The sequence below is a fragment of the Cryptomeria japonica genome, chromosome 4 (genome assembly GCF_030272615.1).
Source record: "Cryptomeria japonica chromosome 4, Sugi_1.0, whole genome shotgun sequence".
NCBI lineage: Eukaryota > Viridiplantae > Streptophyta > Pinopsida > Cupressales > Cupressaceae > Cryptomeria > Cryptomeria japonica.
In genome coordinates this window covers 257,260,438-257,332,526 of record NC_081408.1, presented here as the reverse complement: position 1 = coordinate 257,332,526, position 72,089 = coordinate 257,260,438, and positions in this window count along the sequence as shown.

The window sequence follows — 72,089 nt, the reverse complement described above, 5'->3', positions numbered from 1 at the left end:
TTTATCCTCTTCTAGCCTTATTTCTCATTTAAATAAATACATTTATTTATTTAAATTATCCTTTTCCTAAATTAAATAAATATCTTATTTATTTAATTGATCTCACTCACTCCTTCTATTAATTAAATAAATCTTTATTTATTTAATTAATTCATTAACCTTTTCTACCCATGACACATGTCATTCACCTCTTAATTCATACACTACCTACCCCTTTCATTATTTTATTATTTCTTTTACCTACCCTCTAATCATAGCCGACCTCCTTTTACACCTCTCAATCTTATCCCTCCATTTCATACAGTGTCTTCTATATAAGGAGATGCTTCCTTCATTATCAAACCCTAACTACTTGATCAATTGACTACTTGACATATGCGATCCTACTTGCAACCACATTTCATTCTTTGTTGAGCTCTTGTGCACATAAAATCTGAGAGCAAATACATCAAACAAGATCAATGGAGATAGGAAGAATGGAGATCCAAACCCTATTGGACATGCGATGGTATAATCTTTGTGATTTCATTTGATTTGCATTATCTTAGGTAATCTTCATATGTTATGGTGGATCTTTGTTGTTGTTAGGCTAGGGTTTTATGGTTGAATCTATTTAGTCTTTCAATATCATTATTATTGTTATCCATTTTCACCATATAAATTTTGGCACACCCCATGGGACATGGATTTTTGTTAGATTTGTGTTTTTTTTGCAGACTTTTCTAACCCTATATTGTTGTTTTATAAAACAATTTGGAGAATAATCTTGTGCAGCTAGGGTTTTGGACACAAAATCAAGATCTTGGAGAGATTTGATCATATCTCACAAACGGCTTGGAAATTTTGCACCCAATTTGTTTTTCAGGTTGAAGAAAGTATCAGGAGCTCTCAATCCAAAATTCAGAGTTTTTGGAGCACATTTTCAGTTTCTATGAATTTTTTATGATTTTTCATAAAAAATTAATTTTGAGAGCAAATGAGAGAATTTTTTGGATTTTCTTACATTTTTGGAAATCTCTCATAATTATACGTAGGATCTTTTCTTTGTGATTTTAATTTTGATGCAAAATATTTCCCTAAAAATTGGATCTTTAAAAATTAGTGTTTTTCCTTATTTTGATCAGATCTCACAAACGGCTTTGAATTTTGACATCAAATTTTTTGTACAGGTCAAGAAAAGTATCAGAAGGATTTAATAAAAATTTCAGATTTTTTTAATCACTTGTTCAATTTATATGAATTTGTTATTATTTTTCATAAAAAATTATTTTTGAGAGCAAATTAGCGAATATTTCAGATTTTCTTACATTTTTGGAAATCTCTCAGAATTATACATAGAATTTGTTGTTTGTGATTTTAAATTTTATGTGAAATCATTCCTCAAAAATTAGATCTTTGAAAATTAGGGTTTTGCATTATTTTACTCATATCTCAGAAATTGCTGGGATTTGTTACAAAAATGTTTTTACACAGGTTTGGAAGACCATCAGAACTCTCCAATAAAAATTTCAGATTTTTTGGATTGATTTTGCATTTTATATGAATTTTTTATGATTTTTCATAAAAAATTAATTTTTGGAGCAAATTAGCAAATTTTTTGGATTTTCTTACATTTCTGGAAATCTCTTGAAATTTTACAGGTGGTGTCTTTTTATGATGAATCAAATCTTTGAATTGGTCAACAAAATGGATTGTTGATGGCCCCTATTTCACAAAGTCTTTTGGGATCTAAAATTTACCTAACTTGTGTGCTTGCAAGAAGGGGTGATTATTTCAAACAATCCAAACTACTAATAAATCTTTGTTGCAGGTCCTTGGCAAGGGTTTTTGGAATTTTATTATGTGCCTTGTTTTCATAGACTAGCAAACACTTCAATTGGTGCACTAAAATTGAATCATTGTCTTTTGTGTCTTGAGCAATAAGCTCTTTTTGTTTAATCTTTAGAGGGCCCGCCTTCCCGTGTGGTCATTAGGACTACTAGTGAGAAGAGAATGACCCAAGTGGTAGTGAGGAAAACCCACCTCTTCTGAACCACTATAAACAACTGTATTCATGGTGAAAACTATGGATAACGTGTGTTGATTACTTCATACCGACACTATGTCTCCCCATAAACCCGTTTGATCAAATTTATTTGATCAGTTGTAGGGCGTAACCCCTACCGGCTGGGAGCCTTCTATATTTACAAAGTTGAAAGTGTCGCATGTATGGCCACACGAGCGGATGCCCTTACTAGCACCTTTTTTTTTTAGAAGCCAAAATCCTTCTAGTTGTTGAGGCAAGAGGTCGGACCTTTGGTAGAGGCCCACACACATACGGTTCTTAGTAGAGATACAAAGTTCGCCACGGGGAGTTTTCGTGGGGACTAATGCTTGGCTGACCCAAGAAGTGAGTGCCGAGGGTGGAGCCAATGAGGTCAAGCATCTAAGTATCTGCTTTGAATAGCGTAGCCTTGAGGGCAAAACCTCATGTGGGATCAACAACTATTGTCTTGGCCAGCCATAAGAATTGTGCTTGACTTATTTTAAACATTCAAAACATTCAAGACCAAACAGCAAAACATTGTGTCTTTTGTGTCTTCAAGTGTATGCAAAATATTTTTACATCAAACAACACACTTTTCTTGGAGTCATTTTGAGTCTAAACACTTGCAAACATTGAGTCCTCATCAACATTGTGTCCTCTTGTCACGAAAAACAGTCAAACATTCAGATTTGGTCACAACAAACAACTTCACAAATTGGAAAAATTTTACAGTCTAGCATACAAGAGCAATCAGTTTCAGAATTCTTGAGCTTCCTAAGTTGTTTCTCCAGGTTTTCATCTAGCATTCAACTTGTCTTTGGGTCTCACAAAGTCCATCATTGATTTACATCTTGCATTAAATTTACATTTGTCTAAACTTGAGTCAAAAGGTCACTTGCTTGTCCTCATCATACTTTGTCAACACACTACATGCAACAACATTTTGCTAAGTGGTCCCTCATCAAGGTCTATCACCTTTGGGTCTCATTTGGTCTTACTTATAGTCAAGGTCAACTTACCTCATCAAGAGAAACTATCCTCTCTTTGGAAGTCACACCTACTCTACTACATACATACTTGGTCTTACACTTTGGACATTGCAAGTACACCTCAGATTCATTTACATTCCATCCAACTCTTGGTCTTCCATACTTTTTCCATTTTCATCTAGTCTCACACATCTCGGTCAATACCTAGTTCATGGTTGAAACCCGTCTTCAAAAATCTAGGAGAGAAACTAAAGAGGCTCAAGAGTCCGCAAACATGAGTTCTTATGAGTATGACAATGATATCTTTTTCAATTCTGATCATACTACATTATCTAACATGGATGCCTATAGAAACATTCCAAATGTTGAGAACATGGACACTACAAACAACAATGATACACAGAATGATGATATGGACAACTTTTTAGTACATTCAGCAGATGTGGAAGAATCCATTATGGATCCCCATTTCAATCAATTGGTTGAGGAAATAATGAGGAGGGATAGACAATACTTCTTACAAATGATGGCACAAAGTGGAGCCAAGATACCTCATGATTTTGACATGTCTCAAATAATGGAAAATCGACCTTTGCAACAACCTCACTCCAACATGGATCAAAGGAGGCCTAATAGTGGAGGCAATAGAAGACCACATCTTGTGCCTAAATCACCATCATCTTTGTTTCAAAAACCAGAGGTCCCACATACACATGGTCAAGCATATGATACTCACCTTCACAGACCATTATGGAAGTCTTATGTAGAGAAATATGCTCAATCACATATCAACGCTAAGGATCAACCACCAAAGCAATTGGATATTCAAAGGCATGCTCAAAATTTGGACACAAGGAAACCCCGTGTCAAATTTGGGGGCAGCACATTAGAACATGACATGCCTGTAGAGTATGGTATACATGGACAAAATAGATATTGTGTTCCTCAACATGAATCTATACCAAGTGGTCCATATATGCAGCATCACTATAGACCTCCTCGATATGAACATGTGTATGATCAATATCATCCATATATGCAACATGCTCCTCCTCCAATTGGTGCCTCAAGCATAGGGTATGGTCCAAGAAGTCAATCTCCACCTAAGAGCAATCTGGAGCAACAAATCAGTGACTTGCAAAAGAAAATGGAGGACATAAATACACCAAAGCCAACATACACAATGAGAGACATATGTCCTTATCCATTTGACAAGAGCATTCTAATGCCTCCTTTTCCTACACACTTTGTGATGCCTAAATTTGATAAGTATAGAGGCAAAGGGGATCCTAAGGCACACATAAGATAGTTTTTCACAGCTTGCATTGAGGTAGTAGTAGAAGAGACATATTTGATGAGATTATTCCCACAAAGCTTAGGTGATCAAGCTATGGAATGGTTCTCCCAACTTCCACCTGGTATTAAGTCATGGGGTGACCTAGCAGAGGCATTTATTCAACATTTCTCCTACAACATAGAGACAGACATATCAGTCACTACTTTGTGCAACACAAAGAAAAAAGAGGGAGAGTCTTTTGCATCATTTTTACAAAGATGTAGGAATCTAGCTAGCAGATGCTCTTGTGAAATTCCACAAAAACAAATGGTAGAAATGTTCACTCAGAATGTTAACAAAGACATTGGTTATGACCTAAGGAAAGCTTGTTTTTCCACCTTCAAGGAAATCATTGAAAAAGTCTTAGCGATAGAAAAGGTCCTAATTGAACAAGGAGTCATTAAGATATTCAAGGAAAACAAAGATGACTTTAAAGGAAAAGACAAGCCAAGATTTTGGAATAAAAACAAGAACACAGTCAATGATGGTGTTGTTGATGCCAATACAGTATGACCCAAAATCATTTTTTCTGGATCAAGCTCTACAAATAATCAGGTGAATACTCAAACAAATTCTAAATCACGAAGGAAGTACACTCCATTGGGAGAACCACTTGAGTCAGTTTTCAAAAAGCTAGTGGCAAACAAGGTAATCACTATTCCAGATTTTCCTCCATATGAACCAAAGGTTAAACCAAATTGGTGGAATGATGATGAGTATTGTGAATTTCATAAGAGCAAGGGTCATAAGACAGGAAATTGCCATCGATTGAAGAACATCATACAAGATCTTATTGATAGAGTGACATTGATATTGAGGGACACTCATCCAATCAAGAACATGAAATGTTTAAAGAACCATTCCCAAAGCATGACAAGGGAAAAGCTAAAGTCACAGATGATCAAACCAACTATACCAGAGCATCCTACAACTATGATTCAACTATCAATCACATCTCGATGGACAATTGCGTCTCTACCATTATCATCAAGGACAAAAACCTTGAGAATTATACCCAGAGACCCAAGATTGTCTTAAAAGGCATTGGATCTTCTTCTGAACCTACCTCTGAATGTCATACTACAACCCGTTGAGGTAAAATCACTTTGCAAGGTGCTCCAGCCAAGAACATCGCTTCCTCATCAACCAAACCTGAGTATGACCTTGTAGAACAGTTAGGGAAGACACCTGCACTTATTTCCATCCTTGAGCTTTTATGTATATCCCCTGCACATAAAGCCATTCTTGACAAAACTTTGAGAGACACTGTCATTCCTACTGATCTAAACGTGGACTAGTTTCAAGCCATGGTGGGATACCTTTCCATTCCACACTCTCTTACATTCACAGAAGCCGATGGCGCCTCTGTAAGTCAGCCACATAATGCACCTTTACACATTGAATCCTTCATACACAAACATTGAATAAAATGAGTCCTGATAAATGGAGGAGCAGGTCTAAACATTTGTACATTGAGCACTATTAAACGATTGGGATATTCAGATAAAGTTGTGAATTCTACAAACAAAATTACCATCAAGGCGTATGATGATGAAGAGCATTCATCCAAAGGCACAGTCACTTTGCCTCTCAGAGTTGGGCCAGTTACAAAGGATGTATTTTGTCAAGTCCTTGACCTGGATCTCACATACAATATATTACTGGGATGCCCATGGATTCATGAGATGAACGTAGTACCATCTACATGTCATCGATGTATCAAGTTTCCACACAATGGAGTTGAAGTGACCATCAACACTGACCCAAATCCATTCATATATTGCAATAACCTACAACCTAGATCAAAAATAACAATTCCAATCAATCGACAAGCTATTCCTTCATCAGCATATGTTGATCCAGAATCCTTGAAAGCTTCTACATCCAAACAATCAGAGCTGAAAGAAAAGATCAAGATTAAAGAACTTGGATGTGGTGAGTATATCTTTCATGTTGATCAACTCCCACTATCTCCTAAGGTATTCAGTCGACAAGAACAATCTACAAACAATTTGCAATGCCAAGGAATTGGGTGTGAACCACCTAGTGTTGTGACTACTAAGTCTGAATGCAAATCTCCTCTAGCGGTGCAAGCAACCCTTGATATCAATAGTCTTAAGAGTAGTTCCAACAAAGAATCTATTGAGTGTATCACCAGCCCTCTTGAGAACTCACATAGCTTTACCATATCATCCACTCATTCCATTTCTAGACCTCTCCCAAACTTGGATCAACAAGAATTACAAAAGCCCTTACCAATTGGGGATCAAAAATCAAGCTTTGAACAGAAAAAACTAAAAGTCAAAAATAAAGAGAAGTTCTTTAGTCCAAATCAAAATCAAAATCTATTGGACTCTGCAAAAATAAAATTCAAGGACAAAACTCCTATGAAGCAAAAAGAACAAGAGTTGATCTCCCCTAATATCAAAATAACTGGGGGCAAAAGCTCTAAAATTTTAAGTCAAAAAGCATACTTGTTGATCCTAAGTCTCCATCATGCTATCCTACTTTCACTTCTTTTTACAATAATAAGCCTTCATAACTCATCCACTTGTTTCACACATCCATTCCCTTCTGGTGATACATCATGGACCTTTAATGGAGCTTCCTCAAGGGACTTTGTTGTCAAGGATGCCCAAACTTCTTTAGGTGACATGCATATGGGCCTACATAGTCCACACATTAGTAATTCTATCTCATTTCCTTTATCAAGGAAGACAGTCACTCGAGCTACACATCATTCAGTCAAGGAATGTTGCAAGGTTAAGCCTCACACATTTGAGGTGGGTGCCTTGGATCTTAGAGAAAATCCTAAAAATCAGCAAGACAGAGAGAAGAAGGGCAAGTTCGAACCAAACTGGCTTGGTCCTTACATCATTATAGTAGCATATGGATCTGGGGCATATTAGCTCTCAACTACAGAAGGTGAACCTTTGGAGGATCCTATCAACAGCATGCACCTTCGCAGGTTTTACACATAGCTCTTCAGAGTATCCTAATTCAAAAATTTCAAAAATACAAAATTTTTTTTTATAAAAACATAAAAATTGTACTTGGTGAAAACATGGCAAACAGGCACCTTGTGACACAAAAAAAACATTGACAAATCAAAAAAAGTAAAGAGAAATAATTTCGTCCAACGGTGAAAACCACTTCGGTAGCGCCCTGGGCAAGTACCATGGTGAAAACTAGGTCACCAACGCCATGCGTAAAGACATTGCTCCTCCCTCCTTTAGGATTCACTTTCATCCTTTCACTTTACACACACTCACAACCTATTCGTTCATAATAAACTTACCCATTCCCATCATGGCTTATTATTGATCTACCCAAGATTGGTTAGCCATTCATAATAACTCCCTTTTCACCTCCCTTTCCATCCATAATAAATCGGATCCTATTTGTGGCTAATGCAAATCCTACATCTAGTGATGGGTGTGGAACTGAGAACATCACATGTTTCGAGGAGTACAGTTTCTTCCAGCTTCCTTCAGTCTATCCGTGCACAATCCGCAATAAAGTTTCATCTTCTCCACAATAAAGTATCAGTTTCATGGATTCAGTCAGTTTCAGATGATACACAATAGCAACAATGGGCTTCAACAAATCAAATCTTTCAACAGACTCAGACAACATTATGGTTCAGTGCTATCTATCCTTTTTGTGAAAGTAAACATTGTGACCACAATCAAATAAGACTTATACAAGTGACAAGAGACACTAAACTTGAGGGCTACAGTGGATGTTGGTGTTGAGTCTTGGTTTTCTTTTGATTTCATCTTTTTTGGTGACATGTCTTTTAGCTTTTCTGGGATGTCTCTGACTAGAGATTCTATCTCCAGGATGTCTTTGACTAGAAAGGCGAGGATGGGGTATCGTCACCTATTTGTATTTGTTGTCTGTGGATTGTCTCTTAGTAATGCTTTGACTTGTCCAAGGATATGAGGACACTGTGAGTCTAGTATGAACTGGGGCATTCCTTGTTTGTGACTGTCTTATCTCCATGCAAACAAGTACAATGACTTTTTGAGTCTAACATATGCCTCGATTGTCATAACCTACTTGCCATAATAAAGCTCAATGATGATAATGCACAAGAAGCTCTTTCACTTTCATATCTTCTATCTTCCATCCCCCTTTGTTGATTGACTTCCATCATCCTTCTCGAGTCCACGTAGCCTGCTATCACATGATTGAGTATAATGACACACCAAAAACATTTGCATTTCATGTAGTTGCACCTACATTACCACATATAAGCATTTCATACATACATATAGATATCACAACTGCATCACATCCTGCACACAACACCTGTTAGCACAATTTACATTTGCATTATCATATTCATCTGCATTACATACATTCACATTTGCATATGCATAACATATAAAACATAAAAGAACAAAAAAAAAAATATATTGCATTGCATCATATACATATTTGCATCCATATCATAAGCATCACATAAGAACATCTCATCACATAGGTACACATGCATATAGCTGCCGCAAAGATGAATCATCTCATATATATAATCATAAGTGTCATGATACAATGATGTCAAAATCATATGGCTACAATCACCTGTAGGTGTCTACATCATCATACAAAAATGGTACAATATTGATACATAGGGAGCCCTCTACGGCTACGATGAACTCCTGCCAACACTGTTGGTAGTGCTAATCCTGTCCAGGTCATGGTATCCCATGCCACATGTCCCACCCTCATCTCCAGTCCCGGATCCTGAACACCATCTAAGGGCATCCCTGTCTCCGTCTCGATCATACAGAATCAACTCCCCATCGATCGGTATCCACAGAATCCTGTATACATCCTCGAGGGTGACTGTCATCTCCCCCATCGGCAAATGAAAAGTGCAAGTCTCAAAGTGCCACCTCTCTGCCAGTGCAGTCAACAATCCTATGTTCACCCGAAACTCAGGCACATACAGAATATGTCTCAATCCCATAGCCTCAATCGTAGCTCGGTCCTCGGCTATCAACTCAGGTCGCAACCCCTGAGTTGATGGGAATCTCTCCCATGACTTCACATAGGAAAATACTCCTACAGTCACACAAATCAATCATCTCAGTCCTAGTGACACTCACTATTCATCACAAACTATTGCTTCTATCCTAGTGGTACTCCCTGTTCATCACAAAGTACTACGTGTTTGGCACTCCTTGTTCATCACAAAGTGGTGCTCACATTTGCACTCACTGTTCATCACAAAGTGCTACTCATATTTTAGTACTCCCTATTCATCACAAAGTACCATATCTTGGTACTCATTGTTCATCACAAAGTGCCTTGATCTATCCTATCCTAGGGCCTCTGCTTGAGTGAATCCTCTTGAGAAGTTTCCTAATTGGCAATGTATGTTTTATCACAAAATTGTCAATCCTAGCCCTATTTGTTATCCTAGTCTTCCCTAGAGGACCTACTAGAGTGTATCCTCTCAGCAGCTTATCCAATCGACAACGTATGTTCATCACAAAACTGTCGATTTGACCTAGAAGACAAAAATTCACATTTTTGGACACAAACATGCTTTCCTGACATAAACACGCATTTATTACATTACCTAGTATGCATTAATGACAAAAATAAATGCATCAAAGTAAAAGGAGGTTTTGTGGTACTTACTGGCTCTCCTACCTTTGTTGGCCTCTGGAATCGGCGAACGCGGTCGAATCTGTGAACCAAAGCCATCGCTGCTGACTGCTGCTGCTCTTTTCTCTCTCTGCACTCTAATCTCTTGGAGGTGTAGATGACAATGAGGATGTATTTCCCTTGTGGTCTATCTTATAGACTGCCCTAGCCCTTGTTTCCCAAGTCAGTCTTCATTATCCTGTGACTCTGTCACTTTATCTAGTCAGTCCATTCTAGCCTCTCTTTCTTATCGAGAGATTGTCTACAATCTTTTCAGACATTTTTTCATCCAATCTCTTGAGGGGGCATATCATTCCCATCTTGGGGCAACTCTGTATCAGTTCATATTATCTTCTTTGAAACAACGCGACAAGCTGTATTGTCTCAAAGAGGGGCAAAATGTAGACACCCAAAATTGTCCAGTCTAATTAAATAAATATTTTATTTATTTAATTATCTAAGCTTAATTCTTCTATTAATTAAATAAATCTTTATTTATTTAATTAATTCATTTATCCTCTTCTAGCCTTATTTCTCATTTAAATAAATACATTTATTTATTTAAATTATCCTTTTCCTAAATTAAATAAATATCTTATTTATTTAATTGATCTCACTCACTCCTTCTATTAATTAAATAAATCTTTATTTATTTAATTAATTCATTAACCTTTTCTACCCATGACACATGTCATTCACCTCTTAATTCATACACTACCTACCCCTTTCATTATTTTATTATTTCTTTTACCTACCCTCTAATCATAGCCGACCTCCTTCTACACCTCTCAATCTTATCCCTCCATTTCATATAGTGGCTTCTATATAAGGAGATGCTTCCTTCATTATCAAACCCTAACTACTTGATCAATTGACTACTTGGTATATGCGATCCTACTTGCAACCACATTCCATTCTTTGTTGAGCTCTTGTGCACATAAAATCTGAGAGCAAATACATCAAACAAGATCAATGGAGATAGGAAGAATGGAGATCCAAACTCTGTTGGACATTTGATGGTATAATCTTTGTGATTTCATTTGATTTGCATTGTCTTAGGTAATCTTCATATGTTATGGTGGATCTTTGTTGTTGTTAGGCTAGGGTTTTATGGTTGAATCTATTTAGTCTTTCAATATCGTTATTATTGTTATCCATTTTCACCATAAACAACACCAACATTATCATCTTTCTTGGCAATCTGGGGAACTAACTAGAATACGGGTCTACGGCGTTTAATCACTTCGACTACAATAGGTTTTCTATGAATTCAGGAACAGATGAAGAAGCCATGGATATAAATACCTTTATCTGCCTTAAGAATGATTGCTTGATGAATTTCTTCTCTTCTTTGCTTGGAATGCCTTTGCTCAGGAATTTTTGCGCTCTCAAAGATTTGAATGCTCGATGAAATGAAATTGGAGCCAAAACACTGATTTATAATGTTATTTATGCCAACCACCACATTTAATGCTTGCCGGTTAAGTAATCACTTAAGTTATCTAGCAGTATAGAAGTAATTTCAACTTCTTACCATCAACTGAGGGAATTATAGCATGTTTCTACATTTGATTGCCAAACCCTCAAAGAATTTTCTTCAGTTAGATGAAGAGTCTCCTGCCGGTGGAGTGTTACTCTGTTCTACCAGTGGAGGAGTGTTCCTATCACCATTTAGATCTGATTTCCTGATCCATTGTTTTGAGAATTCCTGCTTTACTTCTTTAACCTTTTCTTTACCTTTCAAACTAGGACCTTTGTTATTTACCGGTGAGGACTTGCTTCTACAAAATTTAGCAATATGTCCAATCTTGTTACAGGCATAACAAGTCACATTATTTTTCTGAATAGCTTTCCCATATCCTATGCCAATTTGTGTTCTGCATTCATTAGATAAGTGTCCAAATCTTCCACAAACATAACATCTTACATTCATTCTGCAATTCTCTGAATTATGACCAACTTTGTTGCATTTGGAACATTGACTGGTTGGTGTATTTGTGGTTTGATAATTTCTAAACCTACATTGATTTTCTCTATGACCATACTTGTTATAGTTAAAGCATTTGACATTAATTTTATAAGCAGTAGGTTGTCTTACCGGTTTGTCTTGATCTTGTGTGTTTGTAGTACTAGATCTTTCACTAGCTTCAAAGCCAAGACCATTAGTGTCACCATTAGGTTTCTGATTCTTCAACAAGTCACCAAGTTCTTCTGAACTTTTCTTGAATTTTTCTTTGTGCTGATTTGCAGTATCTAGTTCTCTTTCCAAGATACCTTTCTGTCACATGAGTTCATTTGAGTTATTTTGTGCATGCATCAGATCTGTCTTCAACATATTATTTTCATAGCTAAGTCTTGTGTTTTCATTTACAGCATCATTCAGTCTTCTAGTTAGGTCTTCTTCATTCTTCTTTCTATCTTCAATTTCTTTACAAAATCTCATAGTCATATCCTGCATCTCATTCTTTGTTGTCATGTTTTCTTGTTTTAGCTTATTCATCAGGTCACTAAGAGTTTCCTTTTCATCATTCTCATTTTGTATTTTTTTACAAAGTTTTCTTCTCTTATTTCTTGCAATGGTAAGATTTTCTTGAAGTGCTTGAATAATATCCTGTGCAGCCTTTAGGTCATCTTCAAGTTTGATATTTTTCAACTTTTCTGCATCATAGTCTGAGAGAGCTGCTTCTAATTGCTTCATCAAGTTTTCCATCTCTACCGGTGTCAAGATCTTCCTCAAGATATTAGGCTTCTGAAAATAGAGGACCAAGCTCTAATACCAATTGTTAGGATTCCCAAAGATATTGAGAGTGGGGGGGTGAATCAGTATCTAACCGGTTATAAGATTTTCTTAACTTAAAACATGTAGAGCATATCAATACTGTATACCGGTAAACATAAAGTAATGCAAAAAAATAGAGATAACAACAACCACATGAAAAACACACCATAACATAGTAGTTTAACGAGGAAACCCGGTGTGGGAAAAACCTCAGTGGGATTTGTGACCCACAATATTCACTTACTGGCCAATAAGAGAATATTACTGCTACAAGAGGGGCTTGCACATGCCGGAAGGCCAAGTGCCTAGGGCTCACTGCTCAATTACAAAATGGGAAGTCTCACTAACTTACAAAATGGATTATATAAATCCAATGTCTTGTACTGCTTCAAAATAGCATCTACTATGTCAGATCCAGTACCGGTTTATAGCTCTGCTTCATACATAAACCCTTAATCTATAATTTGCATAATAGGTCTGCCTTATTTCACCTATATATTTTCTTCCAACTATTACAAAATATTTTACAATGATCTCTTATATATATGAGTCATTTTACAACTTTCCAAGTTGGCTTGCAATGATTTTACAATAATTGACAAAATATATTACAAACAAAATTCCTGTCAACTTTTGTGCGAGTATGCTTCCTTTCACTGCCGGTGCTGGTGGTCTATGTACCAGTGTAGAGTCTAACCTTGCTAGTGCCAGTAAATTGCCTTGCCGGTGTCATAGGATTGTAAGGTTGCCATCAATGACAAAACCTTCAATCACCTACAATATCTCATTGGAGTGTGCATTTGCTAACAGTACCACCTTATGTTAAAGATCCATGTAACACTAGGTCTCTTGGGCCATCTTCTCTATCTTTTGGCATGTACCTGTGATCTCTATAAAAGTAGGAGCGAAGCCTCCTAGAACTAGTAACTAGTGAGCAATATCTCTCTCTCCTCGAAGGTGAGTAACATCTGCCTCCACTCAAATTAGTCAGGCCCTCAATGCCTATAACTCTCCACCCATCCTCTCCATCTCTTGTGCCATGGCTCCTCCTCTGGCTACCTCCGAAATCTCTAAGTTTATCTCTGTCTCAACCCTACAATTGTCTCTCTCTACTATGGTCACCTTGATATCTCTCTGTAAGTCGTCCCCTCCCTCTTGAGGCTATCCACCTTGGTCTATGAGCTATTTGCCCTGTCCTGCTCCTCATCTTCCCTCTTCCTCTCCTCTGGTAGCTCAAAGTCCAAGCTCTATGCTTGAAATTTCTTCATATCTCTCTGAAATGGCCCGATTCAAAATAACCTAAGAGACCTATCCCTATCCCTATGCTCCCTATACTTACACCTAATGGTTGTGGCTATACTGGTATCAGAGGTCCCTATATCTATGGAGCTTGATCTTTTACCTATATTAGTACTTGTCCTTGTACCTATGAAGTCTAATCCTATACCTATACTGGTACCTATCCCTTTACCTGCACCTATATTGGCACCTATTCTTGTCCTCTTCCTTCTCTCCTAGCTAGTCATCATCTAACCCTTGATCCTCCAACTACTCTCCCCCTCTCTTATCACCACCTCATTAACTAATGGTGCTACCTCATCCACCTCTAGTCTCCCTGGTATGGTCAACCGAACCGGCCTATGTGCCTCCCACCAAGCAATGTAGGATCTTGTACACCAAGCTCAACAATCTCTAGCCACTCCTCCCACACAACTATCTCATCACTTGACCAACTTAGTCAAACCTCAAATAGCTTGATGACATCACCTTAGGTAGTGGGCTCTCATGTGATGTGAGGATATGTCCGCTCCTCACCAACTATGTCTTGTTGCATGCTAAATTGACTCATAACCTTGTGTTGTAGATATTGATCTATAATATGTACATTCTAACCAAACAACTAGCATTGTGTTTGATCCCAAGAAAGAAAAACATTGTGACTCAATTGCTCGCAGTCCCTAAATAGCCACTAGGGAAATTCCATCATCTCATCAAAAATTTGGTGCCAAAATTATATTGTACTAATCCTAGTATAGTACAAGAGTCCCCTGTATCTTTCCTCATATGGATATTGTCTCAGTCGGTCCAATACACCTAGTGGTTGTGTCACTGCTATGTGCTCCCATGCCCATATCTATAGGAGCATAACACCTTTCCCAAGGTTCTTATAACCTTAATATACACACATATTCATATCATGATATAATTGACTGAAAATCACCGCTCTCCACATGAAGTGGACAACATCCTCTAGCATGTAATAAAGACAACGTGACCATCCAATTAAAAAACCATTCCTACTTAGGTTGAGCATCATCCTACCACTGATCAATCCACAAGTGAACAATATGAGTCACGGGATGCATCTTTGTCGCTCCATCATCTTCTTTAGAACCATCTGAGTCTAGCCCATAGGAAGATCATATGTGTTGCACACACTCTCCAAGTACCAGTCCCCGCCCTCTAGTCTATACTCTAGGATGAACCCACTAATAGGCATTCTAGATTCGTTAAACATCAAATAATATGATGATAGCCTCACCCATTGGTCTGTGGAAGGAACACATCTTGATGTTTCAATGCTCAACCAGTGTTGTCATCATCATTGCATGACATCTAATCTGAGGCCATTGTGACACAAACTCTAGAATGCACCACAATAATAGTGCCCACTCATCACTATGTAGTCAACTTTGTAGCGCCATGGTGGAAGGCCAATTCTTTTGTGATCCCAAAATGATGAGATCCTCCTTCAACTATTGAACCATTCTTTTTATCCCTTTATCATAGCATTCTAGCCCATTCCTAGTCTTAGGGAATCTCATCGATTCCCTTAGAATCCTATATCCATTTTCTTTTTCTTCCTTTTCTCTACCCTAAGGAGAGACAATCTTTCCTTAACAAAGACACTGAAACCATGTCTCTTGCACTGTTTTGTAGAGTAAAGATGGTGTTTTGCAGTCTAAGCCCCCCATCCCCTACTCAACAACGTAGATGATGCTCTAGCGATCAACATTTGTGCAGGTGTTTCCATGTCTGCACTTGCGGGGATTATCTTAGCAGATGTTAATCCCCGAGTGTAGACGTTGATTTGGAAATCAACATCATCACCCTACCAACTTTTCCCCCTCATTAATTACATGTAATTAATGCTAGTCTACCAAATGACTGAGTTGAGACTATGGTATATATCAGTGGTTCATACTCGAGTGGCCTCTAGTACCTCTATACCCTCTCACTGTGGTGCTCATGTCAAATAATCCTTGGCATGGCTCTCCTTTGCTCTAACTGCTATGGGATTGATGAATAGTGTGTGTGACAATGACCCCTTCTTGGGCCCCATGTGGATTATATAGGTCCTTCTTTCACCCTTCTATCACCCTTTCTCCATCCTCTTTTTGCATTTTCTCCAAATTTCTTCTCACTTCATCATTTTCTTCGTCTTTCGTATCATTTCTTGCCATTTTTTACTTTTTTTCAAGAATTTTCTTGAAAAAATTACCAATTTTTTAATTAAATTCTTGAGGGGGCATACCTCACCCACGTATTCACACTAGGGCATCTTTCTTTGTCTTTTACCCACCACCAATTTTTCCACTATGTAAAAGAGGGGCAAAATGTAAACGTCTAAAATTAATTGAATTAATATTTAATTAATTTGGGCCTTTCCACATAATTAATTAATTTAATTGTGCTGATTGTCTTCCTCTTAAGGCTAATTAAATAACATTGAATTAATCTTATCACTATAGTCCTATAATTAATTTATCAATAAATTAATTATTTCCCTTATTCTTCTAAAGTCATTCCAATCATTATTTTATTCTAAACCTCTATTAGTTAATTAATTTTAATTAACTAAACTAACCATGTGATTCCTACAAATCACCTTTTTAATCCCATCATCTATTCTAATTAATCATCCATAATCATGCTTATAATTATCCTCCAATTTTAAATTCCTCCACTCATTATCTCTCCTCATGTCACATCCTCCTAACATGTCCACTTGCACTCTAATCCCTCATTAACCCACCTAATCAATACCCTTAATCATTTTCACATCCCTAATAACCTTGATTAGGGATGGGTCAACTCTTTCCCATGTACCTTGAGGGGTGCGGAAAAAAGAGATGCCTTTATGGAATATCTCTTGGATACCACATCTTTTCCTCTCAATCCTCTCCCACTTTCTTTCAATCCTATCCATCCATTTCAAATCAATCTTGGCCCTCCATTTTGGTCTCCTCCAATCTATAAATTTGAGTCTTCTCCCTTCACAAATCATCCACCTTTTGAGTAATTTCATGTTGTCCATTTGACTTCCAAAATCATCCATAACATCCTTATGATGTCAAAATATTGCCTCACATAAGCCAATCCATCTATCCCTATCATCTAATCCAAATACTCTTATTGTGTAGGGGAGAGAAATCCACAATCCTTCATCAAAATAGAAAATCAAATCAAGTGGAGAAAGGGTGTACTTCTACTTCATCAAGCTCGTTCAAAGGAAGAAGTGATATCAAAGGTATAATGGTTGATTTGTGTGTTTAAATATCTTTTTAGTATTTTTATATATGATTTATGCAACTAATCATTGGTCTAAATTTTCCCCTATTCACTATCATTAGTATCATACAAATCTGCTATGGAAAAGGTTAAGGTCAATGAAATGGACATTGGTGGTATTTCTATTGGCATTGCTTTCAATGCCGCATTCTTTAGATGATGAGCCAAGATCCCAAAAGTCTAGAATCTAGGGCTTGGGACAAGTTTGTATGTGAGAGAAAGTATTTACATGTTTGTCTTCGATAGGTAATTCATCAGGGTCAATAAAAATATCATATGGGGCATAAGAGCTAGAGGAATAGGAGTCCATTTCTCACTCATTGGAATCAGTTTCATTAAGGTTTTCCTCTAGTTTCTTTTCATCATTAAGAGTACACCCTTCTTCACATAAGATTAACTTGGTATTAAAGGGACTGATCCATAATTGTTTAAATCCTAGTCCTTTGGTGTGATGTTGCTCCTTTGGTTGAATGGTTTCTATAACTCCTTGCTTGTTTGTGCCAAGAACACTATGCCCATCATACCCTTTCTTTTTCATAATGCTGAATCCCTTTCCATAGTTTTCAACAAGCAACTATATAGGTGGGGCATCTTCTTCATCTCTATAAAGCCATTTTGATGCATCCTCTTCAATTTTTTCTTTGTTGTGGTCTCCCCATTTTGTGAAAGTAGTAGGAGGTTGATATTGAATTACAACTTTGGGTTCCTTTTGTAGAGGATGTGGATTTGTATAGGACTTAGAGGAAGTGGGTAGCTTTCAAATGTGGAATTACTATGCCATAGTGTATTCCCCACATCCTTGATCTTTGAATTTGAGTTTTCCTTTAGATAATTTAGCCAGTGATTGAGGATACACACTTAATGTACAAATGTTTAATCTTTAATCTTGCTCCCCCATAACTATAAAATAAGATGAGACTTTGATAGTTATGTCAAAGGGTCAATGTCATTTTCTAAATATATGAGAGCTATAATAACTCTTAATGTAAAAATGTTTCATCTTTCTCCACCATCTATCAAGACTCATATTATTTTATATTTATGGACAAAGACTTCTAAATACAATGGATCATTGTGATTAGGCTTGTTATGAGGGAGATCATTTTTAGTAAAAGTAACTAGGCATGAGGGATAAATATGTCCTATCATGACATTTGACATTTATGTTAGTAGAAATTGTGGGTTCTTGTAACGCCTTGTCTAGGACTACTATATGGGTAGGGGATATATACAAAAAAATAAAGGATGGAGATTTAAGCCAATGTTTTTCCCAAATGATCAAGGATATTATACTAGCTAGTGACTTGTGACACTGGATGGGATCTTTGTAAAATGACCATAGATTTTTGGGTAGTTATTGCATATTGGGAATTTGGATACTTGATACTTATGGTAGATACATGGATATATAACTCTTGGAGATAATTTTTTGTATATTAATGGGAAGTATTAATGTAATTCACATTACCTTTTGGGTCAAAAGTACATGTAGAGGTTGTTCCCTTTCCGTGATCAAGTAAGGGAGTCTTGAATGTGGTGTGATCTGTGTTTGAGGATGTTGTCAGAGACTCTATTTCAATCAATCCTTGGTCAATCAAGTCTTGTATAGGGTTTTTTAATTGGAAATAGGAATGGGTTTTATGTCCCTTTGTTTGGTGATATTCACAATATTGGTTGTCATTCTACCACCTTGGTTTTACTGCTAGTCAATTTCTTCTTTTGGGTAGTTGCACAAGGTTCAATTGAAGTAGCCATTTTAACTCAAATTTGGTAGGCTTCCTTAATGGTGTGAATTGTCGAGGAGACATGTCTCTATCTCTAGGAGATTTTTATTGTTGGTTTTGTTGCATGATATTAGATACTTGATGTTGTTGTGGAGTTGTGATGCAACCATGTTCTGAAGGGACCTTGAAGAGAACAATCTAGATCATGCAGTAAGAGTAACACAATGGAAGAAACCACAAAACGTAGAAAATGTAAGATTAGATGTCCACAAAATTATAGATTCATTTCAAAATATCCAGGAACATGCAGGAAAACATACAGGCTTATACGCCTTATTACATATTACATTCTAGAATATGATCCATGCGGACCTCTAAAGGAGTTCAAATTACAATTCATGAATCCTCAAAGGATTGAATACAACAATATATATAACATCCAAAACACATCTGGGTTGGCCACAAAACATTACATTCTCCAAGATAGGAAAATGAAACATCGAAAATAGGTCAGACCCAAAACGTGAAGATCTCCTCTGCAAAGAATGCAAATGAAGTGTGGACCACCAAGGAAGGTTGGCTAGTGGCTTAGGAACATCGAATGAAGTGTAAATTAGATCCACAAGCCAAGAAATCTCTCCACAAGAGAAGAAATCTCCAACTAGCCGTTAGGCTCAAACTGCTCTGGGAACCAAGAAATAGATAATCCAAAAGCAACAACTTGCCAGAAAAAGACCCAAATGAACTAAAATTATGGGATAAGGAACGAGAAAAATTCTGTAAGCCAAATATCTAATCCGCAATAAAAAATGAACAACATCCGAAGAATGCCAAAAGAAACAAAGAACTGAACAAAAACAAACTAGAAACATTTTTTTTTTTGGTTGATGCAAGATTTATCATAGACCAAGGATGCTCCTGCATCAAACACCTCAAGTAGAAAATTGGACGCAACTATGTTCCGAAGGGCCCTCAAAGAGAACAATCTAGATTATGCAAGAAGAGTAATACAATAGAATAAACAACACAAAATGTATAAAACCTGACATTATACTTTTACAATATCATAGATTCGTTACAAACTAGATGGCAACATGCAGGCAAACATATAGGCTTACATTCCAGAACACAATCCATCTGGACCTCTAGAGGAGTTGAAATTACAAGTCATGAATCTAAATCATCATTTATCTTCACTTTCCCATCAAAGGATAAAATACAATAATATATATAGCATCCAAAACATATTCGGGTTGGCCATAAAAGATTACATTCTCCAAGATAGGAAAATGAAATGTGGAAAAGAGGTTGAACCCAAAACGTGAATATATCCTATGCCAAGAATGAAAATTAAGTATAGACCACCAAGGAAGGTCAGCTAGTGGCTCAATAACATTGAATGAAGTGCCAATTAGATCTGTAAGCCAAGAAATCACTCCACAAGAGAAGAAATCTCCAACTAGCCATTAAGCTCAAAATTGCTCTAGGAACCAAGAAATAGATAATCTAGAAGTGATAACTTGCTAGAAAAAGATCCAAATGAATTGAAAAAATAGGATAAGGAATGAGAACATGTCTGGAAGCCAAATATCTTATATGCAATGAAAAAGAAACAACATCTGGAAAATTCCAGAAGAAACATAGCACTGAACAGAAACAAACTAGAAACATTTTTTTTTTGGTTGATGCAAGATTGCTCATAGATTGGGGATGCTCCTGCATCAGACACCCTGGGTAGAAAAAGATTTTCCATGAGAGGAAGCTCAAGAATGTCACAAAGGGTTTGAGATATAGATCCCATTCTTACTTCTGATCTAAATGTCTTCCTTGTTTGCAAGTTTCTTTCCCCTTACCCCTTTTGGTACCTCTGCTAGATTTTCCAACTTCTTCTTCTCTTCATCTTTATTTCCTTGCTTCATACCCGCACTCTGTATTTGACCACCACTCTCTTTCTTCTACAAATCTGATTTAGTTCTTCCACTAGAATTCACATTGTCTTCCACCATTACTCTAACCTTGCTATCAGGCCAATCCACAAGATATTTCTTCAAATCCAAGCTATTCTCTACATCCTACTTCTTATCACAAAAACTCTTCACAAGACTCAAGTTCTTCACTTCCTTCTCCTTCTCCTTCAAAGAAATCAAATTAAACTTCTACCCATCCTTCTTAATACTGATTAGGTTCCTTCTCAAATTGCCAAGGTTTACCTAGCAAAACATGACAAGCACTCATAGACATAATATCATACAAGACTTCATCTTTGTAAGGCCCAATATTAAAATTTACCTAGAACCAGTCTCTCATCTCCTCCACATGATCATCTTTCAGCCAACTCACCTTATAAGGACTAGGTGTTGAAATCAGGGATCATTGAGAGGGGGGAGGGTGAATCAATTGTCTGCCGATAATCAAATTTCCAAGCTTAACTTTAAACCACTAGAAGAAAACACTTGAAAAATAAATGCAGAAACATAAAACAAACAACCACAAAAGTATAACATAGGATTTTTACATGGAAACCCAAATGGGAAAAACCACGATGGGATTTGAACCCACAATATTATTACACTATAGTTAGTAGCAAAACAATATTATAATATGGGAATGCACAAGCATTCAAGCACATTGCCTAGAGTTGACTACTCAATTACAATACCCTAGAAGGCTACAACCCTCAAGGAAGTTTCATTGACTTACAAATTAGTTATAGTGATGAATTACAATAAATGAACTATGAAAGAGCATCTGCAATGTTTGGATGAGTTCTGGTTGGGTGCCAGATATACCAACTGACTCCCTTCTACTGATCTACTTTGTTCTACCCTATTCTCTGTCTCAATCAGCTATCAGACCAAGAATGCACACATGAAAGTGTGCTACAAAGGATTCTCAATCATCACTTGCTCACATACAACCGCATCATAGACCCAAAATATTATCCACACCAAACTTATAAATTGACAATCACAAAATAGGTCATCCACCATGTCGGCTTAACCGGATCCCAAAGGATAAATTTAGATCACCAAAACAATGATAAAATCATGTGTCTATGTCGGCCCAATCATCCCAAACATGATTCAATGCACTTCAATTATTGGAATGATTCCTGACCAAAAATGATCTTTTCTTCTTGAAATACTGATTAACAAGCTACCGGTTAATACCTCCTTCCGGATAAGAAGAATTACAATCACCAGATCAAATCTATATGAAAAGTTTCCATCAGTGACAGCCCTAAACCAATAATCAACCACTAGAAACCACTAGAAACCACTGGATGAGTGTCAATTACCAACAATCTTCCCCTTTGGCATGGATGGTAACAGTCATGATAAATGACTAAGTGTTGAGCACTCTTCACTGGTTCAAAAGAATCAAAAGAATTTCTAAGGATCCCCCTTAGACAAAGAATTACACTCTTCTATACTATAGATTTTTCACCATTCCTCTCCCCCTTTGACAACAACGCCAAAGATGGGGTGATGTCCAAAAGTTATATACAGATATATTTGTCGGATATATTCTACCAATACTTGAAGATGTCAGCATAAATAGTCTTCATAATTCCTAGGTGAGTATCCCACCCACTCTTCAAGTTATCCAAAACTGTAATGAATGAGCTAAATATAGTGGTATGAATTTCTAAATCCTTTAGATTAGATGGCACAGACTGAGCCATTTCCTTCATATAATCTACCTTATTACTTAACATGGTGTCCAACCGAAGGGCAATTAGGTTCCGGATTTCACCAACTTTTCTCAAAATATTGTCCTTGTCCGCTTGGAGGCTTGATATTTGATCATTCAGAGCTATAACATGCCCTTCAACACTGCTAGCTAGAGTTACATTAGGATAAAAAGATTGTGAAATAATAGAAAGCTTTCCCTATCAAACACCTATCTTCTTGTCTATATCTACAATGAATTTAGGCAAAATTAGATAAGACTTGTACAATTTACCACCTTCTAACAATGCATCATAAATAATCTACAGTCTCTTATTTAGCCTTACTCTATCATCCTCAATCATCTTCTAGAAAGTCTGCATCCTAACATCCTTAAATCTATCCAAAACTTTCTGAGTAGTAGGCTTCTCTAAAGAATTGAAATTTGTATTTACACGATTAACTAATTGCAATTAGGATCACTAAGAGAGGGGGGGGGGGTGAATTGGTGATCTACTAGTAATCAAATTTCTAGTCTTAACTTTAAACCACTAGAAGGAAACACTTGAAACTGAAATGAAAAAACATAAAACAAATAACCATAAAAGCATAACACCAAATTTTTGCATGGAAACCCAAATGGGGAAAACCATAGTGGGATTTGAACCCACAATATTATTCCACTATGGCCAGTAGAAAAACAATATTACAATATGGTAATGCACAAGCATTCAGGCACACTTCCTAGAGCTCACTACTCATTTAATACCCTAGAAGGTTACAACCCTCAGGGAAGTCTCATTGACTTACAAATCAGTTATAGTGATGAATTATAGTAAATTAACTCTGAAATAGCATCTGCAATGCTTGGATGAGTTTTGGTTGTGTGCCAAATATACCGACTGACTCCCTTCTACTGATATGCTCTATTCTGCCCTATTCTCTATCTCAATCAGCTATCAGATCAAGAATGCACACATGAAACTTCACTACAAAGGATTCTCAATCACCACTTGTTTGGATACAACTGCATCATACACCAAAAAGATCATCCACACCAAACTTATATACTGGCAATCAAAAAATAGGTCATCCAACATGTCAACCTACTAGTGTAACATGTAGTCTCATGTCGGCTTGACCGGATCCCAAAGGATAAATGAGGATCACAAAAAAAATGATAAAATGATGTGTTTATGTCGTCCCAATCATCCCAAACATGATTCAATGCACTGCAATCACCAAAAATCTTCCAGACCAAAAATACTTTGTTCTTCCTGAAATACTAGTTAATAGGATACCGGTTAACACCTACTTCTGGATAAGAAGAATTACGATCACCAGATTGAATCTATATGAAGATTTGCCATCAATGACAACCCTAAACCAATAATCAGCCACTCAAAACCACTAGATGAGTGTCAATTACCAACACTAGGGTGCTTAAGCCTATTCAAACCAAGCTTCTTTACCATCTCCTCAGATACTAGATTATCAGTACTTCCACTATCCACAATAACCTTACAACACTTACCTCCTAGTTTGCAAACACTCTAGAAAATATTCTTCATATGTGTTGGTTCGATCTCCTCTCTACTCTTCAAGACTTTTATAAACATAAGAGATTCTTCTTGCTTTAATTCCACCGCACTCATATTTGCAGCTACGGTTTCCTAGTCTTCACATGCTAAGAAACTCCTTGCCTTTCCCTTGTTACCATGAGGACATTCATAAGATCTATGTCTAATTTCCCCACACTTCAAACATGTACCCAAGAACTCCCTACTTCTACTACAACTACCTTTTATTTGTTTCTTCTTCTTTGGTTCTTTACTCCATTTAGATTTTGATTCTTCAGTAGTTTGCTTCTCCATAATGCCACTCATTTTCCCTCTATCTGCTACATGTCTCTCTCTTCCCTTAGGGTTATTCTTCTATCTCCTCTTCACTTTATCCTCTACCTTTAGAGCATATTGATAAGCCTCCTCGACTATAGAAATCCTTAGCATACTCATATCATCTTGAATGTTAAAATTGGAGTCCATTTATGTATCTAGCCACCTTCTCCCTATCCATCTTTTAATGTCCAGATCTAATCATCACCTTGTACAATTCTTCATTATACTCTTTCACACTCATGTCCTTATGCTTCAAGACCTACAACTTTTTGAACAACTCCAACTCATAGCCTCTCAGAATGAATTTAGCCTTCAATCTCATGACCATTTGCCTCCACCAGGCGATTTTCATCTCATCATTATCCACTCTATCTCTCTACAATTATTTCCACCATAAAGCAGCATGCCCTTTCAACTTAGTTTATGCTAACTAGACTCTTTGTGGGTCTTTAATATCTTCAAACTAAAAGTATTCCTCCAACTCTCTAATCCAATCTATCAAGTCTTTTGGATTCAATGTACCCAAAAAGTTCAAAACCTTAACTTTATGAATTTTAATCATGTGTGCCACCACTCTAAGAAATCTTTCTTCTCCCTTATCTATCAGTCCTTTAACCTCTTCGGCCTCTAGCTCTTCCCCTACCTCTTCATACTCATCCTCTAATTCTAGTTCCTCTGCAAACTAGCTAGCATTTTTTGGATCTCATTCCTCATCTCATCCTTGATATGCAACGTCATCTGCTCTACCCTTCTAGGGTTCATCCTTGTTGGCAGTATCTCCTCCTTTGATCCGATGCAACTAATTCAACTCAACGATCTGAATAAAAAGTTCCAATTGCCTCTTTGTTGATAATCTATTGAACACACTTGCAGTCTGCCTCAAATCGACAATCTTTTCACCCAAAGGAATGCCTCAAGGTTCACAACCAACTATATATATATATATATATATATATATATATATATATAGCATCTAGAACACATTCAGGTCGGCCACAAAAGATTACATTCTCTAAGACAAGAAAATGAAATGTGGAAAATAGGTTGGACCCAAAATGTGAAGATCTCCTCCACCAAGAAATAAAATGAAGTATGGACCACCAAGGAAGGTCAACTAGTAGCTCAAGAACATTGAATGAAGTGCCAATTAGATCCACAAGCCAAGAAATCTCCAACTAGCCGTTAAGCTCAAAACTGCTCTGGGAACCAGGAAACAGATAATCTAGAAGTGACAACTTGCCAAAAAAAGATCCAAATGAATTGAAAATTTGGGAATAAGGAATGAGAATAAGTCTGGAAGCCAAATATTTGATCCACAACAAAAAATGAACAATGTGTGGAGAATGCTAAAAGAAACACAGAACTGAACAGAAACAAACTAGAAATAAATATATTTTTTTGGGTTGATGCAAGATTTCTCATAGACCGGGGATGCTCCTGCATCAAGTTGGTTGTTAAAAAGGCACATTGTGTTAAGTTTTCTATTGAGGCTAGTTGTTTGTATGACTACTTGGTCGTGTGGTCCCTTTGAGGTTGAGCTTTGTCCAAGCATTTTTCACTATCCTTACATCCACAAATCCATCATTGGTAACATTCTTATTTCTAGACCAGAATTTGCTCTTATCGTTGGAAGTGTTAGGGTTGTTGGTGTTTACTTTAGGTATCTTGATAATCCCCTTTTTTATTAGAGATTTCTTGATGTTCATCCCTTTCTTGACAAGATTATTGATGGTGCTAGAACTTTTGATTTTCAATTCATACATTAATTCTGGTACTAAATTTCCAATGAATAGGTTGACTTGTTGTTCCTCAAGGATGTTGAATGGACATCGACTAACTAAATTTGACCATCTTTGTAAAAACATTATGAAAAATTATTCTATTTTCTATTTAGTAGTACAAAGATTAGTCATGGTGACTTCATTATTGGTATTAAAGGCAAACTAACAAATGATTTTTTTGGCTAATTCATTCCATGTCTTGATGTTACCAAGTAGTTGTGCATACCAATCCATCACCTATTCTGAAGGACTTAGAGGAAATAGATGCATGAGATATGTGTCATAATAGTGGAACTCCATATAGTAAATATAGAATTCTTTGATATGATATTTTGGGTCTCCTTTTCCTCTAGTCAAATTTGGGTATGCTGAAGTTTGTGGGGGAAAGGAGGCATGTACAAAACTTATCGAAGGGATTGGGACATAAGTCCTATAGCATGTAACTTCTTTTAATCCTTTTTATTTGTAATGATTCAACTTTTTTGGACAATTTTTTGATTTGTTTCATCATTTTATCTGAGGGTCTTTTCCTAGGAGGTTCATCATTCATTCTTGCATGACCTCATTGTTTGTATACTATTCCTCCAAGTGGATATTTCTCTTGGTATTCATGAATAGTTGATCGAGGTGTACTTTCCACTAAAAAAACTTGGTATGAGTCTCCATATATTTACCATATTCATGTCTTGGTATTGGCCTTTTTGTTGTGGCTATTGATGATATTGCATTGTAGATTGAACTTGGGATTGATATCGAATGTTGGATTGTGTCTGGAGTTGAATTTGTTGGATGGGTTGTTGTTGAAATTTAATTTTTAGCAAAGGATGACATTGTTGTCTCCCATGTTTTTTCAATTGTGCTACGGAATTTTGTTCTTGTGGCCTTGATTGAGTCATTTATTGTTGAAATCAGAGAACTTGTAGGATCTATTGTTGGTACCGCAACACGTATTATTGTTGATATTGTGATTTTGGTTGATATTATTGGATGGTAGGTTATTTTTATGTCACTTGGTGCTTTGGTACAACATTGTGATAATCATTAGGTTGTTGAGGTTGATATTGGACACCTAGTTTCATAGTTGGTTGTATTTCATTTTGATATTATGTAGAAGCTTGTTGCTCTTGAAGAGTTGGTTGTGTATAGCCTAACCTCCCAAGAAAATTGTCAAGAATCTCTATATTATGATTTTGATGTTTAGAAGGCTTGGTTTGTGACATCATGTTTACACCCCCTTGTGGTAAAATGTTGCTTGGTTGCCCTTGTTGTGTGGAAGTGGGTATCTCAACTTCTGGTGTGATAGTTTCTTGTTTGGATTTTCAATATTGTGTTTGCATCTGCTCTACTTGGACATTTGCCATTGTTTTAGAAGAGTTTTCTTGCACAAGGGAAGCACTCTTTTGTATTTGTATGTTCTCATCTATTGGTGGTATATATGGAATTATTGTTGTATATGTAAAGACTTCTTGGTCTATTTGTTGTTGTCAACCTACTTGAGAGATGTTTAATGTTTGGGATTGGATGAAGCTTGCTAAGGTTCCCATCGTCACTTGTGATATCGGTACCTTGTATGAATTCATTTGTTTTGTTGATGATGTGGTACTAAATAATAGCTTATCAAATTTTTGAATGATGACTTTGAAGAGATTTTTAAGGTTAGTTTCTTGTGTGGGCTTTTCCCTAAGTCTTCCTTTGTTTTTTCTTTTGTCATTATAGGTCCTAGGACATGATTTGTTTGTTTTTGTGGTGGAAGGTTTGTTTGATTTATTTTTTAATGTTTGGGATTGGATGAAGCTTTCTAAGGTTTCCATCATCACTTGGGATACTAGTACATTGTATGGATCCATTTGATGTGTTGATGATGTGGTACTAAATAATGGGTTATCAAATTTTTTTAATGATGACTTTGAGGGAATTTGTAAAGTTAATTTATTGTGTTGTCTTTTCCCTAAGTCCACATGTGCTGTTTCCCATGTCATTATAGGTCTTGGAACATGATCCATTTGTTGTGGTGGTGGAAGGTTTGTTAGAATTGTTTGTTGGACTAGGTGTGTCTATTCTTGCATTGAGTTGGAACTCAAGTTCACCTAATATGACATGGTATTCAGGTGATGATACCCATTTTCTATAATTCTATTAAAAAATCATAGTAGATCTTTGAAGATTAACTAGTTTAGAGTTTCAGTGATTCTTGGATCATTTATGGCTTTGTCAAAAACAAATTAAGACATATTGGTTACAGATAAATGGCTCTCTTGTGAAAAATCTGATTCATATGATGTGTTTGATTGCACATTTAGTTCATGAATGTCTCAAGTTGAATATATCAAAAGTCAAGGTGAAACATTGGTTCCACTATTGAGGAAGATCCTTGTTGAACATAACCTTGAGTTGATGGGTCTAGGTCAAGCCTTGGTGGTAGATTGGTCGGTGTTGTCAATGAAATATTTCTCTCTTAGTTTCAATGATTGAGAATCACCTCCTAACCTTAATTGAGATGCTAAATTGAGGTTGTGGGTTTGTGATCAAACCTAATTCTAGATTGAGAATTGATGGCATGATATTTCCTAGTTGTATCAGATTTGATTGGGGTCATCTCAATGGTGTCTCTTCCATCAATTATTGTTGCTACTTAGACATTTGGGACCTTATTTCAGCCATATTCACTATGGACTATTCTAATGTTTTGTTTATATTTTGTTTTAGATTTTAGCTGAAATGTAACTAAATGATATGATCTATTTTTTTGTATTTCTGTGTTCTGGAAAAAATTCACAATGACAATGTGCCTAATTTTTCGTAGAATTTTTTGAGACATTGTAAAATATTTAAGACGACAAGTCTAAAGGTACAAACCTACGGTATTATTGTGAAGTCAAGACCTTGATAGGATAAGAGGAAAAACTAATATTTGAAGACAAAGTCTCACCTATAGCTAGACTAATGAGCTAAGGTTTCAACTTGATAAGGACTGATAGTGGATAAAACTTATTGATAAGGTAGTGACTTCTTCATGATAACATAGGGTTTGATCCAAGACTTGATATTTTGGGGATTTTAAAAAGTCTAATTTTATGACCTAAATGCGATATGAATATTACCTAAAGTGAGGATGTAAAGATAATGCAAGCCAAGATGATAATGATCTAGTGACTTAGGCATAGAATGATTTTTGGACAATGTAAAAGATAAACCTAAGATGTAGATTATTGCTATGTTTTCCTAAGGTGACCTGAGATATGATAGATGAACTTTAAGACTTAGGATAATAAAATTTATGCAAAATTGAACCTAAAACTTAGGGTAGGAAAGATTATGAAAATCTATTCTAAGGTGATTTGAAATGATATGAAATGGACCTAACTTAGGATAGGAATGATTATGCAGAACTATTCTAAAGTGATTTAAAATGATATACAATGGACCTAACTTAGGATAGGGATGATTATGAAAAAGCTATTCCAAAGTGTTTTGAAATGATATGAAATGGACCTAAATTAGGATAGAGATGATTATGAAAAATATATTATAAAGTGATAACTGAGTTGAAACATATGAGGTTCATATGTTCTTAAATTGTGAGATGTTTGCATTTTTTTGGTTTTTGAGGATGTCACATGGTTTTGGATCTTTGGAATGAGGTCTTTCATTGCTTTGGAATGTCTAAATTTTTGGGACAAGAATGTGATTTTTGGAATATCTAAAGTTTGATTAAGGTTGTCATTTTGACCTTGACTTGGTAATGTTTATTAAACACTCATAAACCATAACAGACAAAAGTGGTTGGTTGATCTTCTTGACTCTGAAATCAAATCAGTTATGATGAAAAGGGGCCTAAACTAGCTTAGATTCTACATTACAGGTATCAATAGTTAAAAGAACTTGAATGCATGTACATTCTAGGATGGATAAAGGATATTAATCACTAAGGCCCTTCTCTATAAATAGAAATACTTCATACAAAGTGGATATATAAAGATTAGGTGACACTGTCTCTCCCACCACGACATGGGAACACTAGATCTCATTCCTCGAAGGTTTAGAAACCTTTTGAACTAAGGAATTTCATACCTCACAATGAAGGGTACATTAAGGGTTAACTTCGAGATGTGATCTGCATTCCCTGAGTTAGAGAGTATGGGTCTTGGGTTTTCTAAAACAATGGCTCATAGTAATTCTTTAAGAAACAAAGCTAACATGTGAATTTCACAAAACCATCTACTTAAATCTCTGACAACCCTTATCAGAAGGTCAAAATTCATATTGCACTCATATCACAAGAAATTTTTTAGCAAAATCCATTTATATAGTCGTGTAAAGAGAGATACCACTTAGAAATAACTAGGAGGTGATGAAATCCACAAAGCTATTCCAGTTTTGAAATACCCTTGACTAGGTGATGAAATCCCCACAATATATCTCTCTAATAAAAAAAGTAGGTGTCGTTGTCACCTTTATCTTTCACCCAAGATCCCAAAGGCAAGGAGAGAGGATACTTGGTGCAAATTTGGGTCCACCCTACAAACCAAGCAAGTGCTCAAAACATGGAAAAAACATATTCATTCCCATTTAAGCAATTCATTTGTGAGCTAATCTATGAAAACAAAACATAATTTTGTCTAGGGTTTTAAAAATGTCTTTGACTATCGTCCTACACCAAATATTTCAGTAGTCTGATTTGTTTTGTTCTTCGATCCACATATGTAAAAACATTTCACAAATTAATTAGTATCTCAAAAAACCCTAATTTGAAAATCAGTTACACCTCATAAGTATGTAGGGACAGAGGGTCAATGGTGCAGTAGGAGGAGTTAACTGAATTGTAGGATGCTCCAACTATGCAATAGGATGCTCCAATTCTACAACTTAGTTCTTAACATGCAAGACATAAAGAAAATTGAGTCAATTTTGCAAATTGATAATGTAAAACATTAAGTTTATCATAAAATGACTTAAATTGATGAGAAAAGGGTCTCAATTTTATTGAGGAAGTGTGGGAGCTACTTGAGGATCTTTTTGTTGTTTGCATTTTTTTTCTCATTCTCTACATAGAGATTATTCAAGTTGTTGTTCTCTTTCATCTTCTTCTTCTTCTTCATCCAAGATAGAGATTGTTTGTCTAAACTTGACCCATCTTGTTTTTGTTCTCCAAGCAAGGGTATTCAACTCGAAAATGATGTCTTATTTCTTATCGTGGAAATATAATTTGGGTTGAAGCATAGGGGTTTCATCCTCACTAAGGAGAACCATTTTGATTCATTTTTAGAGACAAAAGTATGAGACAAGGACCTTAAATTAAAGATGAAAACTATTGAAATTGACTAAAACAAAGTCTTAATTCTATCGAGGTTGTTGAGGAGGTGGCTAAAAAGATTGGTTTTGTTCTTGTTCTTGTTGTCATTGTTGTTCTCATTCTTATTCAAGTTGTCTTCATATATTATCTTGTGTGACGTTGTGCTCTTTCCTCTTCTTCCTCTATGACAAACATTGTTTGCCTATAATTTACATAGCTTGTTTTGGTTTTCCAAGCGAGGATATTCAACTCTGAGATAATGTCTTCTTGTTCGTCTTGAAAACATAGGCTGGGCTAAAGCATAGGGATAACATTCTCACTAGGGAGAGTCATTTTGATTCATTTTCAAAGTTTTTCACCAAATTTGATTCATAAATGTACAATGATATCCTAATTAGACTAAACAAGAGTTGATTTTTACAACCTTGCGAGATGAAATGGAAACTTTATCATTCATTCATCCTTCCTACTTAAGCTATGTGAGAGGTGTAAAATGAAAAGGAAAAGTTAAATTACCTCTTAATTAAAATTAAGCTATGTGAGATTTGTAAATGAAATTGAAAGGTTAATTGACCTCCTAATTATGCTATGTGAGATTTGTAAACTGAAATTGAAAGGTTAATTGACCTCCTAATTATGTTATGTGATATTTGTAAACTGGACAGAAAGGTTAGTTGACCTCCTAATTATGCTATGTGGTATTTGTAAACTGGACGGAAAGGTTAATTGAACTCCTAATTATGTTATGTGAGATTTGTAACTAAAATTGAAAGGTTAATTGAACTCCTAATTATGTTATGTGAGATTTGTAACTAAAATTGAAAGGTTAATTGACCTCCTAATTACGCTGTGAGATTTGTAAACTGAAATTGAAAGGATAATTGACCTCCTAATTAAGCTATGTGAAATTTGTTGTATTCTTTTTAACCTTAAACCAATAAATTTGATTGTCAAACATTCAAATCATCTTAAAGCACTACATGCACACATTAAAACTTCCCAAAAAACTTGTAAATGAAAACACTAATTAATAAGATTCATGCATGTGATAAACCAAACTAGAAAAAGCCCCGCATGTGAGTAACATCACAATGAAAATTTATACTAATCAACTATATAATAGGATTGGTCAACTACACAACAAGATTGATCAAATTCATAGGAAATTGAACCCAATTTCATAGCAGGATGCTCCAATTGCATAGCAAGATGCTCCAACTATGCAAGTTTGGGCTTTGTTGTCCTCATTTTTGGCTAAGTCACAAAAATTGGATAACCCCTACAAAGTTTGTCCAATTTGTAGCTTATGTGCTCTAAGCATATTTTTGAGGTAGTCTATATTCCCCTAATGTGCGATTTAGGACCCTTGATTCTTGATTCGGAGGTTCTAGTCCTTTTTGCATATTTTAAGTTAGTTATTGTGTTTTAGTGTAAATCGTGGTCACAAACATGAATGACACTTCTATTGGTATTATGGATGTGTTGCATTGGTTTTATCATTGATGTCAACGCTCACTAGTACATTTGGGCCTAATTTTCGATAGCTAATTGTCAGAAGTCCGATGACACCACATCAGACTTCTAACCAACTTAACCGTTGAAAATGCATCATCGGTCTTCTCAACGATGCCATTTGCATCAGATGTCTGATGAAGCTATGAACTCTTCCGATGGCAGCTATAGTTTCTCCCCTGGCCAAAACTTTTGACGGATTATGGTCGGAATTCTGATGGATACTATGTTTGCTCCTTGACGACTGTCCGACATGGAAGTGACATTGTATATACAACATCATTGTCAGATGTTTCTTTAGTTGTCATCAGAATTCTGACAGTATCAAATGATGTGGGTCAGACGGCTTTATCGTTGGTGCATGAAAGCATTGAACGAGTTCTACTTTTAAAAATTGCATAAAATATTTTTTATTTATTTGATTCAATGTTATTTGCAAAAATATATTATCAGTGATGTTTCCTTTCTCCAAGAATTGTCTAGGATCTTTCCGTCAGATAATATGTAACATCCAATGACTAAATATTTTCTTTATAAATGCTTATTTTATTTAATTATCATCTGAGTGTGAATTATAATTTATATCTATGCGGAAGTAGAAGATACAAGCTAAAGACTCGTGCGCAGCTAAATTTTGTAAAAGAAAGCAAGCAAGCATTATCTTGAATGACATGGAAACAAGCTCATCAGTTGCCTAGAAGATTGCAATTGGAGAAAAGCAGAGGAAAGTGTTAAAGGGTGATAAATACATAGAGAGTATGCAATACAAAAAAACAATATCTGGAGTGTGTGATGTGACGTCTCTAATTTATGTCCGGAGGGACTAACTAGTTTTGGAGTTCCTGGGAAACCTATTGGGCCATGCTTGGAGGAAATCAATGTGTTCATGCAAGGAGCACCTTTTTTCTATTATGAGAGATTCTTTTGCACCGAAGGATATTTGGAAGGCAATATTCAAAATTTTTTATAGTGTGGAACCAGAGTTGGCAAACTTGAAGTACTTTTCAGCTTTCAGAAGACTAAGAGGTTATGTACACAATCTCCCAATAGAAGGGAGATTTCAAGAATTACCTCTCCCCTCCATGACTATTCAAGAAGCACTTCCTTAGACAAAGGACTATTGGCCTCCATGGGATCAAAGAAAAAAAATGAAGCATAGACTCTAGACGATGTGGTGGTGTCCTTTGTGAAGAACTGCACTATATTTGCAAATTCACGAGGGAAACTACAAGATAGTGAATAGAAATACATTCTTGAAAAGTGGGAAGAATGGATCTTGGTTTGGGTGGGGCTAGGTTAGGTGGCTCCTCTAGAGGTTGATGAGATAGAAATCATATTAGAATTTGAAAAAGATAACACTTATGGAACTTCGTGTGCAAGTGATCGATTGCATCGTTTGGGTAATGCATTCCAAATAGATATAGTTGCATACCATTTATCCATCTTGATTAAAGCCTTTTATCCTGATGGCATCAAATTAAAGTTCTTTCTCTATTTTCTGGTGATCTCTAGAGCAGAGGCTGCTTTGCATCGACCTGGGATACATTTAACTTGTGTTGTATCTACAGAAATATGCATCCTAGGTCGATGCAATGCAACCTATGCTCCATTAATACCAGATAGAAGAGAAAGAACTTTAATTTAATGCCATCGGGATAAAAGGCTTTAATCAAGACAGATAAATGGTATGCAACTATATCTATTTGGAATGCATTACCTAAACAATGCAATCGATCAGTCGCACATGAAGTTCCACGAGTGTGATCTTTTTCAAATCCTAATATTATTTCTATCTCATCAACCTCTAGAGGATCCACCTAACCTGGCCCCACCCAAACCAAGTTCCGTTCTTTGCACTTTTCAAGAATGTATTTCTGTTCACTATCTTGCAGTTTCCCTCTCAAATTTTCAATTATAGTGTAGAGTTCTTCATGAAGGACACCACCACATCGTCTATAGTCTAGCAATTCAATTTTTTTATTTGATCCCATGGAGGCCAATATTTCTTTGTCTAAGAAAGTGCTTCTTGAATAGTCATGGAGGGAGAGGTAATGCTTGAAATCTCCCTTCTATTGGGAGATTGTGTACATAACCTCTTGGTCTCCTGGAAGCTAAAAAGTACTTCGAATCCACCAACTTTGGTTCCACACTATAGAAATTTTTGGATATTGTCTTCCAAATATCCTTCAGTGCAAAAGAATCATTCTCATAATAGAAAAAATGTGGCCCTTGCATGAACACATTGATTTCCTCCAAGCGTGGCCCAATAGGTTTCCTAGGAATTCCAAAACTAGTTAGTCCCTCTGGACATAAATTAGAGACGTCACATCACACACTCCAGACATTGTTTGTTTGTATTGCATAATCTCTATGTATTTATCACCCTTTAACACTTTCCTCTTCTTTTCTCCAATTTCTCTCTTCTAGGCAGCTGATGAACTTGTTTCCATTTCATTCAAGATGATGCCTGCTTGCTTTCTTTAATTAAATTTACTTGCATATGAGTCTTCAGCTTGTATGTTCTGCTTCCGCATAGATATAAATTTTAATTCACGCTTAGATGATAATTAAATAAAATAAGCATTTGTAAAGAAAATATTTAGTCATTAGATGTTACATATTATCTGACGGAAAGATCCTAGATCCAATTCTTGGAGAAAGGAAACATCATTGATAAAAAAATTTCAAATAACATTGAATCAAATAAATTAAAAATATTTCATTTTATTTTTAAAAGTAGAACTCATGCAATTCTTTCATGCACCGATGACTAAGCCATCTGACCCACACCATTATCTATAATAGAACAAATCACTATAATAGGCTATTATAAATAATCTATACAAAAATATGAAAGAACATTAAATTACCATTACAAACCCATAAACCATTAAATAGTGAAAATAGATATAAATTTGCAAATATCTCCCTACAAACACCACAACCATAACCAAAACAAAAAATATTCTTACCGCAAAAACTAAGTAGCTGGTGAGTTGCAAGTCTACAATATCTCTTAGATGATCAAACCATTTCTTAATTGTGTTCTTCTGATTAGTCGATGGATTTAGTTGCATGTACAAGTTTTCTATTTGAATCCTTCTGTTTCCTTCTACATCATTCTTCATGTCTACAGTATTGAATAGTTGTACAATTTGTGATTCTATAATATCTATGTGACCCTTAATATCCTTTGTATATTTAGGCCATTGCCTTTAAAACATGTATGCATCCACTACGTCCTTTACACTTTTTCTAAAAAAAAAATTATGCTTTCTTGTAGTTGGATATGTGTTGTTGCACATATAATCACCAAAACTTCTAGTCTTTTCTCTTCCACCTTCTTCTCTACATCCTTCAAAACTTTGGCTTCCAATTTTAAAGAATGTTCCTTAAATCCATTAAGCATCAATTGTTTTTTCACTGCACTTGACAAAGACTCATCCAAAAATACTTCTAGAAGTCCTTTATGAAGGACTTTCACTGCATCATTAATAAGTTATGATCCCTATATTTGAGACTTAATAAAATTATTGTGAGTAGAATGGTGAAGTTTATCACCCAAATAAATCATATGCAAGGGAGACAATCACTTAAGGTCCATCTGATCTTGAGACATTGATGCCCAATTTAGCATGTCACATCCTAAATTGACAAGACTCTGTTAGGTCCCGAAGACAACTAAGAGGGGGGGGTGAATCAGTAGTCCAATAAATTCAACCAAAATTAACTTAACCAAAACTTAATGCTTAATTCCGGTAAACCAAACTTTATGTCGGTAGACAGTTTTATCAGTTAATTGCAATACCGGTAAAGATTAATGCATGAAATAGAAAGACAATAACATCCACAACACATAACACAAATATTTGTACATGGAAACCCTATAAGGGGAAAAACCACGGTGGGAAGCCTTACCCACAATCAAATGATACTACTGCAGATAGTATTTATGTACAATATGGAGTCTGCACATGCAAAAAGGCCAACTGCCTAGAGCTCACTGCTCAATCACAAAATGGGAGTCACACTAACTACAATTGGATGGTTAAATCCAATGATAATGTACTACATAAAATAGCATCTTTATATGCTAGATTCAATACTGGTTTATCTTTGATATGCCTTCTTCAAATACCTTCCTTCAATCTTCAAATGATGTCTACATGTATAGCTCTGCTTATTTTTGCATATACCTTATTACAATCCTTTTTCTTATTGCCTGTAAATATTATAAATGAGATCTTACATTTATACCATAAACTAAGACCAATTGAATAGGTCAGCTCACTAAGAATATTACAGTAAAATCAATTACAAATGAAACAATAAGCGATGCATCATGTCAGCTCAATGCATTTACAATAATAACAAATCATCTCTATAACGTACCATGCTGATATGGAATAGATATGCTTGTTGGTGCATAACCAAGTAGTCTCCAAGTCATTCCAAGTGTCGGTGAACAATATAACCTGTCGATGAACTAGATACCAGTGACTATACATAAGTCACTGACTTGCTGGTGAACATAACCAAAGATCTCCAAGTGTTGATAAGTGTTGACAAGTGATGACAAGTGTTGACATCAATGAAAAAACCATATCAACATATCTAGAATACCAACAATCTCCCCCTTTGGCATTGATGGCAACACAAGATGGAAAACCCATCAAAGTGCCAAAACAAAAATGCCAAAAACAAAAAACCAACAATCTCCCAAAGAGATCATTAACCAGAAATCAAAATACATAATTTCTCTCCCCTAGGAATGATTTCTCCCAAAAGATATCTCTCCCCAAAAACATTTTTCCATAATATCTCTCCCCCTTTGACATCAAATTCCAAAGAAATACAAAACCAAATACAAAATACCAATTAACCAATTTATTCAACTACTCCCCCTAAAAAGTAGCTCTCCTCATCAAAGCTGAAATAAAATATTTCTCTGTTAATTTCTATCAGTTAATGACAAACATCAACTATCTAATTCTCTACTGGTGGGGGTAGGACTCCAAGCTACTCTTTGAGATATTCAAAAGTCGCTTTAGGCAAAGGCTTAGTGAAAATATCCGCAATCTACTCTTTAGTATTCACATAAACCAATTTCACTTCTTTTGCTTCAACATTCTCTTTTAGAAAATTGAATTTGATAGAGACATGTTTAGTCTTCGAGTGAAATACCAGATTCTTTGATATATCAATTGCTGCCATATTATCATAGTAAATAGTTATAGGATCCTTGCATTTTACCTTTATGTCCTTCAACATTTGTTTGATCCATAATACTTGTGTACAATTGGTTGCTGCTGCAACATATTCTGATTTTGCTGTTGATAGTGATGTACAACTCTATTTCTTTCTCAACCATGAAATTAGTCTGCTACCAAGAAAAAATGCTCCACCGCTGGTGCTTTTTTTGTCATCTACATCTCCTACCAATTAGCATACGTGTATGCACATAAATCAAAATTTTCATCTCTAGGATACCATAAACCAAGATTTGTAGTGCCTTGTAGGTACAGGAAAATCCTTTTCACTGCTGATTCATGATTTTCTTTAGGATTACTCTAAAATCTTGAAACAATACATACTGCATTCATAATATCAGGCCTATCATAGACTTGTATCTAGTCGGATTAACATGTGTTGATTCATCCTTCAAAGATAGTTTATCAGTTGTAGTCATAGGTGTGCTTACCAGTTTAGAGTTTTCCATGCCAAATTTCCTTAGTAATTCCTTCAAGTACTTATATTGACATAGGAATATACCTTTATCAGTATGTGAAACCTGCAATCCTAAAAATAATTTTATCTCCCCAATCATAGACATTTCAAATTCTTGTTGCATTTTATTAGAAAAGTCTTTACACAATCCATCTTCTCCTCCAAAGATTATATCATCAACAAAAACCTCAATAACCAAGATGCCATCATTAGTTACTTTGTAGTATAGATTATTGTCAGCATTACCTTTAGTGTATCCAAGCTTCAAAAGATATTTGTCCAATCTAGCATACCAAGCTCTAGGAGCTTGTTTTAGTCCATATAAAGCTTTCCTTAACCTGCAAACCATATCTTTGTCATCTGTCAAAGAAAATCCATCAGGTTGTTCAATATAAACTTCTTTTTCAAGATCTCCATTTAGAAATGCACATTTAACATCCTTTTGATATACTTTATAATTCTTGTGTGCTGCAAAAGCCAATAAAAGTCTGGCTGCCTCAATTCTAGCTACCGGTGTAAAGGTTTCATTGTAATCAATTCCTTCTTTCTATGAATATCCCTTACACACTAATCTTGCTTTGTTTCTAATTAACTTTCCATCTTCATTAAGTTTATTTCTGAAAACCTATTTAGTTCCAATTACATTTTTGTCTTTAGGCCTCAGAATTAATGACCAAGTATTATTTCTTTCAATTTGTTCCAATTCATCTTCCATAGCTTTAATCCAATATTTATCTTCACATGCCTCATTAATTGATGTAGGTTCAATTTGAGAAATAATACATACCTCTTCATTTTCCAATCTTCCTCTAGTCATAACTCCTTGATATTTATTTCCAATTATCTGGCTTTCAAAGTGATTTAATCTTACATACCTGGGTGTTTTTACTTGTTGCTATTTTTCAGTGGCTGTTGAATCCTCAGATAATGCCGGTGTAACTAGATCAACATTCTATACCAGTGTACTCATAGTTGGTTCATTTGTGATTATCTCTATTGCCGGTTCAGAGTCCATTGACCTTGAATTACCTTTAAACTGTTCATCAATCTTCACATTTGCACTCTCAACAATTTTTTGCAATCTCTTGTTAAAACATCTATATGCCTTTCTCTTAGATGAATAACCAAGAAATATTCCTTCATCACTTCTAGGATCAAATTTGCCAATATACTCATCTCTTCTAATATAGTATTTACTTCCAAATATTTTGAAATATTTAAGAGTACGAGTATTTCCAAACCATAGTTCATGAAGGGTCTTACCGGTTTCACCTTTGATGTGAACTCTGTTGAATATATAAACTACTGTATTCACTGCTTCTCTCCAATATATATAAGGTACATTTGCTTTTGATATCATACTTTTGGCTGCATCCAAGATAGTTCTATTTTTTCTTTCTACAACTCCATTCTGCTAGGGTGTCTGGGGTGCTGATAACTATCTTCTGATCCCATTCACTTTACAGAATGTATTAAATTCCTTAGATGCGAATTCACCTCCTTGATCTGATCTCAAACATTTGATTTTCTTACCGGTTTCGTTCTCTACCATCACCTTGAATATTTTGAATTTCCCAAATGCTTCAGATTTCTCCTTGAAAAAAGTAACCCAACACATTCTAGAATAGTCATCAATGATTAGCATAAAATACCTATCTCCTTATATACTTCTACTTCTTGTTGGACCACATAAATTGGTATGAATTAAATCAAGAACATTATTAGACTTCTCTGGAATACTTTTGAAAGTTTCTCTAACTTGCTTTCCAAATTGACATTCCTTACATACCGGATTGTGAGGTTTAACAATCTTAGGTAAATCTCTTACTGCCTTAGTTGTACTGATTTTCACAATGCAATCAAAATTTACATGACAAAGTCTCTTATGCCATAACCAACTTTCATCAATATGTGCAATCAAACATGCTTTCTCATTGTTATTCAAATGAAAGATATTTAAGATTTTGCATTTACCATTCTTGAATTGTAACTGAAACCCCTTTTCAACTAATTGACCAACACTCAAAATATTATGCTTCAAACCTTCTACATAGTAAACATTATTAGTATTGTGCTTACCATCAAAAGATATAGCTCCTTTTCTTTTGATCATACAAGCTTTATCATCTCCAAATCTCACTAGACCTCCATTGTAATCCTAAAAGGTTAATAATTTACTCTTATCACCAGTCGTGTGAAGTGAACATCCTGAATTAATGATCCATTCATCCTTATCTTCAACTTTAGCTTCCAGGGCTTTCTCTATTGGTTGAAAAACAGGTGTCGGTTGATCTTCTGTTATAGCAAAAAAAGTCCACCCATTGTCTGTTGGATCCTCATCAGAATCATCAGTAACTCCTTCATCAACATAATAAAAAGATTTGTCTCTATTCTTCTTGAATTTGTACCTCTAATAATCAGGGTTAGGCTTATATGTTGTTTTAGCTTCTTCTCTTAGTCTTGCATGTCTATCAGAAGATCTAGAAGTCATATGACCAATTTTATTATAGTTAAAACATTTAAAGGGTGCTTTGCCTTCATACTTACTTCCAACTGGAACTTTAGACATTTTTCTTGCAAATTGTGCTTCAAGCTCTTCCAATTCTTCATTCTCCTTCCTGATTTCTTCAAGTTCTCTTGCATAAAAAGCCTTCCAATCAGATTTCTCAAATGATGATGATGCTTTGAAAGCTAGATCTATCTTAATAGTAGCAATAGGACCAAATTGTTCAAGTTTTCCAACCAAAGTGTCTCTAGATACTGATGCATTAGGCATTGTTCTTAATTCATTTATAGTAGTAACTTTTATTTTGTATGCCAGTGGCAAAGCTCTTAAAACTTTAGAAACAATCTCATCTTCTCTTAAGGTTCCTCCACAACATTGTATACCCAAAATAATTTCATTTACTCTTTCCATAAAAGCAGAAATCCTTTCATCTTCTTCCATTTTCAGATTTTCATACTTGACATGGAAGCATTCAAGTTTTACAATTTTGACTGTGGAATCTCCTTCATTTAGTATTTACAATTTGTCCCAAATAGCTTTAGCAGTAGATCTATCTGATAATCTTATGACTTGCTGATCTGATAATGCACTCAAAAGTGCTTCTCTTGCTTTGCAATCATTTTCCTCATCTTTAGCCAAGTTTGGTGGATTAGGTTGACCTTGAGTAGGAGTAGTATAACCATTCTTTGTAACATCCCATATGTCCTTTCCAATGCAATTCAAATGTGTCTCCATCTTGATCTTCCATATGCCATAGCTAGTTCCATCAAGTTTCAAACTGTCCTTCCTGAAATAGTTAGAAGACATTGGATCTCCTCAAGTTGTTAAACTTCTACAAAAAGAGGACTAGGCTCTGATACCAATTGTTAGGTCCCAGAGACAACTGGGGGGGGGGTGTGAGTAAATTGTCCAATAAATTCAACCAAAATTAACTTAACCAAAACTTAATGCTTAATGCTAGTAAACCAAACTTTATGCCGGTAGACAGTTTTATTAGTTAATTGCAGTACTAGTAAAGATTAATGCATGAAATAGAAAGACAATAACATCCATAGAACATAACACAAATATTTGTACATGGAAACCCTGTAAGGGGAAAAACCATGGTGGGAAGCCTTACCCACAATAAAATGATACTACTACAGATAGTATGTGTGTACAATATGGAGTCTGCACATACAGAAAGGCTAGCTTCCTAGAGCTCACTGCTTAATCACAAAATGGGAGTCACACTGACTACAATTGGATGGTTAAATCCAATGATAATGTACTGCATAAAATAGCATCTTCATATGCTAGAATCAGTACCAGTTTAGCTCTAATATGCCTTCTTCAAATACCTTCCTTCAATCTTCAAATGATGTCTACATGTATAGCTCTGCTTATTTTTGCATATACCTTATTATAATCCTTTTTCTTATCGCCTATAAATCTCATAAATGAGATCTTACATTTATACCATAACCTAAGACCAATTGACTAGGTTGGATCATTAAGAATATTACAATAAAATAAATTACAAATGAATCAATAAGCGACGCATCATGTCAGCTCAATGCATTTACAATAATAAAAAATCATCTCTATAATGTGTCGTGCTGATCTAGAATAGATATGCTTGTCGGTGCATAACTTGGACCTATTTGTCGGTAACAACAAATATACAAACTTGAATAGACCAATAACCAAATCACCAAAACCAAGTGATCAAATAATGTCTTCGACATAACCAAGTAGTCTCCAAGTCATTCCAAGAACCGGTGAACAATATAACTTGTCAATGAACTAGATACTGGTGACTATGCACAAGTCATTGACTTGCCGGTGAACATAACCAAAGATCTCCAAGTGCTGATAAGTGTTGACATTAATGACAAAACCATATCAACATATCCAAAATACCAACGACTTGAGATTGGGACCCAAAATATGACCCCTCATTTCTTGCCTCATGTGTGAGACAAAATTCAAACACTTTATGTATGATTAGGTATAAAAAGAAGCCTACCTTGTCATTTGATAGGGTCTACCTACAATTCAAATGATCTCTTAATTATAAAATCAATTCAATTCCAAGTGAACAGGCAATCAAGCATTGAAGGAGAATTCAAGTTAAAGCACAACATTCATGATCAACAGTTTGCATGACATCCTAAAACCTTGTGTGAGGATTCAAGAAAGATTAATCAAGGTATAATGTTCAATTTTAAGCATTTTTAGATTAGATCTAAATGGGTCATTTTAAAGAGGGAGGAAGAGATCTTTTCCAAAAGATGTCTACCTCCAAAAATAGAGGAGATATTTAATAAAGATATCATCTTTTAAATTAAGAAATGGGTAGAAGATTAAGAATACAAACCTTCCATATTGCACACTTCAAGGTATATTAAAACCTATTTGACCTAGGAAAACTCCCATCAACAAACCTATTTTCATCATTTTGTGTGTAGGAAATTGATTCAAGAGTTACGTGTGAAGAATTTGGCAAAGTAAATGATGACAATCAAACTCAAATTTTGATGGCATGAAAAGTAGAAGAGTAGGTCAGTTCACACCTCCTAGTCCCAAGAATTTTTGACAACCTTTTGATACTAGATTTTGTGTACCATCCTAATCCAAAAAGCATTCATTTTGTCTACAACTGACAGTCATTGCTAAAATAATTTTAAAGTGTATTCATTTAGGAACCTTTCATAAAATATTCTCAACTTACACATCATAAAAGGATCTTAAAATATTCATTGTTTATAATGATATTGTTCCATACATCTTCCTTTACTATTTTAAAAATATCATCAACCAAAATATTGTACAATAGTAGTATGGAGTGCATTTCATCTATTTTATGCCCAAATATTTCATCATACCACTTTCTTTTCAAAGGTGACTGATCGATTGCGTTGTTTGGGTAATGCATTCCAAATAGATACAATTGCATACCATTTATCTATCTTGAAAGCCTTTTATCCTAATTTCATTAAATTAAAGTTCTTTATCTATTTTTTGGTGATCTCTGGAGTAGAGGTTGTTTTACATCGACCTGGGATACATTTAACTTGTGTTGTATCTGCGAAAATATGCATCCTAGGTCAATGCAATGCAACCTCTGCTCCACCAATACCAGATAGAAGAGAAAGTACTTTAATTTAATGCCATCAGGATAAAATGCTTTCAAGACATATATTAGGTATAAAAGGAAGCCTACCCTGTCATTTGAAGGGGTCTACCTACAATTCAAGTGATCTCTTAATTATAAAATCAATTCAATTCCAAGTGAACAAGCAATCAAGCATTCATCAAGCATTGAAGGAGAATTCAAGTTGGTGCAGGTGCATTTGGAAGACCAAAGGACTCAATGAAGCCATTAAAGACTTTTGAAGGTCTTAGGAGTGAAGAGCCAATAAATTATGATGTCTTAAGGTCCATTATCGCCTTTAATGATGAAAATTGTAATAAGTTTGTAATTTACCCTAAAGAGCTTGGTAAGGACCTTAGGTCCAACAAAAAGATGTAATAGGAATTTATGGCCTAGGGAGTCTAGAAGAGTTTAGAAAAGTTCAATAAATCATTTCATGACCTTGCGTTTCATAAATTAAGATTTTTTGATCAAATGGTTGATGTAATGCTTTGTACGACAGAGAATGCTGGTGTATGGACTGGGACAAGCAATAACAACAAATTCTTGTTTTCTTGCAATTTTTTGGTGTTTTGGCTTATGGTAACTTTGTCTTGAGTGTATATTATAATTCCTAATGCATTGAAGAGACCTTGAACATCTTATTTGTAGGGAAGATGCATTGATAATCCATTTGTCTCAGACTTTAGACTAGTTGCATTGATTGTTCTAACATATTTGTGCAATTTGGCATTTGATTTGGTTGATTTACAATGAGAATGGTCATTCCATGAATGTAAAAGGCCTAATATTCATGGCATGGCACTCCTCTAACATGTACAATAAATTACTAATAGGTTGATGTGTAGATTGGGTGGAGAACCGAGGTGATCACCAAAACAATGAATGTAAGAGTGAAGAAATTGCTTGCTAAGGAGCAACAATAGCAAATCTGCCTTAAGGAGGGGCACATTTTATGATTGAAAGTGTTTAAAAATGTCAAATGAAAGGTTAATCCATCATCATTTGGATGGTATAGTGTTTGGAAGAGGGGTATATGAGAAACCCTACTTTTAAGGGTTTGTGAGAGGCTAAATATGGGATTTTGCATCTAAGAAGGTTAAACCTTGTAAATAATTACATTTTCCTTAGTTTTGAATCATATTGGATGACTTTTGAGAGTTTGGGAGTCAGAGAGTTAAAACATTATATACTTCCTTTGTAAAATTATCATTTTTGGAGTCCAAAAATAGTGCATAGTTACGGGATATCATATACTTTCCAAAGCAACCATATTCAATATTTTGGTATGTTTAAGAGAATAAAAATTGGTGTATTAATATCCAAATTTTTTGTTTAGTTGTTTGGTAAAGTTGAGAGAAACCAATTCATTTTCCTCGCTGGGGGGCTAATTGGGCAACTAGGCCTAGAAGGCTAAAAAGAGGGCTTTGCACTTAAACAAGTTTTTGGAACCACAAAACCAATTAAAAAAACTTATTTGGAGGTAGTACAAACATTCCATACCTTTGGAATCATTTGGAGAATTTTTGGTTTGCATTTGACCTATTTGAGCCATTTGGGTGCTAGTAGGCCTAGGGGTTTGGACCTTGTATTTCCCTTATAAATATTAAATGTTCATTTATCACACCCTTCCTTTGCAACACAAGTTAAAGCACAATATTCATGATCAATAGTTTTCATGACATCCTAAAACCTTGTGTGAGGATTCAAGAAAGATTCATCAAGGTATCATGTTCAATTTTAAGCATTTTTAGATTAGATCTATCCTTTCCCTCAAGGTTAATTCACAACCCGAGGTTTGACCTAGGAAAGACCCCATCAACAAACCTATTTTTTGTCATTTTATGTGTAGGAAATTGATTCAGGAGTTACATGTGAAGAATTTGGTAAAGTAAATGATGAAAATCAAACTCAAATTTTGATGGCATGAAAAGCATAAGAGTAGGCCATTTCACACCTCCTAGTCCCAAAATTTTTTCACAACCTTTTGATAGTAGATTTTGTGTACCATCCTAATCCAAAAAGAATTCATTTTGTCTACATCTGATAGTCATTGCTAAAATCAGTTTAAAGTGTATTCATTTAGGGACCTTTCATAAAATATTCTCAACTTACATATCATACAAGGATCTTAAAATATTCATTGTTTATAATGATAAGAATTTGGTTGTTCCATAGACCTTCCTTTACTATTTTAAAAATATCATCGACCAAAATATTGTGCAGCAGTAGTATGGAGTGTATTTCATCTATTTTATGCCCAAAGATTTCATCATACCAATTTATTTTCAAAGGCGACTGATCGATTGCGCTATTTGGGTAATGCACTCCAAATAGATATAGTTGCATACCATTTATCTGTCTTGAAAGCCTTTTATCCTGATGGAATTAAATTAAAGTTATTTTTCTATTTTTTGGTTATCTGTGGAGCAAAGGTTGCTTTGCATCGACCTGGGATACATTTAACTTTTGTTGTATCTGCGGAAATATGTATCCTAGGTCGATGCAATGCAACCTCTGCTCCACCAATACCAGATAGAAGAGAAAGTACTTTAATTTAATGCCATCAGGATAAAATGCTTTCAAGACATATATTAGGTATAAAAGGAATCCTACCCTGTCATTTGAAGGGGTCTACCTACAATTCAAGTGATCTCTTAATTGAAAAAGAAAGGAAGAGATAGTTGTAAAAGAGATATTATGGAAACATTACATAATTTAAATGAAAGCAACCAAAAGACTACATAGAGATAAAAAAAACTCTATAGAGAAACTATTTTACATACCTCAAATATAAAATTGTAGGGTGGAACAATAAAAAATGGCAAATCAAGGAAAGAATGAAAGATCCACACCAAAGTCTTATACAATGCAGTCCAGTTGAAAGATTTTAATTCAACACAAGATAGTGAAGGGGTCATTATGATGATTTATTTGAAGGTTCATAAGTTAAAGGTAGTCACTAACATATAAAGAGTGAATAAATTGAAGAGCCCGATGAATTGCCAGTGTAGCATGAGGATGTATGATGTTAACAATAGCAAAATGATATTATGATGGTGGTAAAACTATAAAAAGTTTTGATCATATTTTTATTGAGCATGAAAGAAAACACCTTGAGCTCATGAATAATAGGCATCGTGTTGTAGAGTATCAACCCTTGTTGAACAAGGGTGTCACATTTTTGAGGCTCGATCATTGCAAGGATACATTTTGTGTATATGAAGTGGTTTCAATTAGCCATTTTGTGTATAAGTAGAGAGGAGAGGTCGATGTCTTTGTTTATTTGCCTACAAAACAATGAAAGAGGTCCTAATCAAGGAACACACACATCCAAGCAAGGAGAGAATTTGGATTCAGGACAATTCTATGCAAGAAAGGATATCAAGTTATAAAAGATAAAAATCAACAAAGGTAAAGTGGATCCTTAAAAAAGAGGAACAATTGACAACTATTATTCTTGCTCCACAATGTAGAGACAAGAAGAACTAGGCTATTATGTTGCCTCCCAAGTATGATTGCACTTTAAAGCGTAGTACCATGAATGACAATGAGCCCCTAATAGGTAATTAAGCTACCAATGTCATATATCAAGATAAAAAACATAATAGGTTATAAATGTCATTTAGAAGGGATATGATGAGTGTATAACTCATTGCCACCTATTATTTAAATGTTACTAGAACTACAATAAGTTGTTGAATTTTAATCTCCAAATCATGGCATTCATTAGTGGAATAGTTGATGATGCTTGAAAAAAGGATTGCCCTAATTTTGTTTATGGTTTTTTCTTCAATTTTTCAATTTAGAAGAAGCTTGAATAATTGGCACATACAACTCCCTTGAGACTTCATATTTGGATAGAGGGACCTTATATCAAATTAAGGAAGGCATGAGAGTGATATATGTATTAGTGTAATTATTATACTTTTTGAATATGTATCCTTAGTATAATATTGGTAATAGTATCTTATACTAATTAGGGAGTCGTAATTAGGATAATATTTTCCCATTTTTAGTTGTTGATCTCATTATTTAAGACACAAATGATTTTCATTATTTCTTTTCTTTATGTGGAATATATATCTAATGTAATTATTTATATTTTTAATAAGAAAATAAATTTATTGTAGTAATCATGTGGTTTTTTAATTTTATCTCTTGTGTAAGAGAAAGTATTGAAGATTATAACTCTAACATGGCTTTATTTTGGATGAGTAACAAAATTCCTCTATTATTTATCCTATGATAGATGTTCATACCTTGTTCAAAAACTTTGAATTTATGTGAGGCAGTTTGTCAAATAGTCAACATGCCATTTCAAAGCTCCCATTTTTGCAGAGGCTAGGGGATGTTGATAGTGCTTTACACCTGCGTCCACACCAACAGAGAATCAGAAACATCACTATCTGCAGGTGCAAAATAGATGGTTAACCGATGAATGAATTAAAGAAGGGGAATGAAGCCTATTGGTCTTTAGTCAAACACAATGATCATTGGGATTGCACAAAATAGACCTTTTAAAATGCTTTAGAAACTTTCAATACTGTGAAGACATGAACAAGGAATTCAAACTGCTAAAATTCCTCACAAAAATGACGTCTCATGGAATGCCACGATATGCAAAAAGTAGATTTGTTCAAAATATTTTTGAAACTTTAAGACAAATGCACATGGTAGGTGTACAGCTAAAATCCACAACCATTGCCAACACCCTCTTCGTACACATCTGAGATTGGAACCTTGGAATAGGGTCTATGAATCAATCAAAATATTAAGGGAGATTTTCAGATGTTGTAGTTGTGAATGCCCTGGTAGATATGTCTACAAAATGTGGGAGCATAAAACAAAGCATATGAACTATTTTTTGAAAAAAAAAATTCCCCAAAAAGGATGTTGATTCATACCCGGGAGCATGCCCTATTCCATTTTCCCACATTATCCCTTTTTCGTCGGGCCTTCAATCTATGGAAAACTCCATATCCAATTATCGGGCAGGGGAAGAAGAGCTTTGCTTTGCTCGGGATCAACATTCATTTCTAGCAGGACTCAAGCAGAATGAATTCTATAGATATGATCTTTATTCCCCAGAAAAAATTGGTGGCATTATGACACAGGCTCTCCTCTATTGCTGGGGTTTGATAGAGGTGGAACTACGAAGATCCAATCTAGGTGGGAGGATGGTGACATACCTGCCCTATTCTTGCATTAGTAGACATTGCTCTCATTTTCTCAAATTCCATGAGCCAAGAATGCTTGGAGCTGGCATTAATCGATCAAAACGGTTCACGGTTCATGCTTACTCTGGGTGGGAGTATGTTGTTGGGGCGGCAACATGAGAATGGGAAGATGCTGCGAAAATGATTTGAAATGTCTTGCTCTTTTCTTTTTTTTTTTAAAGTAATGCCCGCTATTGTTGGAATTTCGACAAACGTGGGCACTTTTTGTAAAAAAGCACAAATGTCATTGCCAATTCCTTCTCTGTTGAAAACATATATTGAATTATCATTGGAATTCTGACAAATGTGAGCAATTTTTCAAAATAAATCAAATTTGTTCACAATATACCTTCTCTGTCGGAAACCTCTGTCGGAATTTTAGGCCAAATGTATTAGTGACTTATCGTTCTAAGATCTACATTATTGATTTGGCACTATGGTTATATTGGTTTACTATTGAACCAACACATTGTGTTCACCGATAAGGTCAGTGACTTATGCACAGTCACCAGCATATGCTCATTGGTAGGTTTTATGGTTCACCTGTACTTAGGATGACTTGTTATCATCTAGAGATCACTTGATTATGTCTAAGACATGATTTAGATACTTGGTTTTGGTGTTTTAGTTATTGGTCTAATCAAGTTGACATATTTGTTGTTACCGAGAGATTGGTCTAGGTTATTGACTGGTATACGTTATCTATTCCAGATCAACATGACATGTTATGGAGATGATTTATTTGGATATTGTTGCAAATGTATTGAGTCGACATGTTGTATCGCATCAAGACTTATTTGTAATTGATTTAATTGTAATATTCTTAGTGAAATGACCAACACATTTGGACTTAGCTTTTGTATAAATGTAAGATCTCATTTGTGAGATGAAGTGTGGAATTGTGGTATTATTTAAGATCATATGAGTAGATCATAGAGAGAATCAAGAAGACATCATTTGAAGGTTCAAGGAAGCTTTGAAGGTGTTTATCAGAGCTTAAACCGGTACTAAATCCATCATTGCATATGCACTTTGAAGGAGTGTATTATTTTAAGATTTAACCATCCTACTGTAGTCATTTCAACTCCCATTTGAGCAGTGTTGTCTAGGTGGTTGGCCTTTATGCATGTACAGACCCCATTTATATACACATACTATCTGCAGTAGTATCATCTGATTGTGGGTAAGGTTTCCCACAGTGGTTTTTCCCCTTACAGGGTTTCCACGTCAAAATATTTCTGTTATGTGTTGTGGATGTTGTTTCTCTTTCTGTTCCATGCATTAAGTTTCACCGGTATTGATATAAAATGCTAATCTCTTAACCGACATTAAGTTTGGTTTACAAGTATTAAGTATTAAGTTGAATTAATTTATAATTGGGTTGAAATTCATTGACAACTAATTCACCCCCCCCTCTTAGTTGTCCTTCCGGTTCCTAACAATTGGTATCAGAGCTAAGTCCTCTTTTTGCAGAAGTCTAACAGCTTGAGGAGATCCTATGGCAATGAACATTTTCAAGAAGGACAATTCTAAACTTGATGGAACTAACTATGGTATATGGAAGATTAGAATGAAGACACATCTAAAATGCATTGGAAGAGATATATGGGAAGTTACAAAGAATAGCCATGTTGGTCCTTCTCCGAATCAACCTAATCCACCAATATTGGCTAAGGACTAGGAGAATGATTTCAAAGCAAGAGAAGCACTTCTAAGCGTATTATCAAACCAATCTATTGCTAAAGCTATTTCAGATAAATTGGAAACATTGAATGAAGGAGATACCACTGTCAAAATTGCAAAACTAGAATGTTGCCGGGTCAGGTATGAAAAATTGAAAATGGAAGAAGATGAAAGAATTTCTGCTTTTATGGAAAGAGTTAATGAAATTGTTTTAGGAATACAATGTTGTGGAGTATCCTTAAGTGAAGATGAAATTGTTTCTAAATTTTTAAGAGCTTTTCCACTGGATTACAAAATGAAAGTAACTACTATTAATTAGTTGAGAACAATGCCTAATACATCAGTATCTAGAGATACCTTGGTTGGAAAACTTTTAGCATTTGAGCTTGAGGAATTTGTTCTTGTTGCTACAATTAAGACATATTTATCCTTCAAAGCATCATCATCTGCATCATCATCTGCATCATCATCTACATCATCTGACTGGAAAGTGCTTTATGAAAAAGAACTTGAAGATATTAGGAAGGAAAATGAAGAACTGAAAGAACTTGAAGCACTATTTGCAAGGAAGATGCCTAAAGGTTTAGCTGGAAGTAAGTACGAAGGTAAAGAACCATTTAAATGTTTTAATTGCAATAGAGTTGGTCACATAGCATCTAGATGTCCTGATAGACATGCAATATTGAGAGAGGAAGCTAAAATAACATATAAGCCTAACCCTCAATATCAAAGATATAGATTTAAGAAGAACAAAGATAAATCATGTTACTATGTTGATGAAGGTGTTACAGATGATTCTGATGAAGAACCGATAGACAATGGATGGGAATTTGTTGTAATAAAATAAGATCAATCAACACCTACTATTCCACCGGTAGAGCAGGCCCCAACAACTAGAATTGAGGAAAAAGATGAATGGATCATTGATAGTGGATGTTAACATCATATGACTAGTGATAAAAGTAAATTCTTATCTTTTAAGGAATATAATGGACATCTAGTAAGATGTGGCAATGATAAATCTTGTTTAATCAAAGGAAAAGGCACTATATCTTTGGATGGTAAGCACAATACTGACAATGTTTATTATGTTAAAGGTTTGAAGCATAATCTTTTGAGTGTTGGTCAATTAGTTGAAAAGGGATTTTAGTTACAATTCAAGAATGGAAACTGCAAAATTAGAAATAGAATTGGATTGGAGATTGCATTTATAATCAGACTAAAGGTAATAACTTTCATTTGAATAATAGTGATAAGACATGTTTAATTGCACATATTGATGAAAGTTGGTTATGGCATAAGAGACTCTGTCATATAAATTTTGATTGCATTGTAAAGATCAGTTCAACTAAGGCAGTAAGGGATTTACCTAAGATTGTGAAACCTCATAATCCGGTATGTAGGGAATGTCAAATGGGAAAGAAAGTTAGAACAACTTTTAAGAGTATTTCTGAGAAATCCAATAATGTTCTTGATTTAATTCATATTGACTTGTGTGGTCAGGCAAGAACAAGAAGTCTATAGGGAGATAGATATTTTATTCTAATTATTGATGATTATTCTAGAATGTGTTGGGTTACTTTTCTCAGGGAGAAATCAAAGGCTTTTGGAAAATTCAAGTTATACAAGGCAATGGTAGAGAATAAAATCAGTAAGAAAATTAAATGTTTAAGATCTGATCAAGGAGGAGAATTTACATCTAAGGAATTTAATACATTCTATGAAGTGAATGGAATCAAAAGACAACTATCAGCACCCCAGACACCTCAACAGAATGGAATTGTGGAAAGGAAGAACAAAACTATTCTAGAAGTAGCTAGAAGCATGATATTGGAAGAAAATCTACCTCATGTGTACTGGAGAGAAGCAATGAATACAGTGGTTTACACTTTCAACAGAGTTCACATCAAAGGTGAAACCGGTAAGACCCCTTATGAACTATGGTTTGGTAATACTCCTACTCTTAAATACTTCAGAATATTTGGAAGAAAATGCTATATTAGGAGAGATGATTATGTTGGTAAATTTGATCCTAGAAGTGCTGAAGGAATATTTCTTGATTATTCATCTAAGATAAAGGCATATAGATGTTTTAATAAAAGATTGCAGAAGATCATTGAAAGTGCTAATGTGAAGATAGATGAACACTTTAGAGAAAATTCAAGGTCTGTAGATTCTGAACCAACAGTTGAGATGATCATAAATGAACCAATAGAGATTACACTGGTACAGAATGTTGATCCAGTCACACTAGTATCATTAGAGAATTCCATAATGACTGAAGAACAACAACATGTGAATAAACCCAGGTATGTAAGACTGAATCACTCATAAAATCAAATAATTGGGAATAAGTATCAAGGTGTTATGACAAGAGGAAGACTGGAAAATGAAGAGGTGCACTTAATTTCTCAAGTTGAACCAGCATCTATTATTGAAGCATGTCAAGATGAACATTGGATAAAAGCAATGGAAGATGAATTAGAATAAATTGAAAAGAACAAAGCATGGACATTAGTTCCCCGACCTAAAGACAATAATGTAATTGGAACTAAATGGGTATTTAGAAATAAAATTAATGAAAATGGTAAGGTAATTAGGAACAAAGCAAGATTAGTTTGTAAAGGATATTCACAGAAAGAGGGAATTGACTATAATGAAACCTTTGCACCAGTAGCTAGAATTGAGGTAGTCAAATTATTTCTTGCATTTGTAGCTCATAAGAATTATAAAGTATGTTAGATGGATGTAAAATGTGTATTTCTGAATTGTGATCTTGAAGAGGAAGTTTACATTGAACAACCTGATGGATTTTCATTGACAAATGATAAAGATATGGTTTGCAGATTAAGGAAAGCTTTGTATGGATTGAAGCAAGCTCCTAGAGCTTGGTATGCTATATTGGACAAATATCTTTTGAAGCTTGGTTACACTAAAGGTAATGCTGATAGCAACTTATAATACAAAATGACTAATGATGACATCTTGGTTATTGAAGTTTTTGTTGATGATATCATTTTTGGAGGAGAAGATGGATTGTGTAAGGACTTTGCTAACAAGATGCAGGAAGAATTTGAAATGTCTATGATTGGGGAGATAAAATTCTTTTTAGGATTGCAGATTTCATAAACTAATAAAGGTATATTCATATGTCAAGCAAAATACTTCAAGGAACTACTAAAGAAATTTGGTATGGAAAACTCTAAACTGGTAAGTACTCCTATGACTACAACTGATAAATTGACATTGAAGGATGGTTCAACTCCTGTTAATCTGAAAAGATACAAATCTATGATTGGGGGTTTGTTGTATTTGACACAAATATAATGAATGTAGTATGTATTGTTTCAAGGTTTCAGAGTAATCCTAAAGAAAATCATGAATCAACAGTAAAAAGGATTTTCCAGGATCTACAAGGCACAACAAATCTTGGTTTATGATATCCTAAAGATGAAAATTTTGATTTATGTGCTTACACTGATGCAAATTGGGCAGGAGATGTAGATGATAGAAAGAAAACCACTGGTAATGCATTCTTTCTTGGTAGTAGATTGATTTCATGGATAAGCAAGAAGCGGAGTTGTACATCATTATCAACAACAAAATCAGAATATGTTGTAGCATCAACTAATTGTACTCAGGTATTATGGATTAAGAAAATGTTGAAGGACATAAAGATAAAATGTAAAGAACTGATAATCATTTATTGTGATAATTCAACAGCAATTGATATGTCAAAGAATCCTTTATTTCACTCTAAGACTAAGCATGTTTCTATCAAGTATAATTTTCTGAAAGAGAATGTTGAAGCAAAAGAAGTAAAATTGATTTATCTGAATACTAAATAGTAGATTGTAGATATCTTTACAAAGCCTTTGCCTAAGGAAACCTTTGAATATCTCAGAGAGTAGCTTGGGTTAATACCCTCACCGGCAGAGACTTAGATGATTGAATATTGGCATCAAACCAACAAAAACTAACAGAGAAATCTTTTTCCGACTTTGATGGAGGAGAGCTACTTCTCAAGGGGAGTAGTTGGTTATATGTTCTAGTATTTATTCTTAACTTCTTTGGCATATGATGTCAAAGGGGGAGAGATATATATGGAAAAACATTATTCATTGGGAGAGATATATACTCTTTATATTTTGGTTTTGATTTTTGATATTAATCTATTCTGGAGATTGTTTGTTTTTGGTTTTTTGCATTCTATTTTGGTAGTTAGATGTTTTTCCATCTAGTGTTGCCATCAATGCCAAAGGGGGAGATTGTTTGTATTATGGATGTGTTACATTGGTTTTGTCATTGATGTCAACACTTATCCTTCTGGAGATCTACATTGTTGATTTGGCACTATGGTTATATTGGTTTACTGTTGAACCGACACATTGTGTTCACTGACAAGGTCAGTGACTTATGCACAGTCACCGGTATATGCTCACCGGTAGTTTTTATGCTTCACCGGTACTTATGATGACTTGTCATCATCTGGAGATCACTTGATTATGTCTAAGACATGATTTGGATACTTGGTTTTGGTGTTTTGGTTATTGGTCTAATCGGGTTGACATATTTTTTGTTACCGGCAGATTGGTCTAGGTTATGGACCGGTATATGTTATCTATTCTAGATCAGCATGACACATTATGGAGATGATTTATTGATTGGATATTGCTGTAAATGTATTGAGATAAAATGTTGTATCGCATCAAGACTAATTTGTAATTGATTTAATTATAATATTCTTAGTGAGCCTATTATCACTATTTAAGAAATGGGTTTTCTTTTCCCATAATTGGCTAAGTTTTTGAAATTTTGAGTCAGGCACACTATCAACTGCTTCAATTCTGTGTTAGGTCTTAAGGGTTTAGGGTTTCAATTTTAAAATCGCTCAATGATTGATAAAAAACCCTCTGGTTTCTATTTTTGCATTACTTTATCCACTTAAAGTAATGGGTCCTGGGGTCATGTGAAGTGTCCCACTTTCATCATTTGCCTAGGCGGTCATTGAATAATTGTTAAAAATCTATGCCTTATGCTTTTTTCTTTCTAATGTTTTCAGGCCCAGTAAGTGTCATGCAACTCTCAGATGGATCTACGACTTTCTCCATTTCGTTAGGTGAAGTTGCGAGTGCTTTAAGACTTGCGAAATAGCGAAAGAAAAAAGCATGTTCAAATGGTGCGCATTAGGTATGGTTTAATGAGACTCCATCTCGCTCAAGATCTAATAGCTAGCGTTGATTCACAGCCGAAACGAGCAAGTGAAATACCTTTCGCGAAATGGTGAAAAGGCTTGGTGGGACCCAATAGTGGAGACTTTTCAAATGGTTAAAAGGTGATAAAGTTCAAGAGAGATCGACGGTTCATGTTGTTTCATGGCCAATAGGTGCTCATGTGTTATGCCTTGCGAAGCAATGAAAGGTTTTTTTGGCCTAGGAAAACGGGTTCATAACTGGCATAACTGATGCACAAGTCTATCTGATCTGACGGCTAGTATAGTTTCACAGGAGAAAGGTGCTCGACAGATAGCTTTCGCGAAACAGCGAAATGACATGGTGCTCCAAGCAGGCAGTCCAATTGGTCGAGATGGCAAATCAGATAAGGACACGTGGCAGAAAGTCAAAGTAGTTAGCAAGTCGAATCTAAGGATTAAAAGGTGGGTCCAAGAGGATGACTCATGTTGCCGGATAAGAAATGACCTGGCAGATGCAGGTGGCAAGGATGAGCTGGAATCTGATGTTTTCTCACAGCAAATAAAAGGTTGACATGTAAGTTCGGGAATGACTAGACACCAGTTGGATAGAGCTGAGTCAGAGGGCCCACGTCCGCCAAATCTTAGTAGGTTGTTAAGCATCAAGCAAGTCAGATGTAATCTAACAGCCCACATGTATTCATGAAGGTAAAATGCTCATGCTTTAAAACTTGTGAAACAGCGAAAGGTTTTTGGGGCCCAAAGAACAGATAAAGCATGAAGGTAAAAGGGGATCAACTCCGATTTGATCCAAGGGCTCACGTTGTTTCATGGATGTGAATTAACCGAGGGATATACTTCATGAAATGGCGAAAGAGAAAAGAAGGTTCTTCCCAACATAATGCTAGATGGTGACGTGTCGATTGACATGTGGTTTAAAAGGGATTGAGGGCCCACCAAGGTGTAACCAGCAGTTATAAGGGAAATAAGACATGTGGCTGACTCTGAACTAAACTCGAAGAGTTTTCTAAGGCTAATGGTTGAGTGCCATGTGGTATTTGGTAGCCAGTGGAAGAGCGGGGTACGTGATGCAAGCATAAAGGTCTCACTTAAAGGATGTTCATCTCAGGATTGATCCAACGCTTTGCGTTGTTTCATGGCCCAAAGTTGAAAGCCGGTTAAGCTATGCGAAATAGAAAAAAATAGTTAGCCATCAAGATAAGGCGCAGTTAGTGAAAAAGCTGACGGTCCCGGTAAGAGTTAAAGGCCAAGTGGTTAGAGTCCCATCTGACACCTGGCGTAGCTTCGCGAAAGAAAGTGCTCGGGTGATAAAGCCCACGAAATGGCGAAAAGAATGTAGGGCCCGATGCCAAGGCAAAGGCATTAAGTTAGTGTAAAAACCGATCAAGTTTCATTTGATCAGATGGCTGGCAAGATTTCGTTAAGCGAAATTTCTAAGATGTTAAAGCCTATGAAATGGTGAAAGAGTGAAAAGGAAAATACACAAGTATGTTGTGACCTGTTGGAGCCAAATTTTTGAATTCTTCTATGAATTAAATTCTGAAGGGATGATCGAAGCATGTGGTATCAATGTCGTAGTTAAGAGCCAGACTACCGTATATGATCTCGTATCAATTGAAAGAAGGTATCATTCTAAACAATAGTTGTAGAGAAGTGGTTGCAGAGCTAATTTCTTCGAGAAAAAATAGGTTCTCTTATACTCTTGTTTGGCAATCACTTAATAGTGTGTTTTAATTGAGGTCTTGATTTGTCACTGAATAGTTGGGGTTAGTAATTAAATTGTTTGCATAGTTTTTAAGATGGCACCTAAGAGAGAATTCTCAGGAAAGGTTAATTACCAGGAGAGGGCTATCTGTGATGACTTCCTTGAATAGTTGACATTGTCAACTAATGTGGCTGCAAAGGTAAAAGAACTTGTGCCAACAGATCCTCACCTAAAAATAGGGGAGGGATTATATGATAAGGGTAACTGGCTAACAGACCCACAAATTGGGTTGTCTGGGTTGGGATTGTTTAAAGTTAGATTTGGCATGAGAAACTCCTCAGCCCCGTAGAACAGTATTTGGAAGTTGGATGTTGGCAAATTAGTGGTCCCTGGAGTATTCATGGATGTGAATCTCCTAACTCAAATTGCACACAACTATGACCCAATTACAAGCAGTGTTAAAGATATAAATGGGAAAACCTTCATTGAAATAAATAATGAGGAGTTCAGAAATGCTTTTGGGCTTAGTGAATTTACTAATTTTCTAGAGCCTATTAATTTTAAATCAATAGCTCAGGTATATAGTGTGCAGAGGAACCACCTTAGAAATGGGCCTCTTAAAGAATTCTTTGTGAAGATAGGTGGGCTAACAGTTGTGGGACCCAATACTGAAGAGCCCTTCTCATTAAATCTATTCACCCTTAGGGCCAAGGAATTATATTGGTCACTTTGCCAAATTTTGGGAGAAGATGGTGAGGCAAATATGCCCACTCATTACATGTTGATAGTTGCTCATATTTTGAATCCTTCTCTTGCAGTGACCTTTCATTATGCTTCCTTTATCACTGATGCTATCCATGAAGAATTAATAGGATTAAAGAATGGGAAGGTAGATAGGCCTTTTGAATGGTATTCCCTCCTCATGCATTTATTTTTATTCAAGGGTGGTGATTATTTTGCAAGTGGAATGGATTTTGTAAAAGAGAACAACGGAGAAAAGATGTCAGTGTAGTTATGGAGTACAATGTTGTCATGGGATAGAGAAGATGAAAGCTTCTTAAAGTTTGATAGGTGTTTTGCATCTAAGATTAGGACTCTCCTCTATTCAGAGAATCCAAGAGTCCCCAAGGTTCTTTTGGAATTTAATAGGCCAAAAGCGTTTGCAGAGAATATAAAAATTGTCCACAATTGGGGTGCTATTTACTTGTACCATGTCTCAACTATTTTCAGAGTATATGGTTTCACAGGCACTCCATTTTTGTTACCCTATCAGGTCCCTCTTAAAGTGGGAATTGAAGAGATCCTCAGGCAGATTGGTGGTGTGCAGGAGGCAGAGTTAAAAGACAGAGGTCAAGGGACTATTTTCCTTACAATTACCATAGCACACCAATTTGTGATAATTAAAGGAGGTTGGAAGTGTTTTGAAAATTTCCTCCAACCATATAATTTGTCAACTACAGTATCCCAGTGTGCTGACCCTGAAGACTTCTTCAATGGCATGTTTAGAAAGAGGGCAATATGTAGAGGTAAACCCCACCAGTTCCAATTTCCTGAAGACCTCATTAGGAATGAGTTTTATTTAGATGAGCAAGAGCTGAGGAAGGAAAAGTGGGTGGCTTATAAAAAAGCCTTAGACTTTGTACACTAATTTGATACCAGCTATCAACCATTGTCTAGCTTCCACCCTTTTGAGGAGAAGATAAAGTTTCTAATTCTTTGTTTTGAGGATGTGATGCAGACTTTGAAAGAAAAGAGGGAGGTTGTAATTAAAAACAACCCTAAGAAAGAAATACTGGTTCTAAGTAGGTCTGCATCCACTAGAGAAATCCCTCCTGGTGACTACATGTTGCATAAGAAGTCCAATTACAGTGTGTTGATGCCTACAACAGGGGAGCCCTCTACTTCAAAGGGGAAGAGGAAGATACATGATGTCATTGACATTCAAGATAGCCCAAAGAAACAAAGAGTGGGAAAAGAAATACAATCTGATGAACCTTTGTACTCTCCATCTCAATCCCCTATTCATATAGGATATGAATAGGCAGTAGCTGAGCAACTGTTGCAGTTAGGTAGCCTTGGAGAAATAACATATACATATAATGAATAGGAAGAGGGAATGCAAGAAGAGCCCCTTACTACTGAAATTAACATCACTGCTAATGAGTTCAAAGGCCATGAGTGGGACCTTGAGATCAAACAAGCTAGTGAAGATTTCTTGGCTGATGATAAATTTGTCACATCAGGAGCTTTCATGTAGTTTGTGTGGAAGCAGCACATTGATAAGTTTAATGCTAGGTGTGAAAAGAGAAAAAGTGAGCAGCCCCACAAAGATCCAACTGTGGTTGAGGAGGAAATAAAGCGAGAAATGATTGATGAGTTTAAGACCATCACTCCTTAGCAAGGAAGAGACATGGTGGCACAGGCTAGGGTACTCATTCTCCCTGAGTGGGACATAGCAGATTCCTTGGTATTAGAGGCAGTAAGAAAAGAAACCAAACCTATGGAGGGAGTCACTTTCAGCAAAGACAGTGCTGCACTGGTCATGTGGTCTCTTAAAAGAGATGAGAATAAGAGAAATAAGGACACCTCAGGGTCGAGTTACCTTGGTGGAATGATAGTAAAAAGAGTTCAGAGCACTGGGGTAGTGGAAGCTGCTAGCACTGTGCTAGAGATTGCAAAATTTAGTGTTGCTATGGTAGAAAGGGAGGCTAAGGAAAAGGTAGATCTCCAGGTTAAGATGGAGACAGTTTTAAAAGCCTATAATAGTGCCAAGGAAGAGGTAAGGAGTAAAGACAACATCATTGCCAAGCTACAAAGCTAGTTGGTAGGATAGTACCATCAAGGTGAGTCTTCAACACTGATGATCTCCTCTTCTCCTACAAGGCCTCCACCTACCAACCCCATTATTGAGTTTCCACCATCTCCAGGACCTTCTAGCTCTCAATTGCTTGAGATCACTCCTCGTGAATTGGAGAATTTAAAATAGGCTTAGGCCCTATATGCAAAGAAATATCAGGAAAGAGTAAGGTCTACAATTTTAAGTTTTGCTGACACCATAGGGGCCTCATTATTGTATAACAACATTAGCAAGATTCTAGATATGTGGAATGAGCTTAATGGAGATAAGGTTGTTTTAATACCTATTTTTTATAAGTGGAAGCTTAGAGAGTAGGATTTGGAGCTTATTTATGTATCTGATTATGGAGTAGGGGCTGATCCTATTATCAAATCCACTTGTGACACCGCAAAGGATCTAGTAAAATTAGCAGAAGGAATAGATAATGCAGATAGGAAGATCAACTTGTACAAAAAGGAGTACACTGATCAGGTTTTTGAATTGCTTCTAGGGGGTTTTGTCAGCCCAAATCAATTGAAGGACAAACAAGTATGACTTATGGAATTAGAAGCCAAATTGTTTGTTAGAATAAAAGGAATTATTAACTTAGAAGATGCTTCCTTCTTTGATATAACAATTGAGGAGATAGAGAGAATCAAATCTCATTATGGATTTCTCAATTCAGAGGTTAAAAAAATGAGGAATCCTTGGAAAAGGTTAGCCAAGGCAAAAGCAAAAGTGATTAACTTCACGTGGCCAGCTAATGATGTATACAATGAGTGGAAAAGAAAATATGCCATATAGGATGTAGAGCAGTTGGAAGAGGTTGCAACTGGACAACATGTAGAAGAAGCCGCAGATGTTGAAAAGGACTTGTAACCACTTTTGTAAAAGGTTTTGTAACTAATTATTTTAGAGAAGTAATCATTGTAACAAACTCTCCTAGGAAATTCTGAAGCTATGTGGATCCATGTTGTTATAAATGGATACCAGGACTAGTAAGAAATCATCGCAAAAAATTTTAAGCAAACACTGTAGAAATTTTTCTGGGCTTTTCCAGGTTTTAATGGAGAATATTCAAAGGTTTCTTGTAATACTTTTTTGAAGAAATTATCAATATACAAATCATTGGTTTTGAGTTAAAACTTTGTGTTGTCTTCAAATGTGTTTGCAAGTGTTTACTGTTTCATTCTAAATAATCTAGGGTTATTTCATTTGAATAGGGGTTGTAAGGCAACTTTCAGTAGATATGTTTCTTAGTTTTTCCCTTCAGGAGGGGAATTAAATATGTAGGAATCACTTCTACCTGTAAATTCCTTGTGAGATATTTTGAATCTTGATGAGTGTAGTTTAAGGTGGTATGAATAAATTCTTATGTGTGTCAGGCATATATAGGGATCTACAGAAGCCAAACTAATGAGATATGTAGAGATATTTGATTGTGGAAGTATTGTTTGAATTTAGATGACTCTGTGACCTTGGATAAGGAACTGGTATAGACCGAGGTTGTCTATTACATATTTTATAGGTCAATACTGAACATGAGTACAATTTTCATTCATTTGTTTCAGTTAGTTTTAAGGTGATTAGATGCACTGGTTTTTGGGACTGGTTTTCTATTGTAGCGTCCTAAAATTGCGACACTTGCAATTTCAACTGCATTTGGGTCTTCACGATGGAAACGCAACACGGAACCTGAATGGAGACCCCGAAACTTGTTCATGAGATCAAAAACTGCATTTTTCAGCACCCTAGCCTGATCCTCCTTGCACCCTGCTGTCCCTGGAGGTGGGACCATGGCGCCCAGTGCCCTGGTCCTTCAGGACTAGGGCGCCTAGTGCCCTGGTCCCTGGCCCTATTTTGGACCCGGTCTTCTATGGGGCTTCGGGTCTTTAAGTTTGCAAATTGGAACATAATCTTTCCTGGTCGGCCTAAGGTCATAAAAATCAGTCTTTAAACCCTAATTGACAAGTATATAAACTACATTTCCTCTCCCATTTTAAGAGGATGAAAAGAGGGAGGACATATGTGTACAAGAGGCGAAAGCGCTAGGCAAACATTCAAACATTCAAGCATTCAAGCATTCCTTCAAGCAATTGAGCATTCTAAGTCTCCATTCAAGGCTAGGTGTTGCATTCAAGACAAGGATTCAACCATTGAAGAGGAGATCACATACAACATACAACATACAACAACATTTACACCTTCGCATGTAAGAATACAAACATTCTTACAACAAGGTATCAAGTACTTGTTTACATTACAAACATTTACATTTACAGCATTTCTCATTTCTTGGTTAATTCCAAAACCGGGGTTTGACCTAAGAGCAAACCCCTAATCCCTAACCCCCCAATCGTCTCTGCTTTTCTGTGTGTAGGTTGCAGGTACGTGGCTGTAATTGAAGATCTGGAATCCTTGTGCAGAGACGAACAGATCCCCCTTCGTTTCACGGATTTTTCGGAGGACCGTGTGCATGTCGGGCGCCGTCGTCCCATCAACTTTCACTCAAATTTGCAGGATAGCACTGTCTCGACATTTTACTGCTAATTCCAGGTCCACAGCTTCATCCTATATTCCTATCTTTGTTTATAAGTGAATCTTTCTCACTTTTCATGCATTCCTAGCTTAGTCATTCTATCTACATTCTTTACAAAAGAGGGTAGCCTTGCTGTCTTAACCCTTGAAACTCATTTAGAATCCAATCTTGTATTGTGTGGGATTGGATCTTGTGGGTTTCAACCCCTCTTTTGAATGTAAAGTCTCCCCTAAGTGAAAACCGTCAATCCTAGTGACCCCCTTTCTCCTTGGAGTGGGGGAGAACACCTAGGGTTTGATTTTTCGCTTTACATTTTGGTGAACCCGACGTGAACATCCTTTCTGATTATTCATGGTTAGATCTGAAAATTGGATGCCTTGATTACATTTCCATGTTTGATCTTTTGCAAATTTTAGAGGTTAATTGCATAAAAACCCTAAATTTTCTTTTTAGTAATTGAGCTTGTGAAATGTTTAATTGTTAATGCTTGTTTTAGATCTACCCTTCTACTGCAAATTATCAAATCATATCTGTGCTTTAATTTTGAAAATTAAGTGGTTAAGTGTCAAAACCCTAATTTTTAAAATCCTCTTGATTCGGCCTTTGACTGATAATTTCACTGATCAAAACACCTCCAAATCGGCTATAACTTTGGATTCCGCAACAAAATCATAATATCTCTCATCCCTAAAAATTTGGAAAAAAGTTGCGAGGACCGTGTGCACCCCGGGCGCCATTGTCCCCGACATTTTTCCTGAAATTTTGAGAGTTAGATCTTACTGTATTTTTCTGCTAAAATCCAGAATTTTGGCTGATTTCATCAATTCTAACACTTTCAAAATTACAATCAAAGTTGGTCTAGGGATTGCTTGGATTAAGGCTTCTAATCATTCAAAAATTGTTGAAACTGAAATTCATGTCAAAATTGTGTTTCTTACTGTCCTAAATCTGAAAAGTGTGTTGGCATTCATTCGAAATTTCAGTGCTTTATTCAAATTTTTGCAATTTGTGACTTTTGAAATTAAATGTTTAATTGCAACAACCTTGATTTCCACTTTCAAAATTGAATTTTGTGTGAAATTGAGTCAATTTTTAAATTTCAAAATCTGCATTGCTTTTAGTATTCCCTCTAAAATCATAAAATTCAAAATTTCAGTTTCCCTCTTTTTTTCAAAATTCAAATTTTGCATTTTTTCAACAATCTTGGTAGGGTTCAATTTCGAGATTGCAACTTTAATTTGGCCTATCTACAGATCATAAAATCACTCAATTTTTTTCAGGTTAGCTATAAAATCATCATAACTTTCATCCCTGAAAATTTTGAAAAAAGTTGCGAGGACTGTGTGCACTCCGTTCACCACGGTCCCGGACATTTTTTCCAAAATTTTGGGAGATGTCCTGATTGCATTTAACAGCTTAAATCTAGGAGATTGGCTGATTTTACTGAAATTTGCTACCTCTAAAATTCAAAATCTTCTCTCTCTCTCCCTAGTGCATGAGTTTTACAACAATAAGCCCTACTTACACTATTCCCATTAGATGAAGCCTTAGAATTAAGTCTTTCCAAGGTTTAATTACTGAGGAGATGGAAACTAATGTGAATGGCCTTTTTAACGAAGACATGGGTAATTCCTCTAATCCTCTTAATGATGAAGAAGCTCTCCATGACGTTTCTGAAGAAAAACTTTCGAAATTGGATAACCAATTTGATGATTTTCGACAATGGATGTCTCAAGAATACCCTGATAGTCAAGCTCTTCCTTTAATTGAGGGTCTAAAACGTATGCTTCAAAATGATAAGAATGGAATTGATATTTTGCATGGTATTGCACACATTGTGGATTCAAATGTGATGCCTATGAAGAGTTGTGCTGAAACTTTGGGTTATACACAACCTCCTACTCAAGACAATCATTCTATTCCTTTGACAACTTATATTGCTAGTATACCTACTTTCACATCAAACATAATGACTACTTCTATACAAGACATTCCGCCTATGATCACCAGTCATGGGGGAAATCCTTCTTCTTCAATTAATCCTCTTCCTTCATTTAATCTGACTTCTTTATTCATTCCTTCAATGAGTGTTCCTATTACATCTCCACAAATGAACCTGGCGCAAGGGGGCAATTCATTTAACCATTCCTCCTTGTAGTGTTCCTCCTTTTCAATCATCTCCTATGACTAACTATCATAGTGTCCCACCACCTTACTCTCTACCTTCTTTCAATAACATAACACCTCCATCACAATCTAACTCTTCGACTGAAGCGACCATTAACAATCTTGCACAAACTGTCTCTTCTTTACAGCAACAAATTGCCTCTATGAATCAATCTAAGTTTAGTGTGCCCACATTTGATGTTGCGAGCCCACTTTCTCTTGACATTGTTCAAGCTATTCCCCCTAAACATGTTGAAATTCCGCATTTGGAGCTTTATAATGGTAAGGGTGATCCTCTAACACATGTTAAGACTTTTCAAACAATATGTACTGATTTTGCTTATGACCAAAGGTTGCTTGCAAAACTGTTTACTAGAACATTGAGAGACAAAGCCCTACAATGGTATTGCTCGTTGCCTTCTTATTCTATTACTTCTTTCGAACAACTTGCAAATGCTTTCATTCAACAATTTCAAAACAATATAAGTCCTAAAGTTACTTTGATTGATTTAATGCATTGTAAACAAGGTGTTAAAGAAAAAGTGACTGATTTCATTGGTAGATATAAGCATTTGTATGCTCAAATTTCTTTTCCAGTGCCTGACAATGATATTCAAAGAATCTTTATTTCTAATTTACAAAAAGATATTCGAGATAAACTTCTGTTTTCTGAGTTTACTTCTTTCCAACAGTTGTGTGCAACTCTTCACAATTATCAACTGACTGTGAGTCAAATGGAACAATCACATCCTATGGCTCTGAGTGATAAGGGTGATAGTAGTCAACAACCATTTGGGAAGTTTAAACCGAACAGAGAGTCCATTAAATTCAATGAAAACATCATCAACAACAATGTGAATGCAGCATCAGGTGTGCCTCCTATTTCTAAATTTTTTAAGAAAGAAAGAAAGTTTACTCCTTTGAATGAATCATTGCATAGTATTATGAATAAGTTATTGGAACAAAATGTGCTTACTCTTCCTCCTATAAGGCAAATCGATCCTACAAAGATTAATTCACCATATTTTGATAACAAATTTTTTTGTTAATTTCATCGTCAACCTGGGCATGATACTGAAAAATGTTTTGCTTTAAAGGGTAAAATTCAAGATTTGATTGATAATAATACTATCTCTATTTCTAGTGTGAATGATAAAGGCAATACATCTATAGCTCCTCCTAACCAAAATCTTCAGATTTTTACTGATCCGTTACCTTCTCATACCTCTAATGCGATTGATACTAATGATTCCTCTGTCTCACCTGATGATCTTGTGTCTATGACTCCGAATGTGATTAACTTTGCGGAGCAGCAGAAAATCCCTAAAGAACCTTCCATCACCTTTGATTCTAGTGAAACTATCAGGGCACCTGATGGTCCTTTATATATAGTTGCAAAACTCAAGAATACACCTTGCCGTGGAGTGCTTATTGATCCTTCTTGCATGGTTAATATCATTACTGAAGAATTTCTTTTTACTTTGCAATTGAATCAAGTGATCTATGACAAAATAGATGTGATTGTGAAATTATTTGATGCATTTTCTTCTCCTACAATTGGTTCTATTACATTACCTATTGAGGTCCATAACAAATCCCTTGATGTGAACTTTGCTATTATTCCTTCATCTGAACAATTTCGTGTGAAGCTAGGCTATCCTTGGCTATCTTCCATGAAAGCTATTGCTTCTCCTATTCACAAGTGTTTGAAATTTCCCCATAATGGTGAAGTTGTTACTGTCAATCATAGTCTCTTTAAACTAGATGAAAGAACTTCTAGCATTCCTATTGATTATTTTTGGCCTAAACAATTCCAATCTCTTCCTCCGCAAAGTGATCATCTTTTCAAATCTTATCAAAAGTGGAAAAAAGATATGATCCTATCTCTAAGTGAACTTAGAACACCCAAACTTGATATTCCTATCATTCTTGAGAAGGAAGTTCTTCCCTTGAAAGATAAAACTAATGTCTTTCCTCAAGAAGATTCCCAACCCATCCCCATGGATGTGACTATGTCTATGCCTAATAAACTTTCTAAAGGTAGACCTATACCTCCTCGTCATGATGGACTTGGTCTCCTTCCTAAAACAAATATTCTTCCTTTATATGGAGCAGTTCCTCCTCCTTCCTTTTATAGAGAGAAGAGACCTTCTCCTTCTCTTATTATCCAACCTAAGAGACCACAACCTAAACACCCAAGTGATAAGGATGAGAACATTCCTCCTCCTCAATCTTCTCAACTTCCTACTAAGACTAGATGAAATCATTCTGCACGTGAATGCCGATGAAAGCATTGTCTTAGAGCTCAGGCAGCTGCTTCTCAAACTTTGCAATCCCCAAAAACACCTTCAGCTAGCATTATTCCATTTTCTCCTCAGCTGGAAATTGAGCCAAAATCTCCTAAACATAAGATGCATGATGGTCTTGATCCTGTGCAAGTTAAAGATCCTATTTTTATAAATCTTGATGATGATATAGATGAAAATGTTATTCATGATGAAAATGTTACTTCTTTTCATTCTGATAGTGAATATGAATCTGTTGATGTTGATAACCATTTATCTAACGAATTTTCTAAAGCACTTATCCTAGCTCCTAGACAAGAACAACGTGGCTTGGAACATGAACATAGCCCTTGTTTGGATCTTGTGATAGCTCCATCTGCTGTGTTGGATGTTCCTCCTCTAGCGTGTTTCCTGCCTTCCCGAAACATTGATCAGCAAGATCAGGGGGTAGATGACGTGCTAGACTAGTTTCATTAGCATAGTAGACTCTTTCCTCCTCTCTTTTGTTACTTCTTCTATGTGTTATTCTCATTCTTCTATTTGTTGTCCTTAGTGTTGTCTACTTGAGGATGATGCAAAACATTGAGATCTCTTTTGGTCTCTCTCATGTTGACTCAAAAGACACATGTGTTCCCTTCTTCTAGGTGACCTTCCTTGATTGGGGAATGAAGAACAATTATGCATACATACATATGATATACATGAATTATCATACAGCATACTGACCCCAAGGAAAGCAAAGTCACCTTGTGCTTTGTGTTTTGTGTCTATTATCCTTGGGTTTATCTCACACTTGGGGGCTAAATCCTTGTGATAATGTGCTCCTTTCCTTCTCATTTCCTATATGTATCACTACCTTAAAGCAATCACCCCCGATGAGGCATGTGCGATTGCTTTAACATAGGGGGGCATACACCCTGTTCATATCTCTTCAAGATACTTGAAAATTTCTTGACAAATTTAGCTTTGCCTTGAAATTTTTTGATATCTTTCTTGCATGACTCATAGTGAGGGAACCTTACTACTGATAGTCATGGTTCTCCCTCATGATCTTCCCTTTTACTTCATCAATCGAAGTCGTAAGATCCTTAGTCCACTGGGGGCTTGGTATACCTTGCCTTCTTGACGTGGTGAAAGTTTTTCAATGTTGTTTCCTTGTACTTTACCGGAAGTATTGGCGTACGCTTATACTCTCGCTAAAGTGGGGGCTAAATGTAGAGTCCTAAAATTGTGACACTTGCAATTTCAACTGCATTTGGGTCTTCACGATGGTGACACAACACGGAACCTGAATGGAGACCCCGAAACTTGTTCATGACATCAAAAACTGCATTTTTCAGCACCCTGGCCTGATCCTCCTTGCACCCTACTGTCCCTAGAGGTGGGACCATGGCACCCAGTGCCCTAGTCCTTCAGGACTAGGGCGCCCAGTGCCCTGGTCCCCCAGGACCATGGCGCCCAGCGCCCTGGTCCCTGGCCCTATTTTGGGCCCGGTCTCCTATGGGGCTTCGGGTCTTTAAGTTTGCAAATTGGAAAATAATCTTTCCTGGTCGGCCTAAGGTCGGAAAAATCAATTTTTTAACCCTAATTGACAAGTATATAAACTACATTTCCTCTCCCATTTTAAGAGGATGAAAAGAGGGAGGACATATGTGTACAAGAGGCGAAAGCGCTAGGCAAACATTCAAACATTCAAGCATTCAAGCATTCCTTCAAGCAATTGAGCATTCTAAGTCTCCATTCAAGGCTAGGTGTTGCATTCAAGACAAGGATTCAACCATTGAAGAGGAGATCACATACAACATACAACATACAACAACATTTACACCTTCGCATGTAAGAATACAAACATTCTTACAACAAGGTATCAAGTACTTGTTTACATTACAAACATTTACATTTACAGCATTTCTCATTTCTTGGTTAATTTCAAAACCGGGGTTTGACCTAAGGGCAAACCCCTAATCCCTAACCCCTCAATCATCTCTGCTTTTCTGTGTGTAGGTTGCAGGTACGCAGCTGTAATTGAAGATTTGGAATCCTTGTGCAGAGATGAACAGATCCCCCTTCGTTTCACGGATTTTTCGGAGGACCGTGTGCACGCCGGGCACCGTCGTCCCGTCAAATTTCGCTCAAATTTGCAGGACAGTGCCGTCTTGACATTTTACTGCTAATTCCAGGTCCGCAGCTTCATCCTATATTCCTATCTCTGTTTATAAGCGAATCTTTCTCACTTTTCATGCATTCCTAGCTTAGTCATTCTATCTACATTCTTTACAAAAGAGGGTAGCCTTGCTGTCTTAACCCTTGAAACTCATTTAGAATCCAATCTTGTATTGTGTGGGATTGGATCTTGTGGGTTTCAACCCCTCTTTTGAATGTAAAGTCTCCCCTAAGTGAAAACCATCAATCCTAGTGACCCCCTTTCTCCTTGGAGTGGGGGAGAACACCTAGGGTTCGATTTTCCGCTTTACAGCTATGGATTTATCTTTTAAAAGTGTGAATTTAGTTCACAAAGGTATACCCACCTGGACTTTGAATAAGTCCGAAGTATAGAAGGTTAATCAAACCTTTTCATATGTTGTCCTGGAAGTCTCCTTGTCTTTAATATCTCTCTTGCATATAGAGTTATCATGTCATTATAAGGATGTTAAAGTGAATCAGATTTTGAGAACAACAAAAGTGGCGACTCTATTGGGGAGAGTCACATTAAGAATCGAGATGCAGATTTGTGCTTAAATTTATAAGGAAAATCATTGTGTTTGTGGAATTGCAGCATTTTATTCTAAGCTTGTTTTCATAATTCCCATAGTCTTGTGGGTGGCGACTCTGTTATCTTGGAACCAGTCCTTGTGAAATACAAATCATTCTAAAAGGAAGACAAGCATAATGCAAGGAGGAAAAAACACTAGATCATTCATGAAGAAGCATCCTCATGAAACTTTGCAAGAAGGTTTGCTAGAGTAGTCATGAAGAGGTCAGAAGAGATCAATGCTACACGAACCATCAAATGATGCTTGCATAAAAAAGAATAATAATACTAGTAAGGTACCTGATCGACCTATTTATGCAAAGTCTAATTCTTCTTCTAGGGATTCTAAACATGATATATTAGGTTTCCATTCTGGATTGTTTGGAAATATTGATAATGCTCATTCTTTAAATCAAGATTTATCTCATGTTAGTGTCTCTATGAGAGATAGGACTAGTTCAAATGCAATTAGACATTCTGTCCCTAGAACAATCGATGGAAACATTATTTTGATTGACATAGATCAAGTCAATATATTTGATTCTGAAGAAATTTTCCCTAATGAAGATAAAGTGTCACAAGAGATTGATGATTTGAATAGGAGGGTTCACCACTTAATCTCCCTAAGAGCCCATAAGGAGGCAAATAAGGAGAAGGAAGTCAAAGCTAAATTAATGGAGAGAGATAGGATTCTTAGACAAATAGCTGATCTTGAAGTGTTGGCTGAGGAAAAAGAAAGGAGTGATGAGGAAGGCCCTCTGATCAGAGAAATTCTAAACCCCAAGGCCAAGCAAGCATATAGGTCAGTAGTCCAACCAAACAGGGAAGTGCTTAGTGATTCTCAGCTTCCTAGGACTAATGTTGATAAAGGAAAGCAGAAATGGGTGGATGATGGAACTAGATCTAGAAATGCAAATGAGATTTCTCATAGGCTCTCAACACATGAGAGAGAGATGGAAAGAATTAGGAAGGAAAAAGAGGATCTCCAAATGGAACTAGAGAAAGTTGAATTGGAAGTAGCTAATCAGGAAGTGAAAAGAAAAATTAGCTACTTAAAATCTCCCCCTATCATTTTTCCATCAGA